Genomic DNA, 57300 nt, shown 5'->3' on the forward strand with positions numbered 1-57300 from the left:
CAGTCCAACCTTTTGCTCAAAGCAGGGCTAACTTCACAGTAAGAGCAGGTTGCCCAGGTCCTTTCCCAGTGAGGTTTGAAAATCTTGAAAGATGAAGATTTCACATCATTGTCCAGATCTCTCTGGACAACTTGTTTTAAGGTTTACCCACTTTCATAGTGACATTTTTTTGTATAGCCTGTGTTATCTAAAAGCATAGCCACTGAAGCCTCTATATCCACATTTTAGATCTTTGAACAAAATTAAATTTTGTTTAAAAATTTAGCCAGAAAAAGTTTCCGGACATCCTATTAGCAATAGCCTTGTTCACTGGCACCTGACCACTAACTACATGTCGAAGATGTGTCAGTAAGCCAGTTTCCAGTCCATACAATATAAAATCTCTTAATTCAATCTCGTTTCATTAGTTCAGTAAAACATCATGTGATATTGAATTAAAAGCTCCAATTTAGAGCAAGGAATCAACAAAAGGACTGGGAGTCAGAACAGCTGTTTCTAGCAAAAGTACCTACTCCTTCCTTCCAAGGACCACCTTCCAAGATGGCAGGCTGGCTGGCACTCTTTCTCTCTGACTGATAACTTTTGCTATGAGAGTCCACTATTTCTCCTGGGAATTGGCCCTGAAAGCAAGAGCTACTGCACAGCTCCCTGCTCCATTCCACCTCCCTTTCTCCCATTGCTGAATTCAGCTGGACAACTTCTTCAATTTTCCGAGTTCAGCCGCTTAAAGTATTCCTCAGCTAGGTCTTTAACATTCTTGAGCATTAACTATGCAGCTATGCTGATTAGGAAATGTTTAATTTCAGCAAATGCCGCTTTTCATCTTCCTTGAGTGCAGCTAATACTCCCATTCAAGTCTCTCATCCAAGTGCCAATTAGCCCCTGTGGCAGAGCACACGAAATCTGACCAGCAGTAGATAGAAAATGGATAAATGCAGAATAAGCTTATTGCTTTCTACAGGCACCCTGCTCAAACCCAAGCATTCATTTTGCTAAAGTTATATGTCTCTAAAAAGTTATATATTTGGCAACAATACTACATATTTATTAATAGAAAAGTTATCACTATAACTGTATTTTCTTTCAAAATGTCAGTTTGCAAGACGGCAGTTTAACAGAGCAAGTCTGAGGGCTATGAAGTCCTATATGGAAAGCAACCTGGTTGGCTAATTAACTTGGCACCTTGCTTTTAATATTATTTAAACACGCTTTTATATCTGTAATAGATTTTTTTCAAGTGTCATAACAGTTTGAGAGTTGTCACATTAGGTTGTTATAGCTCCAAATGTGTACTTCTTCTCTGTTCAGGACTATGAATCCAATATACAGTAATGTGACTACTTAAGAGGAGCTGTTGCACTTTATGTCAATCCAGCTGCTATGCAAGTACATAAAATCTGCATAATAAAATCCTTATGTTAATTTTTGATTTTAAAAGCTGACTGCTTGCCAGGAACTGATTTCTTGACTTTGATATTTTAGCCAATTGAAACATTTTTTTGTCAGATACCCAAATGTTTATTGTTCATTAATTAGAGAAATTGTGCTGAATTCAGTTTATCAGAAGAAATGGGTGGTTTGTATATATTATTTAAACTTCTCTAATTTTAAAACGGCCAAATGTATTTTTAATCCGCTCTGGAAACTTTTAATGGCAAAATTTCCACAGCTTCCCTAATTATCTATACTAGTGCTTAAATACCTTTGCAGCTGAAAGCTTTCATTGATGCGCAACCTTGAACTGCTGCACTGTCAAGTCCCCTGTGGTTTGGGAGATCTCGGGTAGGTAAGGAGAAGAGTTCTACCTTCCCCTTGGAGTGACGATGCTCCCATCCCAGGGCTCCTTGGGCAAACACAAGACCCCAGGTACTAGACAGGGCAACAGTCAAAGAGGACGCCATTCTTTGCTCAGTGATTCCTCTATACCTTTGCTCCTGGTAGGGAAGGCAGCAGAAACTCTGTGGGACTCTGCTACACCTTTCTCGGACAGCAGCTGACCAGGTTCCTTTCACTTCATGTGAAGGACCAGGGTAGACAACCACAGGGCTGCCGGCAAACCCTGCAGAGCTCTAGTGTAAAACTACACCTTCACGGATGGTCTTCTGCCAAGGCCTCCAAGCTCACACAAGCTGCAGCTGACCTGCACAAGGAGGCCACCACACGTCCGTGACCAACCTCTCAGCCTGCAATAGTGAAGAAGACTCAACCCCACGCTGCGGGGATGTGCTGGGTGTGCTTCACAAGAGGAGGACCTTGGGCTTCTTGAGGACGGCCGGGCCGCACCCAGCAATTAGGAAAGAGGTGACGGCCGGAACTGATTGCGAGACCCACGGTTTGGTCCGTCCAAAACGGCCGCTGCGGGACACGTCCCTTCTGCCGAGGCCCTGCACCGGGGCAGCTCCTCTCCCGGCTTCGCACCCTCATTTTCCTCCCCTGCGGCCGGCCCTCGGAGCACCGCCTCCCCCTGACACACCGGCTCCCCTTGCCGCCGACCAGACCCCCAGCCCCGGGACGGGGCGGCGCGGCCCGCCCCACCGCCCCCGGCCCAGGCGATGCAGAGACGCCGGATCCGGCCCCCGCCCGTCCTCCCCGCCCCGCGGCGCTGCGCAGCTCCCCGCCCTCACCCCTCCGACGGCCGCTGCGGCACCCCAGAGGCGGCGGGACCGGCGACGACCCGCCTCCCGCCCCCGCGCACCGCCCCGGCACCCCCGGGCTGCGGAGCCCGGTTCTCTGCCCTGAGGCGAGCGCGCTGAGGCGGCGGCCTCCCGCCGGGCCCGGCTCCGGAGGCGCAACGATGCCGGCAGCCCGCGCCGGGCCGCGCCGGGCCGCCCTGCGCCCGCTGCATCGCGGCGCCCCGTCTGTGGCGAGCCGCCTTTCCCTGGGCACCTACTCCGCCCCGCTCGCCTCCTCCTCCCACGGAGCCACCCTCCTCCTCCGCCCCCTCTCCTTGCCAGCCTCCTCCCCGCCCTTCCCCGCACTCCACGCCGGTGCCGGAGCCGCGCGTCACTCGGGCTCCAGCCCCGCCGCAGACATGGCGACACTGACAGCGGTCCAGCCGCTCACGCTGGACAGAGGTAAGCGCTGCCGCCGCCGCTCCCGCGCTGCCGCCGCTCCCCGCCCGCGCCGCCCCGGCCTCCCCCGGCTCCCCTCGCCCTGCCCGGGGTCTTCCCCCGCAGCCCCAGCGGGGCGGGCGGCGGGGGCTGCCGCCGCGGCTCTCCCGGCTCCGCGGCGCCTGGGGCTGTGGCGGAGGGCGGTGGGGAGGCGCCTCCCCGCGGGGCTCAGGTGGGAGGCAGGGGAAGGGGTGAAATGGAGGAAATAAAACTTTGTCCGGGCGGAGGGAGAGGCGGGGGGGAAGGGGCTGGCGTCGCGGTGCCGCGGGATGTGGCTCGGCGGGCAGCGCACCGCTCCGCCGGGGACGCTCCTCGGTGCCGCCTCCGCCCGGCGGGGTTCCCCCTCGGGCTGCCGTGGCTCGGCCCCCGCAGGCGGCTCGGCGTGGAAGTGAGGGGGGGATGCTCCGTGGTGGGGGGCAGCGGCTCTGGCCCGGCCGTTGCCGGCAGCGAGTCGGGAGCTCGCAGCGCCCGAGGAGACGGACAGTCGTTTGTTGGCCAAATGAGGCGGCCCTGGGGGTTGGGGGGGGGGGGGGGGGGGCTGGCGGGGAAGGGGTTGTGCGGGGCAGGGAGCAGTGATTGTTAACGATGTGACCCTAGCAAACAGCGCGTCGGCGTATTCCTGCGGGCAACTCCTCGGCTGGTGTTTTGCTAGCCTTGAGATTGTGGCAGTAACCTTACCGAGGGTGCTGAAATCTTCAAGTTCTGTTAAAATTCAGTTTTTGCCTCCAGGCTGTAAAAAAGGGACCTCTCCCCCGCAGTGCATTTGTGCCCCTAATAAGGCTCAGCAGAAATGTTACTAGATTTCTGTGGGTTATAGAGGAGAGTAACTTACCATTCTGGTTTGTTTCGCTCCTTCGGCTCCATCAGTTAGAGGGAACCAACAGCTACCTCATACAGCATCCTGAATTCTTCCTAACTTGCATCCAGAGGCTCCAAGAGGCTCTCAGCATGTATAAATCTTGTACTCTTGAAAGCACGATTGAGGCCAGTGCCTTACCGTTTCTAAAATGTTTTCTTTCCAGAGGATTAAGATGGGCTTTCAAAGCAAGATAGAGAGCTTCTTGCTGTAAATCCTGTGCAAAAGAAACCTGATGAACTTAGTTTCAAAATGATAAAGGAGTGGTAGGCACCTTTACTGGAACCCAGCTGAGAGCCAAACAGCCCACAGAGTACTCTAAATACAGTTTGCTGGATGGCTAAAATTCCAACATTAGTAGAAAAGGAGAATCTAAAGTTATTCTTACTGAAATAACAAAGTGCTAGTATGCACTTTAAATTAAACTGCTCAGAAATCCACTGTGTAATCTACAGTTTCACCCTAATACTGTTTTCAGTAAGCAGGACAAATCTATTTCCTGGCAAAGGGTTGAACAGATGGCAGTCCATTAGCAAACCTGGGTTTTCAAAGGAAAGTATTACTATTTCAGAATTACACATTCCTTTTCATTACTAAAACTATGCTTTAAAAAATCCACAATACACAAAAATGCAAATTAGTCCCAATTTAAATATAAGCATCTGTTGTCTGTGTCCAGGATATGCCTAACCATTTGGCAGTGGTGCCAACATTACAGTCTTCCTGGTTGTCAGCCAGGGCTGATATTAGTGCGAGGGAGATAAAACATCACAGAATGATAGGATGTGACGTGCAAAAGGAAAATACAGACAAGAAGAAATAGATTTAAATGCTGCACCTGGCCTGCAGATGGCCATTTCGTCAGAGAGATACACTTTGTCACCTATAACATGTTGCTGCTACGTCAACTGAAGCGGGTAGGCTGAAGCAAACTCAGAAGCAACTAGACCAAACCCAGTGCTTCCAATATTTCCTTTCAGTCTTTCTTTCACAGCTATGGAGAATGGAAAGTGCTACATGGTGAGATTTTCCAGATTTCTGTTGCTTTTATTAAAGCAGATGCAGCTATGTTTACCGTCACTATGCTTTGCACAGCTCTGCTGTGATCTAGGCACAGCCCTGAAAAGTCTTGTAGAATCATATCCACTTTGCCATGTCCCACAGAGAGCTCAGTGCTGCGAGAAAATAGTGAGTGTTTCAGAAGCGGTGGCATTAGTAACCTTGCATTGCTGGGGGAATTGCTGCTTGATCTCTGGCCAGGAAGTGTTCTGCATTTTCCCCTGCTGAGGGTCACTGAAACGGTAAAACATCATATAGATACATACATCAGAAATCTGAATTACGCTTTGACATGGTCTCCTCCTGGACAAAGCATGTACAGTGTATTTTAGTACAGGGATGGGAGCTTTCTTAAAGCCTGACGTAAATGGAATTCAAAACCTGTATGGTACAATGAATTACCATTTAAAGGTGAAGGGCATGTTGTGTGTGAATGATTGAAAGCCAATTACATTCTGGAAGATTACTTCAGTCCAAAGCACAGGAATTAATTTCCTTAATTCCTGTCATCATGTGCCTTTCTACCTGCACAAATGTGTGCAAGTTCCATTAGAGCTCTTTAATATGTGGAACAAGTTCACAAAATAATGGAAATTTTAATCACTTACAATTTAATCTCAAAGGCTTTTGCCTGACCTTTGCGTGGTGCTCTGCTGGGAGGAGGGGAAGGAATCAGCAACTCTTTGAGGGAGGAAATGTAAAGCAATGGAGCTACATGTGGATACAGCTCAGGGAGTTTAGGGAGGGTGGCCCCAGCTTTTGGGAGCTCTGGGAGAGGAAGAGACTGCCTGCTGGGCATCCTTCAACAGCCAAGTCTTCTCTGTAAAAAAAAAGGTGCACCCTTCGTAGCTTTATTGCAAATGTCTTACATCCTGAATCAATGCCGCCCCATCAGTAATCCTCAAATAAGTGGGGGATGTTTTTAGGCCAATTGAGAGTTGATAGAGATTTTGAAAACAGTATCTTGTTATAGGTTGAAACAAAAAGTTACAGTGCTACCTTTCATAAAATGACAAGCAAAAAGTAAGGTTAGGATTTTTTTTTTCTTTTTTTCATTTTATGTTCAAGGTTAGAGATTTTTAAGTATGTTCCCAGCTTAATTTACCTCTGTTAAAAAAAAACAAACCCAAACAGTGGTCACTCCAAACCAAAAGAGAAATGTTTAAAAACATCTCTACAATTTTTTTTTTTACTCCTTCCATGTGTATTTCTTTAGTAAGAACTTGGTTGACACTGATTTTGGTTACAGATATCTTCGATTGCAGTTAGTTGGCATTTTCCAACAGTATTTGTTTGAATTGGCAATACCACTTATGATATCTTGCATCTCTCCCTTCTGTGCATGGGACAGGCAGTGCTGCCTTTGCCTCTTCTCTCAACGTCCTTTGTCTTCCACAGAGGCATTGCCTCAGCCTACCCCGTGACCAGCAGTTGCTGCCTTCCCCTCTATTATCCAGAGCCCCATGTCTCCCTCACGTGCTGTCTTCTGTTGCCCAGTTCTTCTCAAAATCTCAGCACAATTAACTCCATCTCTCTGTGCATTGCCCGTAACCCTTACCCATTTTCACTGTTCAGCAACCCAATTTCCTCCTCTAATCCTCTGTTCTTCCACTGTCCTGTGGCCGTTGCCACCTCACCAGCGTGATGTTGTTGCAAACGCTGCATACGCATCCAGCGGCAATGTCCTGCTCTTGCGTGGCATCATCTCCTCCAGCCGGTTTAGCCTCCTCGTAGTTCTCTGAGGATCTCCCATGAGTTCCTGTGTGCCGCAGGTACATGTTGTGAGCAATTAGAAATTAAAGGAAGCTTGTTGTGAGTGTGATCACTTAAAGGGTGTGTTAGCACAGTCTGATGGAAGCATTTTCTGCAAGTACCATTAGGCTCCCAGAAATAGGTTGGGAGGGAATAGGTTTCTGTGCTTCCCTTGGCACTCATTTTAGGAGTGGTCATATGGAGGCCTGCAAATTGAAGCAGACGTCTTTCTAGCTATGCATAATAGATGTTCCACTCTTATCTGAACTTCTTTATTTTGCTAAATGCCTGGCAAAATTTTTATAAAGCTTATCTTAGAATTTTACTTGTGCTCTTCCCTCCAAGATGAAAATATGCTCTGAAAGAAAACTGACCGTGTGTTTGCTCAGATTGCTGCAAAACCTCAGTTCTGTTGCTCTCTGCATAGGACGATGAAAGTGGCAGCTTTGAAAGGGCACTTTTCAGAAGTTCTTCTTGTTTTTGAAGATATTATACAATTAGCCTGTGAAAAGACCATATCATGATTAAGAGCAAGGGAATATCTTTTCCTGTGAAGGGGGGGCTTTCAACTGTCTTTTGTTAATAATCCATGTCCTATTACGTTTTTCCTTATATAGTTACTATTCATGTCACTGATGGTTTCACTTCTTCATGTGACTGAGGATAAAAGAAGAAATTTGAATAGACTGAATATACAGTGCTGATATTTTAATCCCTGTGAAGTTTCATAACAAGGTCATAGCTATTGGCTATTGACAAGCAAATTCCTCTTGCTTTCAAATATATTTTTGGAAACTAGAAAGACATTTTGCTGTTGAGCTGTAATGCGTAACTGAGCTCTGGTGTTTTTTTGTGAATTCAAACAAATATTTTCCCAGTGGAGCGGATGTCCCAAAAATTCCTGAAAATCCTTTATAAAGCATGATCTTCAGTAATGATAAATAAGAATAAAAGTGGGCTTGGAATCGCCATTGGGTGTTAAAGGTGGTAGACAAACTCTATCAGATGTGGTACTGGGTGGTGCCTGTCTATTAACATATATACTTTTATTTCCTAGATTACTCCTCCTTCCTTCTTTCTCTCCTCTTTTTGTCAATTTTCTTCTCATTACATTCTAATAGCCTACATAAATGGTGATTTTTCCCTGTCTGTGCCCATATATATGTATATAACAAAAATTGTGTTGAACAGAAGTTGCGGTAGACGGTGCATATGTTAGTATAATGTATATTTTCTTGGGAAAAAGCATATAATGTACTTATCAGGAAGAGAAAATCAGATTCATACAGTGTGAAATACAGTCCTTGACAGAGGTGCAGCGTAAGGCCAGATCTCTCTCGCAGGGGGTGAAGCCCTGTGCAGCAGTGCTAAGCGATGTGCTGCTCCCCGCCTGGCTCCCTGTCTGTCACGGGGATGTCTTCTCTTGCTCTTCAGCCTAGCCTGGTAAAATTGAAAGATACTTCTGCAAGTGCCACACACTTTAAGTCTAACACTTCTCTGTTTCGTATGTCAACTGAGGACGTATAAATAACCAAATTTATTCTTCCAAGGAAAAAAAAAAAAGAAAAAAAGGCCTATTGTTTGTAGGAACAGGAAAAAAATTGGATAATTCTGGTCACAGACTGGGATGTTTGGGATTTTTTTTACATTGGTATGTCAACATTTATTTGATTTTTTTTTTAATGTATTTTTATGAAGGAATGGATTAAGATAAGCGGATTGAGCTGCTGATATATGGGTGATGACGGGACATTTTGTGAGGAACCATGCGGTTGAATTGTTGGTTGTTAAGCGTGCAGTCCAGCCGTGCCTCCTGCAGCTCTGAAGCTGGAGTAGGAGCAAGTACCCACCTACATGTCATCTTTGGTTTTCATGAGCAGTGTAAAAATGCATGGTTTGAAAAGTTAAATGCATGTGTCCAGCTTAAATGTCTTTGGCTGTGCGGGCCTGGTGCTGGGGCACACGGCGGCACGGGAGCACACCCCTTTGGCCCCCTGCCAGAGAGGACCCTGTCCTCCAGCCCAGAGCAACTCATGATGATGTGGAAATTGCTTTTTGTCAGGGCACAGTGGTTGGAAGTGAACGGAAGTTCATCGTATCATCTTCAGTGCGCAGCAGGTGCTGCAGGACCCTGGCACTGCTGGTCTTCAGAGAGCTGTGCCTATACACAGACACATGGAAATGTCTTCTACAAAACTTGTGGCATCTTTTAACATTAAGTCACCTTTGTGGAGTGTGGAGGGGGAGTATATTAAATTTCCAGTCATGTTTCCTTCAGAAACACATAACTGATAAAAAGGCAGATCTCTGCTGAAGGTGGATCAGGAAATGTCTGTGAGGCACCTTTGAGAGAGCAACCAGGCTCATGGTCAACCAATGCCTGTCCAGGGACCTTGTGTTCCTCCTGCTCTGTCAGGCTGAAAATATTCTTTAGACATGGTATCAGTGAAGTGATAATTTTAATCTATCTGAATTTATCCTGGGTGGAGCAAAGTGGTTAGCTGTGCTTGCCTGTCTGTGTCCTGCGTCTGATCCTGCAAAGGGGACTTGCTCCTGCAGCTGGGTGGAGTGGATGGAGGCTTTTACAAGCCCCTGCACAGGTGTGGGATTTACCATTTGCAACAAGTTTTAAGAGTGTTAGTGTTTAGAAAACACAAGGGATGCTATTTTCGTATGTAGTAAATGTATACTCTCTATCTACAGATAATGTTGAAAAAGAAGGATTTGTTTTATAAATAACATCCCCATGCTGGATCCTACAAACTTCAGTTTCACACTGTTGTCTGAGAGATAGTTGTGTAACTACAGAAAAAAGGATTAACCTCTTAATGTAATTGTAAGTAAACAATTTGCTTAATTCCATCCTATCACTTGAGTTGGACCCTCTGATGACATTATCAGACAGAAAGATTTTTTTTTTTAATGTGACAAATTACTGAACTCATCAGCTTTGTGCAGAGGATAATTTGTCCTTCCCCGTTTCGGGACATGTACATACACATCTCCTTAACATACAGGACACTCATGCAAGTGCAAAAAGATATAAATACAAGCTTTTGGCTGACCTGTGTTATTCAGACACAAAATAATGTTCTTGCAGGTAATGCAATAGAATTTGAAATATGAATTATGTAAAACTGTTGATTTTAGTTACTCATTAGAAGCACAAATAAGAAGTTGAGGATTTAAGAGGAAACCAAGCAAAGGCAGGCAGATAGTGTTTTGAGAAGCACGTAACTGTAAATGTGTAAGTCTTGCCTTCCGTCACGCACAGTTGTTTCACATGATGCATTTTTGACATTTTAAAAATAATGCTTGCTAATGTACTTTAAAATGTACATGTATGTATAAAGCCAGGCATTTTCAAAGTTAATCTCAGTCAGCTTAATCTTCTTTTCAGATATTTGCCGGAGAGTCAGCTTCTAAATGAGAAACATTTGACTGTTAATTCTCTATTCAGATGAAAAGATTTGATTCAGAAATGCACATTTACATACTAACAATGCTTTCCTGAGTATTTAAACCACAAACTCAGATCTTAGATATGTTAAATACAGCGAGAGGTGTATGTACATATTTGAGAACTTGTTTCACCAGGGTCCAAAACAGAATAGTTAAATAAACTCCAAATTGCTCAAATGTAATTCCACTAAGTTACCAGGAAATGTAGACAGCTTCTCATAATGAGTAGCTACTTGACTAATAATCATTCAAAAAGAGAGAGAAAATTTTGATTAGGAAACTGTGTTTCTGGAAGAGATTGGAGGAGGATTGTTCTTTATTTAAAAGATGGGACAATGAAGTATCCTTGAACACACAGAGCATCAAAGCATTGATTTTAATTGTTTCTCGATAAACATGGATAATTGTATAAGGAAGAGTGTTGCCCAAAATAGGCTATTAATTTATTTGTTCTGAACCAACATTACATTTTTACTGGTTCTTTTCAATAGAAGCTCTTGTTTAATCACTAGTCCTTCACATCCACTAACTCTTTAATTTTCTTTTTCAACCATGTTTTCTGAAAAAGAGTAAATCTCCTAAACCTTAAGGTATCAATCCCTCTACAATCAGATAAGCGTTGGGGAAGAATGTATTTGAAGCAGATTAGGTGGATGACCGTGGCCATCAGCAGCAGTTTTAGCCCTCAGAAATTTATTTACCATCATCTCTTCACTTTTCCGTAGATTTGGCAGCAGTGTTTTTGTCAAATGCTATTTACTGAATCAGCACAGGAGCAAAAGGATAATATAGCTGTTCTTTGTTATACAGAGTCAGACCAGAGGAACTTGAAGAGGTCATGATGGCTTTAAAATCTATGAAGCAGTATTTGGAAAAAGAGGTGGTTGTGTGTCTGATCCTGCTGTAGCCTGATAGTCTTGTAACCCAATAGTAATAGCTCTGGAGTTTCTATTAATTTATACAGCACATTTTGGTTCCTAACAGTGCAACCATGTCACAGTGTGCCAGGTATGCTCCTCGTATCTTATGTAGATACCTTGTGAAATCAGGCTGCAACCTGAGACCAGTTCCAGTTCTCCTGCTCCTGTTCTCATCATTGTTCAACACGTAGGACACCAACAGCAGCAGCACTGCAAAGGTGACAGTGAGAGCTTCGTTTCTCACAGAGGTTTTCTGTTTCAAAGTTTTGCTTGTAACTTGCAACAGCAATTCAAGATAGTCACGGCAACCTTCTAAGGTCATACTTGTTTCAAAGTTGAAAGTTAAGAGTAGCCAGTTGTTGACATCTGCCAGCAGCATATCTGTACCACCTAGTTTTGCAGGGATTTATTAACAAAGGGTTTTATTTATATTGCTTTCTTCTTGCTGTTGCAGCTTTTCGCATACACACGTTCAAAGAACAGGTTTTTTTCCTTGCCTGAGAAATGACTAGTATGTAGCCAGCTACCAGAGGGATTCAATCTGCAAAAAGCAATATCCTTAAATCCACTACAATTGAAGAGAGAATATTAACTCTCTTCTTGCTACCTGAGCTTACAGATAAAGCCATGTTAGGTATGTGTATGTAACAACCGCATCACATCCATTGTATTGCACAAATGTCATCTTTTGACTGTTGACTCACCAAAGTTTCAAACCACCTAGAAAAGCAGAAGATAAAATCGTGATGCTAGACTTCAAGTGACAATTTGTATTGTCACTATGTACGATTGCCAGTAGCCCACAGCCATCTTTCTCATCTTTCTGGTAATAACAGAAAAAGATTAAGACTAAGATTAGCTGGAGAGATAAGAACTGAGGAGAGGCAGCAGGAGACTCTAGTAATGACATATGAGCAGAGAAGAAAGTGAGAGTTACTGCTTTGGCTCAAACACGGTGCCTGTTGTGAAGGAGAATTAGCATCCCCAAGTTAACCTTACCTCCCTTTGCGAGACACCTGTTGGGGCCTTTTTTTCCCTCTTCCTGTCTTCTTCCCTGCCAACAAAAATCTCTCTGATGCAAACGAAAAACACACGCTGAAAGTATCAGTGTGGGAAAGGCATGAGGTTGCCCATATGGCCAATACTTTTGTGATGTGCACGTAGGACGCATAAATACTTGCTTTTGCTTAGGTAGGGGAGCGAGAGAATGGATTTCAGCTAAGAGAAAAGTGTGTTGGTTTTCATCCTGTTCTTCTTTATTCAGGCAGGCTTATTCATTGTAATTATTTCTGTTTTCTGCCTCTCTAGCATAGGCAAGTTTTTAATGCCTTTGCTGATTTTAATGTTTTTCTCCGCATGCTTGTGGTTTAGAACACAAAAGCAAGTATTCTCTTAAGTAGGGTCCTTGGAGTATGTTAATGTGCTAGCCTTGTTTTCTTTTAATCTGGGATCAGAACCTCTAAAGTGTTTGCATGTGCAGTTGTGTCCAGTGTGCTTTTGGCTAGTGTTTAAAGTAGCTCCACTCCAGCGTGGTGAGCGGTGTCTGCTGAGGCAGAACTGATCCTTCAAGATCAAATGATGTGATCAGGAGACAGATGAGGCTGGCGGAGAGTTATCAAGGCATCCCTTTACACATTATCTATGGCTACAAGAGGCAGTAGACAGCTTCCTTGCTTTCACATGGTTGAACTTGTGAAAATGACTTTATTGAATAAAGCCTTAATTCATTAAGGCCAGGTCTGTTCACCATACTGAATTTGTTAGGGAGTTACAGCTTTGCTTCAAAGGATTTTCTTTTTGTCATTTAATAGTTTCAGGAAATCAGACAGAACACCATTTTAGATGTCCTGTGTAGGCAACTAACTGCTTTAAACACCTGAGATTTCTCTTTTTAAAAAAAAAAAATACTTACAGAAAGACTGAGAATTAAAATAACTAACACGAAGTCCGAAACTACAAAATATTCTGCCTCTTGCAGGAAACGAGTGTTTGTTTTTTTTATTTAAGGAATGAATATATACTTATATATCCATTATACATAGAGCATATATTTATTTGAATACCAAATAAACTTTAAAACATCTGTTGTCTTTTTGTATCATATTTGTAGCCGGCTATCTCATGTCAAAAAAAGAACCAGAATCACGTCTCATCTGTCAGCAGTGAGTGGCTAGCTATAAATCATAGTTATGATCATGAAGAGCAGGTATAAAGTCAAAGCTATATGTAAAGGAAAAAAGGGAATTTTAACTTCCCTTCTCTACAGCTGATGCAAGGGAAAAATCATTACATTCTGTTTTAAGTACTGTATTAGAAAATGCCATAGTTTTCAATGCACTTCTATTCGTTCCATTTGCAGCTTTCTTTTTTAATCTTTTCTCTTAAAGGATAATTTGGTAACTTGTTTTCACACCGATGCTATGTATTGAACATAGCCTTCTATATAAAAGCAGTGAGTGCTGTCAAATGTAAAGGGTTGATGTATCTGTAATTTCTTGGTTTCTCACAGATGGCAAAATCTTCTGGTGAAAATTTTCAAACTCATATTTATGCACCTCCTCATCCTGATGGCTTTAGAAATTGTAATGAAACTAATCATTTGGAAGAATAAAAATTATATCAGTCTTTAAAAATTACTAGGTTTTAAGGTTAATTTTAAACACCCATCTTTGAAAATCCTGAATTGCGTTGTTGCTCTTCAGGCCTCAAATTAAGCCAGTGAAACTCAACATAGTGAAATGATCCTGAATTACTCATTAATTCAGTCTTTACTGTTTTGTGATTTTTTGTTATTCCTTTAAAAAGCAACAATGGAAATGTGACAGTACCAAGCCATTTAGTATCTGATGAACTCTTAATAGTTTTAGGAACTCTCTCTTTCTCTCTCTCTCTCTTTCACTCACAGACACACATACACACACAGAGAAAAGAAAACCTGAAAATTACTGACAAAGATGCTCCTGTGACTTGTATCAGTTATATGAAGGCTTGAAGGAAAAAAAGTGAGGGCTGGCTCTATCTATGCAGAGTAATGAATATGCTAAGAAGATTGACCAAACTAAGGAAAATCCAGTTCTCCCAGTGGGCCTTCATGGTAGTTAAGGCTATGAAAATCCCTAGCTGGGGAGAAGAACAGAAATCACTAGTTAAAACTTAGGAAAGTGGGAAGGGACGGAGATTATTCAGACATTGTAGACATTGTGAGGTTCAGAGAAGACAGAGGAGCATATTTTTTTATTTAAGGGAACCTTTTGAATGTTACATTTGAATGAGCTAAGCAGAGTATTCAGGAGCAGTATGCCTGAACCGGCAGTATTTCAGGCAGAATGTCTGAAACAGCAGAAGTGACTGAAATTGCTCAAGAGAGCTATGAAGGGCTTTTATGTTGTTGAGGATGCTGAGTAGAGGGGTCTTCACGCAGTTCGCTGTCTGTATTTGGATCACAGGTGGCGCTGCTTTCCCTGCAAATAAACTGTGTCCTTTCTATAAGTAATTTTGCAAAATGTCTCAGACCTTTGCTGTCATATTCTGGTGTTCCTTCCAAAGCTGCTGGGAAAACTCGTGGTATATAACACTGCCTTGGGGTGTGCAACTGCTGCGTCACAGGCTCTGTGTCTGAGAAATGGAGTGAAGCAGAGGACTTGGATGCCCATGATGTGCCTGAGAAGCTAGATCCAGACAGAACCTGGGTGCAGCTCAAACATACGGAAACACATAGACCAAAACATAGTTCTATGAGTAGCCAGAGAAAAAGAGCCTGCCCAAGGCAGTGTGGGAATGTACGTAGAAACCCATGGGGATATGCCACTAATGTCACTGGGGGCAGTCATCTCATATGGGGCAAAATGAGACTGAACGAGATATATATGACCGAGATATCATATTTCATGGTTGATTTTTCTCATTCATTAAGAAGAAAAACATCCATAAAATCATTGGTTAATGCATTTTTTAAAGCTTTAACTAGAAAGCACATTGGCCTGCCTGCTAATGACACTATTCTGGTCAAATGTAACTGTTGTGAAGTACGGTGTCTCATGGACCCCATGGAGATAAATTTGGATGAGTCATTCACTAGATATCTGGACAGTAAGAGTGGATTTCAGCATGCTGATGTAGATGTCTGATATGTAGGATGGAGGCATTTACATCTGAGCTAATAATCTAGTCTCTCTTTATAGTCAACAAAGGGAACAGGCACTCCCAGCGTATGATTCATCTCATTTAAAATAGGTCAGATGAATTGTAGCCTCAAAGTGTCTGTTTTTCCTCATTGACTGTAACGGCAGTCTAGGGTGAGTCGCTGAGCTGCCAATGTCTACATCAGAAGTGTGGCGACTTGAAACCCTCACTACAAGATTAATCATGAGAGCTTTGTATGGTTGTGCTTTGTTATATTTATTTGTGCGCTCATAGTAATGTTTAACCACAGGAGTGTAAAGAGACAGTGCAGTAAATCTATAACTGATTATATCTAAAGCTACATATCGTCTAAACTAGAGTATGAAAGTGCTGGTATTATTCTTGTTTTAATTAATTTGCATAAACCTCACAGATATACACTATAAAGTGTTGAATAATATTGCTGTATTCTAACAGCTTAGCTCATTCCTCCTTGCACATCGAGTCTGATTTACCATGGTGAAGTACACCTTTATGCTTACTGATAAGCATGACATTTTGGGCAAGAGAAACATATCAACTTCACTGGGCAAAAAATGGCTGCTCTTTGCCTCGATTTTTCTGAACTCTCCAGATTACATTAAATAAACATATTAAATTAATGGAAGAGCTGTTGTATTTCAGGAGAGCACTGTGCTGATAATAAGGAACCAAAGAGGTGAATGGAAGGAAGCGTAGCAGGCAGTCTGGTATTTGACACCAGAGTAAGAATCCCCATGTTGTACAACACAGCAACTGACAGCAGAGCTCTACTGATACAGAAAACGTTTCAAAAGATACAGGCTGAAAATTTTCCAAATCTGGTGCTTTAACCGTGAAGTCACAGAGATAGTTTGATACAACGTTCTAGGGCTACTGACTATGAATTATGAATGAACTTTGCTAATCACCATGGAATTTTGATTCCCCAACCATTGATTACCTGCTGTCATTTGATAGTGTTTGGAGATTGCTAAATATAATAAAGCATCCCGTGCAAGCTTTGGGAATTATGATAAAAAGTTGACAGAATAACATTAAGAATTCTAGAATGTATTCTCCTGAGCTTAAAGGAATGACTAAACCTGAACAAAAGTAGTGGAGGAATGAAAAACTACTGCAATTATAAGGACCTGTTATGTCATGCAAATTCTTCACCTTCAGCCTGATTAAAGGTCTTCAAGCACAACGGAACAGAGCTTGAAAATTGCCAGGATTATTATTCTGTAATGTCATGGTGAAGCTAGTGAATATTTCAGAGACTTATTGAGTATCCTTGCTGTCAATTTCTAGTGATGTTCTACCTCTTTGAGGTACCAAAGGGTGGTGTTTATGCAGCACGTTTACTTTTGCTAGTAACTGGCATTCTAAGACAGTGAAGGTCTCCAGAATTAACATGATTGAGACAGTAGGAAGAACTCAAGAAGATAAGAAGCCTGTTCTCTACCATCTTGTTAATGAACAAGTGATCACCATATTTTACCTTTGGGAGCAACCCAACGACAGGATTCTAGAGTAGTCACCAGAGTATAGTACCAGAAATACTAGGTTTCTGAGTAATTACTGTTTGAACCCAAACAGCATTGTAGCTGCTATTTAATTGCCTAATAGTCTTTTAAGTCAGAGGATAATATATTTATTTTAAGGACTGCAGACCAATATTTAACTCACTCATAGACTAGCACAGGAGAGGAAGGTTAGACACTGGTAGATATACAACAGTTTTCACATTTTGCGGTATACAGCATGCAAATACATTCTTCTTCAAGAGTCACTCTGGTATTAAATGGGAAGCATTTAACATGCTAAAATAATTTGCTACATTTTTTCTAATAATTTTTAGGCTGTCTGACTAAATTGATACAAACATAAACACTGCACAACTTTCACAGAATGCTGGAGCCTGGGCTACCCAATTTTAACAGTAATGTGAAAGAGCACAAAGTTCAGACCAGCCAGGATTCTTTCTGTGGATTCGTAATTTGCTTTTGAGTTGTAAAAGCTAAACTGCAAAGTACTGGAAATAGCATTTGCTTTTCAAAACGTCCAGCAAATTAAAAAGGTCAACCTGCATTGTTCATTGGTAGCTGTTTGAACAAAAATCAGCAAGTGAAAACAATATATAACAGAACAAAGTGATAACTAAGCAGGATGACCTGTTTTTTTTTCAACTGCACTATGCTATATGGCCATTTATACGATTCAACTTCATTTAGTATGGCATGGGAATGTTCCACTTCTATTACAATATGGTATCTTGCTAGTTCTATGTCCTAGTGATTCCTCTCTTAGGGTTTATATAGTAACCTCCTGCTTGTGTCCTACTAGCAATGCAGATGAAACTTCATTCAAATGAAAATACAGAAAGAACACTTGAAATGAGATTTTTTTCTGAGAGTCATGCTTTTCTTCTGATGAGTGCACTTGATAAAATGCGTTCCACCTACCCACACCCCCTGCCTTCTCTGTGTTTCACTGATAACGTGACCCACCACACTGAAACAGTATTATTTCCTGAAAGGCTGTAGGCAAGCATGATGATGAGAAGACAAAAAGGAAAGCGAATGTTAAACAGAATGGGAGAAAAAAGAATTGTGCATATGTATGAGGAAATAAAAAAAAATGGTAAAAAAAAAAAAGGATGTGGTTAGAGATGGATATAATAAGGGGAGAAATAAGTGCATATTCCTTTTATAGTGTGTGCATCATAGAATACATACCCACATCGTTACTCAAATTTCCCACCAATTTCTGTGGGATATGAATGTGGGAAATAAGGATAGATTTCAATGATATTAGCATGAGTTTAACATTGGTATAATGGAGTTCGTATTTTGGAAAATGTTTGAGACTAGGCAAAACAATTCTTCTCAGAAGTTGTGTTTAAAAAATATCTTTGCTTAAAGGAAGGGCAAATCAGAAACAAAAAGCAAGAGTATTTTATTTACATAGAACTTAACTGCTTTTAACATAATTCCAGAATTATTTTTTTTAACATATATCTGTATAAAGACACACACACTCTTTTCATTAATTTGCATATTCCATAAGTATGTAAGAAAATGGTATTTAAGAACAAATCCTTGGTGATAACGTTTACAAGCAAAGCTAGTTATATTTGCAATTGAAGGAGGATAGGGGACAAGAAAATATCCCAGCAGAAGAATACCAGTCCCTCTCAAACATATAACAGTACACTAATTGACTTCAACAGGGGTGGATTCCCTGGTGTATGGTTCTTTTACAACATAAGCTCAAAATCTTTCTCATTGCTAGTCTTACCACTTCTTTGAGCAAGCACTTAACTTTAGTTTTGGATGTAACTCACCTTGGGTGAACTATCCGCAAAAAGCCTATGCATCACTTAAGTTCTTGTGCACTGACAAGTTTCACTTTTTAACCTGTCCTAAGCAATTGTTCGTTAAGGTCTCCCCTTCAGAGTTATTAATGGAAGGAAATACGACCTATTTCATGAAGTCATATTTTATACGGTCATGTTTATACATTTGTAGTCTGCTCAAAGTCTTCTGTTTTGTACCAACTGTTATATTTTGCTCCTGACAAAGCATCAGTTGGTAACAAAACAGCTTTGGCCCTGAACACATGCCTCATTTTTATTCTGTAATTTTATCCCATGAAGCTCTTATTATTCTGTATTCTCTACCATGAGCAATATCCTGCAAGTCATTGCCAAATTGAGCAAACTATGGGCTTAATTGTGACAAGATAAAGAAGACTGTTTATTGTTAACAAGTGTGATAGGTGAATAATAAATCACAGGAAGAACTTGGGTAGCAGCATTCATGTATTTGAGCATGTTGGATGAATTTGGAAGTGTGGAAAATCAGAGTGCTCTTGGGATACTTTTTGGGATACTCTGACTTTTCTTTACCCCAAACCACTGCTTAATCACAAAGGAATCTAGTATTGGCAAATGACAGCTTGGTGCCCAGTTTTCCATATGAGTGTATGTACTGAGCACCCATTAATTTCATGCCAGAGTTCTGAACTGGTATATGGATTTATCATTTGTATTGTAATACTTCTCATTTTAGAAGTGATTAATTACCATCTAGAGTGTGGTCTGTGCCCTAGGGAAATGTTTAGACGTGAACTTAACTCTTTGAGATTGATCAATGCACCTAAATCTATTTATGTTTACTTCTGGATCAGAACAGATTTCTCAATCAGTAAAAATCTTTCATTGAATATTTTTCTGTTCAAGACCATAGCAAATGTGGAAAGATTTACAGAGTCTTCAAGTGTGGAGATGAAACAACTGTAAAATAGTAACCAGTCTGTCATCTGTGGCACTGGCCTTCTACAAGTACAGTTGGTGATGGGGAAAGACAGTTCTAAACTTACCTGAACTGGCACTGGAAAAGACCGTGGGTTGATTTATAATATCTGAATAGCTATTACATATCATGTGTATTTCAGAGGCCTTATCTGATCTATTATTGTAGGCTGTTGAAGCTTCTTCAGAATAAATCATCTAACTGCTTTGTTCTGTTTGACATACCAGTTTGCACCAACTGGTACTAATAACTGGGGAGTGTGAGTTTAGTATTTATCTAACTACAAGTAAAAGAAGAATTCCAAAGTAAATGATTCAATAGTTTTGTTGGAAAAGAATTGTTGCCTTATTATTACTAAAAACATTAAAAGTCATATTTGTCTGTTGCATCATATTTTATTTAATGCATTGCCATTCTTTTGCATTCCATTGAAATGGTGCTTGCTAAAGAGTCTACTTACCTCTTCTTAAATCTTAAAACCATCCTCTCTGATGTATTAGCTGCCATCGGTCATATTCTTCTTTCTAGAATCTCATTTTTTCTTGGTTTCCATGGCCTTGTTATTCCCCAGGTCTCCTCTTAGCTTTCTTATCATCACTTCAATAAGTGCTTTAGAGGGATCTTTCTTGGTGCACCTCCACATCATCTCTTCCCTTTTTATTTGCGAATACAGCTCCCAACTGCTCTCTTTATACATGCAGCTCACAAACCTGCTCCATTAATCCAAACCTTCTCTTTCCCATCACACCAAGGTCTCTGTCTCTCAATAATCCCTTTTGAATGATAGTCTCTACCAGCAGATAGTGTGGAGAGGAGAAACGGGCAAATCAGCAAAGCAAAAGAGGTGGTGCTGAGGACCTCACGCCCACATTGAGTGCATTGTGCGGAGAGATTATTTCAGACGTGCTGTGATCTGGTAACATGGACTGGATGCCCACTAGCAGTTGAAGCACTGCTTGGAGCAAAAGCACAAGTGCAGTCTTTGAACACAGGGTTAGGGTTAGTTTAATCTGAAAGTTCATGAGCTCTAAGACTGCTCTACGGTGCAAACTACAGCCCAATAAGTGGAAATATCCTTCTAAAAGAAACACTGCATGCTTTCTGCCATGCTTCCTCTCATACTTAGAGCTGTCTTTTGACAGATGCCTATAAAAAAGCTTGAGAATTGTTTGGGTGTTAATCTCCTATGGCACAATCTACCATACTGACCAGTTGCCTGCCTCTTTTAATTAGACACTGATGCTGCTGGATAATTTTCTTATAAATGCAAATATATTATTATGATTTTATTCCCATTGCAGCTTATCTACTGTCATCTCTTTTCTGTTTCCAGAAAACTTCTCATGTCTTTGTTATATAAGACATCTGGTCAGTATAGCTTAGCCAAGGATTGTAAGAACTGTTTCAATTAGCATAATCTCCCAGTCACAAACAGTACGATCTTTGTCATCGAAAAGGAGAATTATATAAGGTTGCTTCTAGCCATTGTGGTCATTTTGGAGTTGTGTGGTTGGGAGAGGGTGTTTGTTTCTCTTTAGCGCAGTGAAAGCGTAGAATTAAAATGCCTCATTATCATTTAGTACTATGCATTTATGTCATCACTAGGATACAAACTTATTTTTAGTAGCATGGTGTAGCTGGCCAGCAGAGGCTCTGGTAGCTATGCAAGAGATGCTAGAAGATGGGAGAATGACCACACAGTCAAGACAACAGCATTGCCAGGTTCAACTTTATGAGTGAATTTACAGGAAGAGCTGAAAGATAACATTAAATGACATATTGGAGAAGGCCGTCTATTAAGCTGTAACATCCTGAAGACTGTCAGGGAGGTATATCACTTACACACTCACACTCACACTTATTTCACTCCTGTGTGAGTCAGTGATGCCTGACTAGGTTAGCTTCCATGAGACCAGCCACTGTTTTCTTGTGCCTCTGTGTCTCCAGCCATAAAGGATCATTGGGCATCTCATAAGTTGGGATTTTTTTTAAATATGTATCTTAGTAGTAACTGTGTAAATTAGGAACTAGTTGTTAAAAAGGAAAAATACTGTGAGAGTGAGAGTACGGACTATGTTCGACTGGACCAGATTCGCACTCACCACTAAAAATGGCTAGTTACTTAAGCCCTTTGGACTGCTCTTCAGAGACGCTTTAATCTTTCCCTTGACAATACACAGGTGCTTGAGGAGAATTCAGGCCACCAAAAATATTATTCCATGTATTTCTGTGGGTCATACAGGTTTTGTGGGGCAGATCGGGTCTTTGGAGACCTAGACAAGAGCCTTACTCATTTACTCTTCTCTAGTAGACTTCCCATTCTTCCCTAGCAGACTTTACTTGTCTCTAGAAGACTTTCTTCATAAGTTGTTGAGATCGAGATTTAGATTTATGAGAAGAAAAGTTCAAATATTTTTCTTAGGTGTTGTGATCCTGAGGGTGCTTACATAAGGACTCAGCTTCATTCTTTCAGACTTTCTGAAAGTAGGCCCCATACTCTTCTTGTGCTATTTTGTCTTATGCAGAAAGTAAGAAATATTTTAGGTCTGCTAATATGCGTTAGCCGCTTTGAATTGGTATCTTTGTTCCAAAGAATATTTACAACTAAGACTGAACTTCTCTGTGTGTCTGTTGTATGTGTACATGCGCGGTTTGTCCATACTTTGGGATTTGGATCTCTGAACAGCAGTGTTGTTGCCTAGCTGAGGCTGGTATAACACGAGGTTAATACAGTATGTGTTGATAAAGCTGATTTTAAATTTAAAGTGACCATCAGTGTGCCCCTTTTAGTCACCTATTAGTCACTGTTTATACTGATCTGTATTCCTTTTTTTTTCCCCACTCAGATGTTGCAAGAGCAATTGAGTTACTGGAGAAACTGCAAGAATCTGGAGAGGTACCAGTACACAAACTACAGTCCCTAAAGAAGGTGCTGCAGAGTGAGTTTTGTACAGCTATAAGAGAGGTATGAGTTGAGCTTTTTAGTTATTTCTCAGAATTTAGTTATTTCTCAGAATAACATCCCTCTCCTAAAAAGAAAAGTATATTTGCCTTTCAGTGCCGCAGAAGCAGGAGTTACCTTGTGTAAAGGATGATGGATGTGAGATGTGTCTGTAGCTGCCTGCTACCGTGCAGAATGCTGAAGTTACTGAAAAGCAGACACAGAACAGTTGCGTCAGCAAGGCATCAAGCCTGAGGCAATTAGCCTAGCTAAGGAGAAAGGGTGATTAATTAGTGCTTTAGTATTCTGCTCATGCTGTTTCAGGGTCTGTGCTAACCTGTACGGCACTGTGCTGGGATATGGGGACATGCCAAGTTGGGTCAGTGCAAGCTTAAATGCCTCTCCTTTGAGCTCAGGTGTGTGGTAGGGATGCGCTGATAAAATCAGATTGCAGTGAGAGACAAATGGTGCAAGCACTGAAGTTAACTGAAGCTGACGGGAATCTTGCCATTGAAGTCAGTGGTCAGGTCCCAGTGGGCCTTGCTCCACATGTCAGAAATCCTTGTCAGATTGCTAAGAACTGTGATCGTTACCCTGCCAGCCATGGTCAGGGCCCTCCTAAGCTCTGCCCAAGAGTAGATAAATGATGATTGTTTTCTTGTAGTCAAGCTAGAGAATAAGCATCCCCCTTCCTACATGCATACAAGCAGCATCTTTAAAGTAGCTAAATTACAAATGCTTCTGTTAGAAGTTTCTTAGACACAAACTACAAATTAATACAACGTTGTGTCAGACTTCTTACCTACTAAACTGAGCACTGTTAGCCTTCCATACAGAAGCAGCTCTAAATGCCCTAATGAAGGCAGCATCTTTTCAGTAGAAAATCTGTAAGAACTTTTGTTTCAGTTTGTCTATCTGCTGCCTGGAACTAATCCTCCCTCGCTGAAATCAATGGGGAATCTAATGTTCTCTCGATGGTAGCAGGATTGAGCTCCTGATAACTAGGCAACAGCAGCACATCGATTGAGTGAACTGCTGGGTGGCTAGAAGGAAGAAAGAGAGGAACAGACATTAGTTTAATAAGCAAAATGCAACACACTCTTTATTTTATGGAATATATTCTTCAATGTGAGAAAAAGACAGAGGCTTCCACTTAATTAAACAGCAGTCTTCAAGGCTTTTTAAAAGGAATAGTGTTCCATGACAATAAATAATGGCACTATGTACCCTGAAAAGCTGATATTCTGACTAGTCCTTTCATTTAATCAATTAAATGCTTCTTTAATTGACTACAGTTGTAGGTTTGGTGGATGTATTTTCTTCAGATAGCAGAGCCTGGCACTCGAATTGTTAAAGGCAACTTTCAATCTTTGCAACATCTTCAGTGAAATCTTACCAAATTTATACTCATCTCTGGAAAACAGTCTTAGCAGAAGCAAACAAAAAGCTTGTTGGAACAGGTACAGAGTCTAGGAAAATGGCTCAGACGAATGCACTCTCAGTTCAGAGAACTGAAAGTAGATTTTGACAAAATCATCTCAGTGGCACAAAAGGTCTTTATAGTGTTGCATAAAGACAACCTGCACGTGACAGACTATCTAATCACTGTTAGGTTCTTACAATCAAATAATAGTCACTCTAAGAAGCCTAGAGCTAGTTGTTACACAAGAATTGAGTGATGATGAATGAACAGTTAGATGAGTTCTACCAACTTCATAAACAAAAACATTTATTTCTTTTTACATATTTAATATGTAATATATAATAAAACCTATCTGTCACGATCAGAGAACAAAATTTCTACATACAAAAAAATTACTAACGCCATTCATCACTATGTATGTAAATCTTTTCTTAGAAGAAATCTTCGAATATAAAAGGCCCAGTAACAAATCTGTTCATTTAGGGAGAGTGGGAGAATTGACATATACACATTGCTAGTACTTAAGGTTGTTCAACATGTGGCTCCTCTTTTCAGTTACTTACATTAAGCCCTTGGCAAATGTTTAGACTGCAACTCTTTTTTTCCACCAGTTGAAGAGTTGTTGGAAAATTGCAGAAAATAATTTCTTCTGTTTTTTTTTTTTTTTTAAAAAAAACAAACTAATAAGAAAAGCATGGGATATTTTTGGCCATGTTACATTGTTAGGCATCTCCAAGCACTGCAGCAAGGGCTTGGAGGATATTTGACCTGCCGTTAATCAGGGATGCCCTTCTTGCATGTCCTTCATGTGCTCTGGATTTTATGAGAGACTGCTAGCTACTTTATTGACCAGCATAGTATTTTCTGAGTTTTTTTGAGCTTGGGATAGCTGAGGCTAGACAGAAATCTCCCTGCTAGTGCTCCCTCCCATTGTTTATCTTCTCTTATCCTGAGTGCAAAACATGAGAGTTTGGCAGCTAGCTTTTAATTCCCCCTATTAGCACCTACATAGATGAGAGAATGAGATGGTGTGTTCATTGTATAATGCAAGATCTGAGCCTAACTTGCATCATAAAATCTAGTAAAAGGGTTAAGGCTGATTCTTGTAGTCCTATAAACTCCATAATGGAGGAGCTTTGGAAAATAAACATTTTCTTTTCCAGTCTAAGAATTTATGGACACTTAACTGTCCAGTGGGTTTGATTGTTAAAGTATGTCCCAGAGAAACTCAGTATTGGGCTGAATGCAGTTTAAATGATCAAAGACAAGATATAATCAAAACAGTATTGATTCAATGTGACAAGTCCTTTCCATAAGTAGGAATTCTTTAACTACAGAAGCAGGAGATAGCTTTTATCAATTAGCCTTTTAAAGTATGAGGCATTTTATTAGATGACATACATTCTGATCTAAAGTGTAGGAATCAGTTAAAGGGCTGTAATGAATTGTATTTATAGGAACTTATTTAGCAAATCAACTCGCCAGTTCAAATCCCCACACTAATATCTCATAGAAATAAAATCTTTTTGAAGTGACTGAGTGAATGAAATTTAAATAGAAGTACTTTGGCATCTTTCTAGGATGCTGTGTCAGGAAATGGTGATTAATGGTTCTCACTTAGCTAAATATAAGTACCACCAACTGAAATACTCTGTCTGGCACTAGACAAGAATATGTATTAGCTCTGGAAATAATGGAAATAATTTAAGTATGTAATGGCCTCGGTATTTCCTTTTCACGTGAAGACCCTCGAACCAGAAAACAAGTTAACTGAAGTCTGGTGACTTTAAAATTGAATTTGGAAAAAAAATTTAATTGCATTTTAAAATGACATGTTTCAAAAGCTCCCTAGCTACATGAAGATTAATTAGCCTTCTATAGCCTTGTCACCTAGCAAAAGATGCATAAATCTTGTCCATTATACCATTAAGTCCTTTACCCTTCCATGTGTTTTTGCTGTGTATTCAAAGCTGTTGGCTATGTTATAGTCTTCTGATTCCCAGGGGGTTACTGGAATAGAGGAAGGGCAAGGCTACAAAACTGAATGCGTAATTGAACTACTGAGAAGGTGGAACATAAAACTAGGCAACCTGAATTGATAAAGTTACTTTAATTGCTGTAAGTCAGTAAAAAGGAAGTTATGAGAACCGTAACATAAGGTGAACTTCTGGTTTGGCAAGAAACCTTAAAGATCTGTAGGCACAGGAGATAGAATAAACCGTTGAGCAAAACACACTAAATCATCAACAAGAAAATGTGGCATACTGTTGTGGTTTAACCCCAGCCAGCAACTAGGACCACATAGCCACTCACTCACTCCTGCTACTTTGGATAAGGGAGAGAATTGGAAGAGTAAAAGTAAGAAAAAACTTGTGAGTTGAGATGAAGACAGTTTAATAGGTGGAGCAAAAGCCAAGTGCGCGAGCAAAATCCAAGTGCGCAAGCAAAACAAAGCAAGGAATTCATTCACTACTTCCCACCAGCAGGCAGGTGTTCAGCCATCTCCAGGAAAGCAGGGCTCCATCACGCTTAACAGTTACTTGAGAAAACAAATGCCATAACTCCAAATGTCCCCATTTCCTTCTTCCTGCCCCAGCATGACATCATACGGCATGGAATATCCCTTTGGTCAGTTGCGTTCAGCTGTCCTGGCTGTGTCCCCTCCCAACTTTTTGTGCACCCCAAGCCTGCTTGCTGGCAGGATGGTGTGAAGAGCAGAAAAGGCCTTGACTGCCCAGCCACAACCAAAAACGTCAGTATACTACCAACACTGTTCTCATCCCAAATCCAAAACATAGCTATACCAGCTGCTAGCAGAAAGTCAACCCCATACCAGCCAAAACCATGACACGTACCTTAGCATATTATGGGAATTTCATTTACTGTTAATATCTGGTGATCGGTACTGAAATACCGGGAGAGTACCGATACAGCTTGATAAACCCATGCATCTGCTTATGAACAAAAGTTTTCTTTCAGGTTGATTCTCAAGTTTCTATTGCTGTATGTTAAATAGTGGTGTAAAATTCAGGTGTATCTCGCTTTCCTCCTAGCCTTCCTTCGCTACTCCATTTTCTATTTCAAGATTAAATCAAATGTTTTTCTGTGTGGATATTATTTAAGAGAAAATCTGACTCATAAATACGTATGGTGAAACATTTATCAATACCAAAAGTAATCACATCAGAAAGACACACAAAAATAAACATTATTACATTCTGTTATCTTATGACTCCCACCGAAATATCAGGTCATCACCGAAGAGCACTTTTTCAGGACCGGGTCACTGACAATTGTTTCTTAAAAGGAGGAGCAGTCAACGCAAAATACTCTACTGTTACATGTTTTGTATGAAATTAGTCTGTGGAACAGCATGTTTTCTTTGAAGATAATTCAGTTTCTACTTCAGTAGTTTAAAACTTTTAAATTACTATAAAATTATCTTGGGGACAGAGCATCCTGGACATTTAAAGACCACTAGTGTCTTACAGACAAAAAAAATGCAGTGACAGAACACCGACCCATTTCTGGTAAGGTCTGCATGCCCCCCAGTTGCTTTAGAGATACATTTGATTATGATCTATAATATTTAAAACATCATTGCACTATATGCTATGTAGGATAGTTCAACAAGCCTAGTCAGTGTATTGGAATTATTTCCTTTAATTAATAATTTTCATTTTCATGCCTTAGCAATCTGAACGCCTGGAATCCCAGTATTGCTGATATGCAGTGTGTTATTATCTGGTCATTTCTTCAAGCTGCCTACCTGTGCTTTTCGTTATTAACCCTGGTATATGTCTTTGCAAATATTAGGGAACCAGAAGAAGGCTGCTGGGTGGTGGAAGTTGATTCTGGTGGTACTTTGCTCATTACGTTAGCTGTGATGCAGTGTGTGACAGCAGGAGGCTGGCTGGAACCCTTAGTTGTTCACTTCAGTTATCCCAGTACAGTGGTGTACTCTGTTTTAAAGAGCTGTACTAAATATAATGGGTCTGGGTATTACCTGGACTCAGGCAAAAACTTCTGATGAATTCTTTTATTAAAATTATTCATTTGTGATGTTAATATAGGAGTTATTTAAAGTCCTGGTTTTGTTGTGTTTCAAGAATCACAAGATTTGTTTGATCACTTTGCAATACAATTCTGTTCCTCCACCTCCCAGACCAAGCCTCTGAAAGCAGAGTTTCATTGTTTTCTGCCTGATGAATCCCATTCCCGGTAAAAATAGAGGTTCATCGGGCCAAACCTTCTTGGTTGGCATTGAGGGCAGCCCCAAAGTTCAAATCCTGCCCTGAGTTGCTCCTTCTTTTCACTAGGAGCTGAGTATTTGTTACAGGAGGAGAAATACAATTCCAGTCTCTCATCTCTATAGGGCAAGCCCAGATTTTGAAGTCTTTAAATTAGAAGATGCAACTTTGAGGGAGAAAAAATAAATATATGTATCAAGAAGACTTACCGCTATAATTCACAGCACAGAACTGTGATTAAGGCTCCATAGGAAGCCTGACATCTCAGGTCCCCTACTGTCACATTTACCCACGCAAACGGAGGTGTTGGTCGGGATTAAGCAAAAGCAGTATGTTGGACTTACTAATAAGGCAATTAGTAAACAAAAGGGCAATAGGAAAATTTATATGAGTGAAGCAAGCAAGATTTGTCAGCTCAGATTTGTAGCTCAGGTCATAAAAGCAGTATGGTTATATTAGCATGATGGCCCATAGACCGACTGGGAAACAAAGTTCTCCTTAGGCTAATCTGATACCTTGTTATACCTTGTTCTGGTATTCCAGATATCTTATTCAGAATTACTTCACCATTCTTCAGCTGCATTTCATGCAGCAGCAAATACAGAGTTGTGCAAATTGACCAAATTCATTCAGATTTTCACATGCTAATGTATGGATTGATTTGTACCTTCTCATTACATTTTGTATTTCTGGATGCTAATTGTAAAGTTTCAGCATTTTATCTTTTTTTTACTTATTGGGGTGGATTATAATGTCAGTTGAACCAGTACAGCTTACCTCAGTTCTGAGGCTGTGTAGCATTCGCAAGAATCTTCTTCTGTACCTTTCCATCCCTTTTCCATTACCAGCATCCCAGCAATGAAATGCCACGTAACATAGTGATAAAAATTTCCACTAAATAAGTACCTCAATCACTGCTTGGAAATGGCATTACTTAACTTCATTCAACGGTAACAGTATGGCAAAGTAGTAATGTTTTCATGTTTTACAGAGTTTTGCTTTCACTCTCCTGGTTACAAATGCTGTATCTATAATGGTGAGTTGAGAGAAGGATTTGTAATGTTTGTAAATTAGGGCAGAAAAAAATCAAATTTCAAAAGATGGGCTGCCTGCTTTTTGTCTTGCCACCATGCTGTATTAGGCATTTAGAAAGTTCAGCAAAAAGCTTAAGTTGGCAGTAAACAGAGAATATTGTTTTTAAATTACGCTACTGTGTTCAAATATGTGCTATTTTTTAGAGTGAATGTAACCAGAAATTACGTGAATTTTGAAAAACAACTAAGTTGCATTTACCACTTTACCGTAAATGATGGAATCCTTACTCTGTTGCTGGCAAGCCCTGGATGACATGAATGAGAACTTTTGGAATGATTACCTTGTCACTCAGCAGATGGCCTTCATTAATGGCAATTATATGAATTTACCAAGCTGCCCAAGCATTATCTGAGAGAAGGCATTATTAAGCTTCTGTGCAATTACTAAGTCCCTACAACTTCCATGACTTCACTGCAGGAGATTTAAAACAGCTGCTGTTGTCACTTTTTTTTAGCTGCCTAGAGCTAAATACATTGATTTCACAGATGCAATACCCCAGAATCTGGGGCCAGAACATAACTCTGGTCTTTAATCAGTGCTTTCTCCCATTGGTTTTGATTAAAGATCAATTTTCAGAGTCAGCTGATGGCTGTGTATCTACTCACATTTGTTCTCTGCTTGCATAGTAGTGCCTTTCACAAAAAATAGATATTTTAGTGCTGCAAGGGTACTGCAATGTATAGAATCAAAGCAGTGATCTATCTTGTTCATATCACAGTTTATGTTTTGCTGTACCATATTTACTAAAACTCTCTGGTGAGTGGTGCTCAGGTGATGTTCTTAGGTCTGCACAGGGCTGCAGTTGTGTCTGCTGCAGAAGGTTTCTCCAGTGCAGCATGAGTGGTGCATGTCAGCACCTCTTTTGTTTTCCTCACATTATCATTTTAGTTTATTGTTGCAGAATCATATTTGATTACATAAAACTCGTAAGAATAAACAGAATAGCCTCTGCTGCAGTTCATCTCAAGCCTGCTCCTTCGTCTTGAGTAAAATCAGCAGCAAAGTGAACTACCAAGGAATATTTATGCTGACAGGTTTTTGGAAGCCACTGCACCACTGTTTCTACCTTGATGGAGCCTCAGTATCCCCCTGCTTCTGCTTAACTGATGTCACTGATGAGAATTCTGAAAAATGCTGCTCAAACTCCATTTTTGAACTGTGCCTTCAGAAAAGAAAAGAAGTTGTAAAACTGTTTTAAAACTGTTTTAAAACTTTTAGTTTTATTTTTTTATTTTTTGTTGGTATTTAAAACAAGAAACAGCAGTTTCCTTCCTTCTCTCTGCCTTCTTAGCTCAATAGGGACACCTGAGATGAACCTGCGTGATGGGCTTGGGTTATGTCATGTTTCATCCAGGTGCTGATTTTGGCAAGGTTTTGCCAAATCTGTTGAAGTTTGGAATATGGCTTATGCATACAGCAGCCCAAATGCAGACTTATTGATAAAGGGAAGGAAATTAGTGTTTATTAATGCTTGGCGTATTTTTGAACTTGAAAGTAACTGGCAGTAAGGTCTAAGAGGGAGAGTTTTAAATTATAAGCTATGATTTCCAAGTGGTCTTATGGGAATTAACTAATTACACATGTTGCGATTTCTTTTGATCCCTGTATATTGCAGCAGAAGCAGCGAAAGAGACTTCTAGGACAGTATTTTGCTGAAGTTTAGTGATTGCAAAGCATATGACTTCTGAGACACCTATAACACTGTCTTCAAAGGCAGTTGTCATTGAGTTAGAGAGGGGTATAGAACAGTGTGTAAGGGACATGAAATAAACTAAATGACCCAACCATATTTTTATTGTTCCTCATATAAGTAATTTTTATTGGCAAATAAAAGTCTATTTTTGGTTATTCTTAAGAGGGTGCCAGGCAACTTCCTATTGACTTTACAGTGTCAGAGTGATGTTTCCAGACAGAATCGACATTGGAGGGAAGAAGAGGGGGCACACAGAGGTCTTGTGTGTCCTAACAACAAACACCAGGAGTGTTTCAACTGACTCATCCAATATGTGCAGGGGATGTGACAGCATGCATTTCCTGGTACATCTGCTATGTTCTTCTGCTCGCGCAGAAGGGAGGAAAGATATTCTGGCCTCAGTGTGTAACCCCTGTTGGGTTGTTTCTTGGACAGACACAGCCTCATATGGCAAGAACTCAGGGACCAAAACTTGGTTCAGATTTTAGACAGCAACACAGATACTGTCAGAGCAGAGTGAGCACCACTCTTTTCCATACAAAAAATGAAAAAATGCCGGAGCACGTAATATCTTGGCATTTTAACTGGAGCCTCCATGAAATGTTCCACCCTAAATTAAAATATTATACCCTTACAGTGATTATACTTCATCTATTTTTAACAATATTTCAGGCCTGTGCTGGTTTTTTTCCTACTGCCTAAGGACAGCTTAATAATGCATTAAGATTCGTATTGTTTTTTTCACTTTGGTAAAACTGACCTAGTTTCCTCCATAAACCTCACCCCCCAAAGAAGGAAACTTAAATAAAATATCCTCTGTGAAAATTTAAAAGGCAACATTCATAATATTTCTTCCACACGTTCTGAAATTAAAACTGTCTTACCTCCTCAGGTTGTCAAACACGACTTGAGTTTCATTTACAGGCTTGAACTCTTTAATGGGTTAACATCTCTACTGCATGTGGCAACATCCGTGCAGTGTTACTTCATGGAAAGGGATTATTATGATAATTGTGAAAATGGTACAGATGTTTGGTTTTGAAAATAGACACTAACAGTTTTCCCGATGCAAACATGTAACTGCTCACAGGCTAATGAGAGCTTATCATGTAAAAATATTCAGAATCCCAGCAACCTTGAGTGACCACAATCTGTCAGATATAAATAACTCATTAATACAGACTAGTTGTCACAAAGCAGCTTTTTCTACCACTTGTCCAAATTCAGTAGCTTCAGGAAATAACTTATATAATAAAGCCTTTTTGGTTCTTCCAGTGAGCCCTGTAATATATCACATGCCTTCCCCTCAAAGGTACTTCTCAACCATTTCAATTTCACCATACTCAACGGTCATCCATCGACTTGTCCTTTTGACGTTGACAAAAGAAGACCTTTTGTCAGCTTGCTCTCAGAGACAAAATGAAGACGATGTACAGTATACACTGTGAACATGGGTGTGAGATTGTCTAATTCTGCTTCTGTCAGGATTAATAAAACCCATAACAAAATGAGCCTTTGTGATTCATTTGCTCAAACGTCATCATTTAAGAAAAATCTAAGTTTATCATAACCTTGAAGTTACAGTGTGTGTAGGTGGCATCCATGGTGTTCTTCCATAGCCAGTGGCTTTCTGAGGTTGTCAATGTCCTCCCTCCACAAGGACTGCGATTTAGAAAGACAGTCTTGCCAAGTTCTCTTCAGTCATCCAGAATACTCCCGTCCGCATTTTTTTTAATTAACTACCAAAGATAAAAGTAGCTATTAACACAATGAAAGAACAATGCTAATTTTTATCTTTGAGTCAGCTTAAGTAGAAAAGACAATCAGCCTGCTTTCAGCTTCCCCATGGAACTACTGTCTTCTGGACTATGGTGTATATGTTTTTATGATGTAGCCATGCTTTCCTGAGCACAGTTATCACATGAGATAATTTTAAAAAGCAGAACACAAGCACAAAGCCTGAAATTCCACTTGATATTCAAGAGATACAAAACTAAAGATAAACACACCATCACTAGAGATTTTACATATTCATTGAGCTATTATGGGTTTATGGCTGAATGGAAGCACTCCATTACATTGGTTTTGGGTTTGAGAAAGGTTACAGATGTAGAAATTCATTATGAAAGAGGAAGGGTCATCTGGTAAGCTGCATACCTCCACACTGCTTACATACGCTGCTGGCTGTGTTTGACTTGTTTTCCTTCTTTTATGTGCTCCTCTGTTCAGGCGTCATCTTAAATGGACAATTAGATCAGTTTGTGGGTAATTTTGTAGGAAAGCAAATACTGTTTTAAATCTCAACAAACCTATCATAAAGGGCAAAGACCTACAAATACTGCCCGTAGAGAAGGAGGAAGGATTACCAAAAGAGATGAAAAAGACCCAATTACATCCAACAGTTATAACTTGAAATTGGACAAATGTAGCTTAGAAATAATCCATTTTTAATGGAAATGCTGTTAACCAGTTAACCAATTTCCTAAACAAGCTGGAGGCTTGAAATTCACAGACCTTTCTAAAGACTCTGTAGTTCAAGCAAAAATTATGATTAGTGCAGAAATAACCAGATGAGGTTCCATGTTTTACGGTGTACAAGAGGTTAACGGTAACCAGAGTCCCTCCTGATCTTTGTAGCAGTTAAAACGTCCTTGCCCACTGATGTGGTAGAATTATGATCTGAATTGACTACTGAAGTACAGTTCTGGGGTAGTCTGTCCACACATACCAACCAGTGCATTCCCTTCTACAGACATAAATGCATTGGATTTAGAATGGAAAATACAGGGAAGAGGTTACAGGGAAGGAAAAAATGCCAAACAGAACACGAAGAGGTAAAAATGATGTAAACAAAGTAGAGAGGGGAAAAAGACACAACTGGTTTGTACTGCAAGTGGAAGTTTGCCCTCAGAAACAAGGCATTTACAGGCACCGCAGTGGAGGTCAGCAGCTCTCCAGTGCACCTCTGCACTGTAACTTCTCCCTGTCACAAGAGCAGGCGTCCTCCTGCCCCAAGGACCGGCCACGCACACCATATGAGATGATATATGGGTCTCACTACTTAGGTCAGAAGGAGGCTGAAGGTCCGAGAATCAGCTGCAGATTTTGGAAAGAGGGGAGGACAGAGGCCAGCAGCTATGCTGAATAAAGCACGTGCACACAGACGTGAACTCTTCTCACCATGTTAAAAGACCGATTGAAATATTCCTTTCCGCTTGACATCTTAGAAGGGAGAAATATTTACTTCATCCTTTCCAACATAGGAAGGCAATTAGGAAGGCAGAGATCCAGAGTAGTTGGTGACAGAAGCATCATACTGAGGTGTAACTAAATAATAATTTCTCTTTTATAGCTTAGCCTCAGTTCTGCAAGGATGCACACATGTATGCAGTTCCATTGACATGACTACATAAATGCTGTGAAACCAATTATGTCTTCCTTGCACGGGTTATTCTCACACTAACTCTCCCCTCTGTAATTTCTGTCAGACTCCTGTCTTCCCTTTCTTGAAAGACTTCTTCCAAAAACAGATGCACAAATCTCTTCTACATGGAAGCAACAAATAATGTGGCAGACAAACTAAAGAAACTAAACCCAGACGATGCCAATATGTGTGTTAAACATTGCTTATCAGTCTGTTTGCAGGTTGCTTCTTCATTCCACCCTTTAACCTGCTTACCTATGGTGCTTACTTAGGTTGTGACTTCTCAAAGGAAGATTTTTGTGTCTTTTTATAGATAATCTTACTGCAGGCACTGTGGAAACACAGCTGATTACTACTTCATATGTACATTATCTCACGTGCTAAGAAACCCCCAACATTTTCAAAGAGGTTACTTCCTCACTTAAAAATTTCAGAAAAAATTGTCTGGGCCTGCTACTTCGCAGGTGTAAATTGCAATGTACTCTGTCTTGGGTTTGGGGTTTTTTTTAAACACTTTTTCATTGCTGTAAAATGATTTTTGCCTCACACCTCTTCCCTTCTGATGTTTAGACCAAATTATCCTAACGTCTATTGAGCATCAATATTGCAGGTACAGTTGCACTTAGAATTGCATAATATGTCATCAGGGGAGGAAGCACTGAATATCCCTTACAGAAGTTAATGGAACAAAATCTGTTTAATTAAATTGTAACTTGAAGAATTCAGCAGAAATGCTGCATCATTCAGGTTGTAAACAGAATGCTGCTTCTAGCCACCTTTATACAACAGGCTGCTAAGTGCACTGTTATTGCTGGACCTCCTCCTAAAGCTTTGCGTTAACTTAAATAGGCCAGCCCAGTACGTGCTGCTTAGTTAGGAGTCTGTCTGGAGTAATTTCTGCTAAGAAGCTAGCTCCTAAATTACCTGTAAGGCAGCCCCCCTTCCCATGCTTCAGTAATGCAGCTGCTTTGCCTCCCAACTGAATGCGTGGGGATGAGGACCATTGTCATAACAATAATACCTGCTGCAGCTGACTCACTACAGCTCCTGCTGGGAGAAGTAATAAAATGTACATTTCTCTGTGCCAGCAAGAGCTGCCACAGTACAAGGAGGATTCACTTCCAAGTTCAGATTTTCTAGTTGTAATTTTCCTCCCTCACTCTTTTTGTATTTTCTGAGTACTGTGGAGGAATAACTTTAGATTATGGTGTCTGAGGAGACTACCTGCAGAAGCTGAAGAAGTATGAGATCTATATTTGTGTTTTCAGGAGTATTTCTTGATGAAAGCATTGTATTCTCTGCACCACAGGAAAGAGAAAACAAAACCGAGTATGTCTAGCTCCACAGCACAAATGAAAGCTGTGTGAACAAACCCCTGTCTGCAGCGTGCTTTTACCCGATGACAGCACGCAGACACTGACGATCTTGGTAGAAATCGCTGTGGGGGAAAATTATCTGAAACATTACCATTTACCTTACAGCTGCAGCTTTGTCTCTTGAAACATTGACATTTCACCTGTAATTTAATCTCTATTATTAATGAATTGTGGAAACTCTTTTCCCTAGGCACTAGACCATCAGACTGTGTATGGAGTCTGTCAGCAACTAATATTACTAAGCAGCCATGTAGTCTTTTAGGCACTCTAAAAAGAAACAGTTGGGCATACAGAAATAGATGTGCAGCTCTTTTTCAAATCAGTAACATACAGTAACCATCTAGATACTGTCCAGGGAAACCAGCTCTAGGTGTCCCTGGCTGAGCAGGGGGGTTGGATGAGATGACCTCCAGAGGTCCCTTCCAACCTCAACCAGCCTGTGGTTCTGTGATACGTTAATTGACTCTCTTCAACTCATTTGTATTACACAGTGATGTGTTTCAAAATAATTGATCTGTCATAGTCAACAAAGGTCACTGTTTTAAAAAACTTCTTTAGTAAATACCCTAAAGGATCTTTTCAAATACTTATCATTCTGCACCTTTGTCTTCATTTGTACTGAGTGATATTTTGGCCAAATAAGGAAATCTACAGAAGATCTTATAAGGACATCTTAAGGATAAAATTGTTAGATTCAGCAGAATCGCTGTATGCCAAAAATGTAATCAATCAGATATACAGATAACAGTAGGCACTTGAAAGGAAAGATTTAAATTCCTTGTCATGTAAAATGGATTGAGCAAAAAGTGATATTCCACTCTGGGAGGATTTAAATGCCACCTTATTTAGTTTGAGAACAAAGAGCATTTTCAATTTATCTGTTGTGTGTACGTAGAAGAGGCAGCAGAACGAATTCGTTGTGCACAAATCATGGCTAAGGTGGTGCTGAGAACAGCATAGATAAAAGGGTTAGTGTGACTACAGGCAAACAATGATTATTTATGAAAATCAGTGTGCTTTTTGTGCACTGCTAGAATGAGCAATGATTAGATCTGAACCCTGCAAAGAATTTAAGGGGCTTCATGGAACAGGTACAGTTAATCTGTGTTTAGCTGTTGATGATGTTGGTAACTGACTTAATAACAAGTCATGTAGGTGTGTGTTTTATCCCTTCTTAAACTCAATTTACATTAAACATTATGTAACAGTCAAATAGTAGAATTAGCTTTACAAATGCTTCAAGCAGATATTTGACTGGTTGCATCTGTTGCTTATAGAGAGTGAGATTTGACATGCAAGACTTCTTTCCCTAGTGCTGTAAAGAACTGTGCTATAAATATTATGATCACTGGTAACTGTTTGCAGAACAGCATTTGAAATCCATGATCTTTGAGACTTCACAAATGAACACAAGGATTGTATGACATTATTGATTGCATTTTTTAGAAGTTTTTGAGTCAGTTGATTCTTTTTTTAACATATCAGTTTAATCACACACTAGTGAGTTTGTTCTTTCACCAGTATACAATTTAGTTACCACGATGTTGGATATTATGAAGCCTACTAGCTACATACTGGTAGGATACAGTCAATATGGAGTTACATGACATCAAATCTAGCCATAATCACATGAATGTATTATTATCAGCTCATTTTTGTGATATTCTACCTTAGTAATGAATATTTTAAAGAACCTCTAGTAACGTAACTGTTCTTATATTTGAAATCTTGTGACATGTTCTCAAAACAGTTCAATGTCATAATAATTCAATAATCAAATATATGCTTTTCGATGTTCTAGCCAGCTACAGCATTTATAACTGTGCAAGCAAAACCGATATGTACAGTCAGCTCTTATGCTTTAAGATAAAGGGGAACCTGCAGGTATTAAGAAAATACAACATTATCAGTGGTTCAATACAGTATGGGTTTTGAAGTAACAAGTATTTAATGATTCATTACTGCAGTTACACAGTATTCTTCTTATATAATGTAGTTGTTCTTGTAATTATATAAGAATATGTCCTACGACATAACACAATAAATGCTGAACTTGATCTGTGCTGAGTATGTAGACTCAACCCATTTTTATGATGGCATCATCCAGTACAAAGATAGAACAAACCAGAGATCCTCTAGAGGCTATAAAAGAGCGTTCTTTATCCATATTTTCAAAATTAAGGGCAAAATCCTAGCCTCTACTGAGGTCAATGCCAATTTTACCAGTGGAAGCAAGATTTCATTTCAAGTGGAGAAAGCAGGAAACTTTTCAGCATGCTCCCTTGTTTCAATTTTCTTCACTGACACAAGATCTTCTGAATTAAGTCCTGGGATGACTTATGTTCTGACAATAATACAGACAAATAATGTTCTTGCTGTATTTTGAAAGTGTTTAGCGTATTTCAGATCTCTAAAATGGATTGCATTTTTTATCTCCATTCCTTTTTTGCCTTTCCCTTGTGTATGATATCCCTCAAAAAAGTTTTGGGATCAGTCATGCTGAACATCTTACTACTCAAGAGTGTTTGATTACCAGTGTGTCTGTCTACTGGGATGAGAAATGAGCCACACATCTTAATTGCCGCATTGTTTGTAACAGTACGTTTGTCAGTGTGTAGGTTCAGTGGGGAGAGATACATTGTTAGGATACTGCATAACAAGTCGTCAGGACAGGGAGACTGGGCAAGTTTTACCTATCAACGGGACAAGCTGATGTTTATAGGTTAGTTAAGTACAGGATCTGACACCTTCTCTGCCAAAGCAACATTTACATTACCAAAGAGGGAAGTTTTGGCACTCCTGCTAAAGTATCACGAAATCAATGAAAGGTAATATATTTTGGAAAGTACAATTGAATCTGCAGTCCTCAAGGACCCTAAGAAAGAGATTGCTGTAAAAGCTAACATATTTTACCAGCAGAGGTTCTCTCTGAGGAATGCAACCTGAGACATAAAGCAGATGAAAAGGCAAAATTCCTGATGAAGTAGGTCAAGAAGATGCCCAGAGTAAACCAGTGGCATGCAGGGACATTTTTTTCTTTAGCTTTGGTGGTTCTATAAAAAAATTAAATAAAATGTTTTGTTTGTTTGCATTCATCTTTGTCAAAAAAAGTTCCATATGCTACATATAAATATTTTTATTTTTTAAGTTTTCTTTCAAAATAACTGGCTAGTATCGAGCTAGTATCAAATTTTTTGATATTTTTCATGTAAGAGTGTGACAAATCTAAAGAACAAAGGCAGTGTGAGGGAGCCTTTTCATTTCTCTTTACTGAAGATATTTAAAAGAGAGATTTAAGAACCAGAGAAAGTGGGCCAAGAGTGTATACTAGGAAAAAAAAAAACAACAGAGAGAAAGTTGTACATAGTGGCAATGTTGGTTTTATGCCATTTATGTGAATGTACAATTCCTTTCTGAAAGATAATCTTACCCATTGTCCATGTCTGACCTAGCCGACTGCCAGCCCTTTTTGCAGTTCTAGCTATGGTTGGTAGAAACCAGTACTATGACCTTTCTCCAAAATTTACTTTTCACTTCCATTCTTCAGCATCTCTATGCTGAGCAATTTACATATTTTTTTTATCATCAGTTTCATAATTCTTTAGTTCATAGGAAAATTCAAAGAACAAAAAAGCCATTGTTGGAGGCTAAGACACCACTCAAATCAGTTCAGATCATCTGCATTCAAATTGGTTGCCTGGAGATGCCAATTTTTGATAAAGTCGAACCTAACTGTCCTGTTTTTGGGAAATGACATGCTGGAGATGGGAAGGGAATCATGCTGGAGGATGTACAGCTAAGTTTCCAAAGTGTCATGAGAAACACAGATTGTAGTTTTCTGTAAACCTAAGCATGCACAAGTTTAGCAGTCGCTCAACTCTGTGATTGCATGAATACAGCATCAATGAAACATAGTCTTAGGAGGGAAAGGGACTGTCCTGTCTGGGTTAATATAAAGTCCTTGTTTTGCTGCTATAATTAATTTCATTTTATTTTCATGAACATTTTAGGTGTATCAATACATGCATGAAACCATAACTGTTAATGGCTGCCCCGAATTCCGAGCCAGGGCCACTGCAAAGGTAGGATACGTGCAACTGTTGAAATACGTGTTACCAAAGTGACCTAGTAATTGACTGTGCGCGTGTGTGTTTCAGGTATTCGTGTGTACACTGTAAGAAAATTTAGACATCAGTGGCAGCCCAGAGTCTAGAACCAGTGCTACTTCCCAGGTAACAATCATAATGGAAAATTTCAACCTTTATGCTGCTTCTGTAGCTTAAGAAAAGAGAATGATTTTATGGAAATTGATGCTTTTTGAAAAGTTGCTTTGCAAAAGCAAATCTACTGGTTCATTCTGTAGAAGTCTGCCTGCAACAACCGATACTTTAATGGACTGTTTTCTCATACAGCTCATCCAGAGAGGACACAATGATTTGGGAGCTAGAAACTAAACAGTCAAAATTCCACTTGTAGCTAATGGGAACTGTAGGTACTGAGCAAGTGCTAAGGATGGATAGGGATAAAAATGGCCCGATCAAGAGACTCCACACCCAAATGCAAGCTCATTTTTTCTGATGCATTACCTGGTTTAATTAAATATATTGTCTCTTTGTCCATGTTGACCTGCCTTTCTCATATCCTTAGACTACTGTACACTTAGTACATTGCTGCTACTACTAAGATGATCATTTCCTAAGGGAATTCACACAACCATGAAAGTACTTTGTTCTATGTGCCAGTGTGCAATATGCTCTGTATATTCATAAAGATAGATGCTCCCAAACAGGGAGATCCACCATGGCTTTCTTTTTCCCATTATCATTTTGTACTCAACACTGTCTTCTGGGTGGTATAGCAGATACTATGCAAAACTGGTAAACCTTCAAAAGCCATAAATCTTTTTTAGGGATATTTTTTTATGGTCCCACTCATATGAAATTAGTGGGAAAACTCCCTGAAATCCTAATGGAACTAAGGTCTTACCATTATGTATTTGTGTTAAGAGATTTCAATTTAAAGCTGTATCAGAAGGTGAAGGTTGGGAGTGTGTAACAAAATGATTTCTACAGTATTTTAGAGAAGCTAGCTGTATAGTAGCCAGCAAATAACCTAATATACCTTAAATTGCAGTGTGTTTTCTTGACTAAATAGAACGTTCTTTTCTGTAGGCTGTTCGTCTGATTTTAACCTTCTTCTAATTGAAAGTTAATGGACAATGTAAATTTGTAAGGTCTATGCTTCTATATAGAGAAATGTGTATATGAAATCCTGATTTGTCTACACTGCAGGTAAACATAGAAATTATTGCTATGTTGTACAGTAAATGGGGAGAAATCCAATTAGTGTTTGCCATTCTCATTTCTTATTCATATAGAACAGCAGGGTTACAGAGCAATGTTTCAATAGCGCAATACCTCCTGGTTATTTCTGGGCTGTCTGCATTGCATTCTCCTAGTGCATTCATGTCTGACATAAAATGTATGCATGATGACAAGGTCTGCATGTGCAAAAACATGTAACTGAGAATGATCCATTATGTCACATCATCCACTAGCTTCTATTAAGCATAAGCATTATAAGGATGCTCAAAAAACATCAGCGTAATGCGGAATTGTTTGAGCATTTTGGACTTCAAACACATGCTGAAAGGGATAAAAGATTTTCTTAATGCTTATTTAATGATTTACTAAGATCTATAAGTAGGAAAACACTTGTAGTGAAAAATGAAGTATAAGATGTAATATTTTTCTGGATGCAAGCCTTACAGTTGGTTACATGGGATTTTTTTGCCATAGTAACATTAACAATCTAGGGTTTTTCTAATTGATTTATAAATCCATTGTCTTAAGATTTAATTTTCCAATAAAAGTTTTGATCCCATTATATTATAAAAAACTCATATTCCTGTTCCAGGAGTTATTTAATTTGAGAGATTTCATAAAGATTATGAATTCAACTTTTTAAAATAAGAATATCCTTTTAGGATTATTTTTTTTCTATGCCCACATAATAAAATAAATAATTCCATACCTCTGAAAGCAGAGCAGAGAGTTAACAATTCAGTCCACCCACTTTATTTCAACTAGGAACACAGTAGAGATCACATTATCTTGTCCCAGAGTAAAATGTTTTCTCCCTGTGAAAAGGTAAAAAATGCACTAGTGATCATAAATATTGAGCACCACACAGTCAGGCTTCTCAGTGCCTACTTCTGGCTCTGCTGCTAACTTTCTGTGTTATCTTTGACAAGTCACCTAAACTCTCCGTTCCTCTGCTTACTCCTTTATTTCGAAAGCATTGGCATGGAACTTAATTTTATTTTAAATGCTTTCAGATGAGCAGAAAAAGTCAGAATAAGATACTGAAATGTCTTCATAGGAATGAATTCTTCCTGCAAATGAACAACAGAGTGTATGTGAGTGTTCTCCCTGCATAGCCAAATCACTCATCTTTTTCTTCCAGGCAACAGTTGCTGCTTTTGCTGCAAGCGAAGGCCATTCACACCCGCGAGTGGTGGAGCTGCCAAAGACTGATGAAGGCCTGGGCTTTAATGTCATGGGAGGAAAGGAACAAAATTCACCTATTTATATTTCTCGCATCATTCCTGGAGGAGTGGCAGAAAGGCACGGAGGGCTCAAACGGGGGGACCAGCTGCTTTCGGTTAATGGAGTGGTATGTGGAAATTTGATAAAGCTTTCATTTTCATCTGTTTTTTCGTTTTTCACAGCTGTTCTAATATCTTGATTTAAAATGCAGCCATATGAAACAAAAAGAATTAGCTCTGTGAGAGACCTTCAGTGTGCATTTGTGGTGCAGTGAGGCAAAACTGCATCAACAACTTTGTGCCACTGCAACTTCTGTTGTAATGGAGGGTGCTTGAAGAGCTTAATTTTAAATCCACAGCACATGCTTAATTTACAAGGAAGCTATGTTCTTTCTTAACTCTGCAAATCCCTTTTGCGGTAACAGCATAGTAACAGGCTTTGTCGTTCTTGCACTTCATAGCCTCTGAGGCACACAGCCCTTCCCAAGCACACCGATGCTTCAGTGGCACTTGTGCAGCCTTGTGACCTTCACAGCATTTGAACACATAAAACCAGAAGAAATTTGGTAAGCACATTTGGTGCTGATTTGCAATGGAAGGTACATTACATATTTCTTTCAGTCACATTCATCCGGCTGTGATGTCTTTGTCAGAGAAATCAGCTGTACAAACACACACATACAGGGAGCGTGTATTTTCAGTAAAAAGGTACATTTTTTACATAGTCATTTTTCATGTAAGTCAAGACTTCAGGGTGGAGTGTTTTGCAGTAGTTTCACTGTGAATGTCATACTGAGGTAAAAATAAAAGGGCTCTTGGAATAGAGAGGATTATTTTTCCTCTGTCTACACGATATGGGTCGAATTCGTTTTGCCTTTCATTTTGCTTTTTGTTCCCTTTTACAAGAGAATGTAAAGCACTGAAATGGTAAGTATACTCATTCATATAACCCTACACTTCTCTTAATGAAAACATAATCCTTTTTCATGCAAAACCTCCGTCTAAACCTCATATTTAAATACGCCAAAGGCACGTAGGAGCAATTCCTGAGTCCAGTCATAAATATAAGACTTTCCAACTTAAATTTCCTCTTTGTTGCAAGCCCGTAAAGAATGAAAAAAATGCCGTTTTCCACATGCTTTCATGTTGTCATCTGTTTCTCTCAACAATAGCTGTTCCCTTTCTCGTGAAACAAAATATCAGTGCAACACTTCAGACAGACTTTTTACCACTTCTTCTATCAACCATCATGTTCTCAAAAGAGAAATAATAGGTCTGGAAGCTCACTTGCCCTTGTACACAATGAGAAAGAACAGATATGAAACAAAAAAAAAGAAAACCCACTGAAAAGATTATTTGGTCTCAGGGAAAAAGCAACTGAATGTTTAGTAAGTCAATTGGCTGAACTTCACTGATTGGAAGTAGATCAAATAATTTTGTTGTTGTTCAGCACTTCTTTCAACAGGTGAATAAGAAGACAGATAAAAAGAGTTTATATTCACTGATTGGTGGATGGTTCTTGAAAAATCCTTTTACCGTCAAATCTAGGCAATCTAGGCAAATACCAGTGAGGAAAGTGGTGAACCTTCAGATGTCAAGATATATTGAATTTGACTGTTGTCCCCTCTATTTCATGATACTCTGTTAAAAAAAATTAATGAATGTGCTCTGCAATATATATTAAGCTAATGTGGCAAAACCCCAGAGTATAAAATTCCCAATTGCATGTAGGCACATTGAAAGTTTATTCGGAGGTGCAATAGAAATATTTTTGCGTTCAGAGTGTAAACAACAGAATTTGAAGTTTGAATTGCAATTGCATACTTTAAATAATGCCTATATATGAACTGAGAATGTATGAACTGTTCATACACCAATCTTGGGCTGAATTATGCCCATGCAATATAATTTGTAAAAAGGCAAAAATTAAAGAAGTGGTAATTTGTTTGCAGACAGCTTGAGACAGGAGAAAAAGCTCTAAATTTAACATTGTTCACTGGGACTAGTTCACTCTGTGCTTCTCTCAATTTAGCTGGAGAAAAGCAAATAATATACAGTATGTACAATACAACAGACGGCTCAGCAGTGGAACATGAAATGAAAATGAAATATCTGTAACTTGTTTGTGCTCAGAAGTTGGTGGTTATCCAACTTTATAATTATCAACATAAAATTAGAGCTGTGTGTTCGGAATCCAGATTTGTTATCCCAGCATGAATGACTGGGATGACTGTTCCTTGAGCTGTTTCTCCGGATGTTAAAAAAAGTGTTTTCTCATTATGCTGCAGGTTTTGTTACATGCTTTTGTCCCACACCACCTAAAAGTAAAGGAAATTGAAAGCAGTAAGCCCTGCAGATGGTTCAGCAAAGGCACTTGCTGGTGGCTGTTATATCTGCCAAAGATTCTGCATTTGTCAGATACCTGGTGTGAGTCAGATACAGAAAGGGATACAAAATAGGTTTATAATGGGTAATTTCTCACCCAAGCATTTGCTTACAGATAGTGAATAGAAATACTCTTCTCAGTTTCTCAACTTGTGGAGTAACAATCAGATTCTCTTTTTTGACTGCAAGAGAGTGGGATTTTTTTCTCTTGTATTTATGACAAGCCTGTGAGCCTGGATACAGTAATGGTTGCTGTTTCCGCACACCATATCTGCAGTTCTTTCAGCTGTTCTTGTCTCTGCAGTGGTTTGCATCCCTTTTTTTGATGCAATTGGCAAATGCAATAAGGGAAATACAGATGGAAGTATATATAAATATATGTCATAATGTAAAATTACATATTAAATAAAGGTATACATTCCAAAACAAATTTATTGAATCCCATGTTTGGTGAGCAGTTTTTAAGGAACTTGAGTGTCGGACCATCGCAATGTCCCCAACCATTGTAATCCAGTCAGCAAAATCCCTTGTAGAGGCATGACCGATACCAGCAGGAGTCCTTCACCAACACAGCCTCAGAGGTTTGCAGAGGCAGAAGAATTCAAACAGCAAAACAACTTTCTTTGCTGGTACAAGCTCTTTTTTCCTACTCCAAGGGGCTCTGCTATTTTGGTTGTACAGCTACCACTCTGCAGGTGAAACATTTGTAATGCCTTGGAAATATGAGTGCAAGCGGCAATGAAGGCGTGAAATCCAGTTGGCGTCTGTTCACCAGTGGTGTCCCTCAGGGCTCAGTTTTGGGGCCAGTCTTGTTTAATGTCTTTATTGATGATCTGGATAAGGGGATTGAGTGCACCCTCAGTAAGTTTGCAGATGACACCAAACTAGGTGAGAGTGTTGAGGGTCGGAAGGCTCTACAGAGAGACCTGGACAGGTTGGATCAATGGGCCAAGGCCAATGGGATGAGGTTTAATAAGGCCAAGTGCCGGGTCCTGCATTTCGGTCACAACAACCCCAGGCAACGCTACAGGCTTGGGGCAGAGTGGCTGGAAAGCTGCCCAGCAGAAAAGGACCTGGGGGTGTTGGTGGACAGCCGGCTTAACATGAGCCAGCAGTGTGCCCAGGTGGCCAAGAAGGCCAACGGCATCCTGGCCTGTATCAGGAATAGTGTGGCCAGCAGGAATAGGGAAGTGATGGTGCCTCTGTACTCGGCCCTGGTGAGGCCTCACCTCGAGTACTGTGTTCAGTTCTGGGCCCCTCACTACAGGAAGGACATTGAAGTGCTGGAGCGTGTCCAGAGGAGAGCCACCAAGCTGGTGAGGGGTCTAGAGAACAAGTCATATGAGGAGAGGCTGAGGGAACTGGGCATGTTTAGTTTGGAGAAGAGGAGCCTGAGGGGGGACCTCATTGCCCTCTACAACTACCTGAAAGGAGGGTGTAGAGAGGTTGGTGTTGGCCTCTTCTCCCAAGGGAATAATGACAGGACCAGAGGAAATGGTCTGAAGTTGCGGCAGGGGAGGTTTAAATTAGATATTAGGAAGAATTACTTTACTGAGAGAGTGGTCAGGCACTGGAACAGCCTGCCCAGGGAGGTGGTGGAGTCACCATCCCTGGAGGTATTTAAGAAGCGTGTAGACATGGCACTTCAGGGCATGCGCTAGTGCCCAAGATTGTTGGTTTGTGTCTGTTTGTGGGTGGGGTGGGGTGTGGTTGTGGGTGTGTTGTGAGTGGTTTTTTGTTTGTTTTTTTTTTGTTGGTTGGACTCGATGATCTCAAAGGTCCCTTCCAACCATGAAGATTCTGATTCTGTGAAGACGTTAAGAGCAAGTACAGTGATCATATTAACAGTAGCTGAAAACTGTAGTTATTAAGAGCCGAGTTAGGCATGTTTGAAAAGTAGGATTTGTATTTAGCAGCACTATCTTTTACTTTGCCTTTGTTGCTATTCAGGTCAATTGAAAACTCCCATTGACTTGAATAATAATGATATGGAATTAAGCCTAAAGCTCTGAACCGTAGCCAAAGAGGGGAAGATAACAAAGTCAAACCCTTCGTTTGTAATTAGAAAACACTGGCTGTAAACTGGAAGAACAAGGCCGGAAGCAAATGGGAGAGAAAACAGGCCAATCATGAATAAATACAGTTTACTAAGTTGTACGAAGTATTAAAGTACACCATGTTGCTATTCCCCTACAGAACAGGTAGAATCACAATTGCTTATTGATATCAGTTAGAACCATCCAACTTTTTGAAAGCAAATTACTATTTTAGCTACTTCATGTAGCTTGAAAACTTACAATTCTTGTTCATAACCTGTTCTAAGTTCATACTGTTCCACAGCCAAACTGATCATGACAACACTGAGTACACTGTTCTTTCCTCTGAATGTCCATGCCATGTCGTACTGACCACAATTCACAAGCAAAAGTTGAAATATAAAACAATGCCAAATTTTATACAGTTCCTCTTAAGGTAAGAACTGTGTTTACAAATATCGAAGCCAAAGTCACAAAGCCATGAGTTATAAAAGATAGCTAGTTACAGTATGTGTTAGTTATGATGACCTCTTCTAACATTGGGCAGTTATGGGTCAGAGGACATGGAGAAGAGGTTTTAATTTGTATCTGTGACTTGTTCATTAAAGGAATTTCACAAAGCCCCTTGTGTATCTATAGCTTTTTATTTTAGCTCTCTTTGGAGCATTAGATACATTCACTGTTTCTTATGCAACAGTTTCCTTGTAGTCAAATATTTGTAAGGAAACTGTTTTTTCTCCAGATTACTTTAAGGTAGCAGTGGTTGTTCAGCAGATTTATCCCAATCACAGTTTCTAACAAATCTACTCATCACAGATCATGAATTTTCTTTAAAATCCTTGAATAGAAGACCTACTGGAGGAATTTCATGAACATACAGATCAAAACCATGGAGTCATTTATTTCCCCAGTCAAGTGTCTATTAGTCAAGTTTCTACCTACTTCAAAGTTTTCTCTGTTTCTGGTAATCATTTCATCATTTCAGCACCTGAAATGACATTCATTATTTCTCTAAGTTGCATTAATATTTTTGAAGCATCTTAACATTTCTGCAGAAACCCTTGAGTCCAGTTAGTTGACCCAGGCATGAAACAATTATTTGCATTATATTTTGAAGGATATTTAACAGAAGAAAGATAATTAGCAAGGCAATAAGCTTGAATTGTGCTGTTTACATTAATTATGTGGAAGCGTATTGTGTCTGCTTTTTGAAACTTTTAAATCATTATTTCCAGCTCATAGTGTGCCACAGCAGAATAATTCTTATTCACTGTTCTTGCACAATGCTACTCAGTCAAATAGGAGAGATGAAAATGGAAAGAATTTTCTTCTGACAGTTGCTATAACGATGCTAAGTCATTCTTTTAGCATGAATTGAACTTCAAATATTTTGAATGCTGCTGCTTTTCTTTGGAGGCCTATGGGTGTAGTTTCATTTTAAATAGCATGGTATACATAAGAGTTTTAGAACACAGCATGTAGTAAAACTTCGATTTATTTTATGTGGGAAGAAAATTACTTATTTTTTAAATGGTCTGAAATCCACGTGAAGAGCTCAGTTGTGTGGTCCTTTTTTTTCTGTAGAGAGATACTTTTGTTTGTTGGAATATATCCTACAACACACATGGGCAATCATACACTATTAGAAGATTTCTCCCTTTCTCTTAAGGTGTGGAACAATTGACATGCCTGAAAAGCACTCCAGTCAGTCCACTTAACGGTAGAAATTAAATACTCTTTTCACAGCCAAGTCACCTCCCCCTTTTGGAAATTTACTGTTTCAAACAATGTTAGCATAGAAATCAGAGCTTGAGCCCCTTTGGGAATACTTTTGATTTCACAGCAGATATCATCTTACTGTAAACCATTTTCCAGAAAGGGAGGGAAAATATATATTCCTCCAGCAAGAACTTGCAGCGTTTCAGTTGCTAGTGTTTGATTGCTTACAGCTAACTGGATAAAGACTAGTTTATTTCCAATGGAGAACCCGTGTCACATAAATGTTAAACGTGTGAGCAGTGCCATTAAGTGTGTAAGATGCAGCTTGTCCCCGGCAGCAGCAGGCAGGCTCCTTCACCTGCAGCTCAGCGGCTGCTCAAGCACCACATGTCGTGATCCCTGCGGGATCCAAACACGGCCAGGGTGTAAGAAAAGAACTATGATTTAAAACTTGCAATTTCTTCATTTCTTACCAACATTTAAATATTTATTTTTGTGTCTTGCAAACAGGCTGTTTGGGTTTTTACTGCGGGGTTTGGGGTTTTTTTAACATTATTATTTGCATAAGGCTTGTTGAGAATTTCCCCTCCTCTTCACACAGATCAGAAATTGTAACGCAACCTAAACCAGATTTGAGTTATTTAAAATATGAAAATTAATACTTTCCCAGCAGTGCATAAATCTTACTTAACTCAACACTTTCCCTTGATGGTCCCTTGAAAAATGTAAGGTGTGGAAACTTCCTAAAACCCCCGGCAGCCTTTCCGTATGAAAAAGAGGGCAGAGCTCTAGATCAAAGCATTTTCCTGATTAAATCTGTTCTCCCTGCTCCCAGAGCGTGGAAGGAGAGCACCACGAGAAGGCGGTGGAGCTGCTGAAGGCGGCTAAGGACAGCGTCAAGCTGGTGGTACGCTACACTCCCAAGGTGCTGGAGGAGATGGAGGCTCGCTTCGAAAAACTGAGAACAGCCCGGCGCCGGCAACAGCAGCAATTGCTCATTCAGCAGCAGCAACAGCAGCAAAATACACAGCAAAATCATATGTCGTAGGTGAGAGGATTCATTGGTCTTCCCTAAAGCCCACTGATGGCACCCTGCCTGGGCCAGCAGCTCCTATGGGTCCAGGGATCCGTCAGGGCAGGGCCTGATGCCGGGGCCCATCCCGGCCCCAGCCAGGCACAGGGCAGCTGGGGGGGACAGAGCAGCTCCAGCCCTGGGCCTCGGGCACTCCCATGGGGATGGGCTGGGACATGGGCCTGTGTGGGCCCTGCTTGGTGGGGCCCATGGCTGGGCAGGGCTGTGGGGAGCTGGAGCCTGGCCCTGCTGTGGCATCAGTGGGGCAGGGGCTGATGGCCCCCGGAGAGCTGATATGGGGTCCTGGGCCAGGGACAGGGTGAGGGGGAGCCCAGGGAGGTATGATGGACAGTCAGAGCTGACCATACCCTTGGGGCCCCGGCAAGCCCCAATGCTGCAGGGAAGATGATCAGAGCTCATTCTTTGGCACATTTCCACATGGTTTGTCCCAGTAAAAATGCGTTATGAGAACAGGTGAAAGGCCCTAACAAATTCTGGAGCCAATTTCCAACTAATAACCCCAAGATCAATAGCCACTATGCAGCTCTGGCTTACCTGCAAGCGAGACTGCGTAAGAAGTCTGTAGTTCCTGGGAACACTTTTTAATGAAAAAACAGAGAATTTGTGACACACTACCAGATTTAGACACAGTTTAATATATTTTCAAATAATCTGTTACCACTCTGCAACAGAACCTCGAGATTTGCTGCTGGTACATAAATAAAAGTCTTCCCTGCTACAAGGAACCAAACTTCACTCTGTAGTTCTTCTGTAGGGAATCCACAAGTGCTTACTTCTCACCTCCAGTTTGATAGGAAGTATTTCATTCACTCTTGACTGACATCCAATATTACAATAGTTTCTGAGAGGCTTGCAAGTTTCCCAGTGTAGTCGAAGCACGGCATGTGACCTACAGAGATTCTCCATATGTGCAGTTTCTTTTCTGAAATCAGTGAGAGTTCGTGACATAAATACATTTATAGATATGCTCCGTTTGCCCAAATGAAATCAAGCAGGAAGCATGTCCCAATGACTTATATCCCAAGCCTCCACCTCTCATTCCCAAAACTGGATGTTTGCACCAGTAAGAGTCTACAAGTCACTCAGAAAGTCCCCAAATGGTCAGAAACTGAAGCTCCCAGCGATGGTTTCATCATTATTAATGTTGTCACTGACCTGTCTTGATATTTAGGGGGAAAAAGCCTCCTTGTAGACCCCTCGTCCTGTGACATCAGAATTCCAGCTTTGTTGATGCAAACAAAGGCTCTGAGTGGGATCTGAATCCCACCCCGGGGCCTAATCTCAGGCAGGAGGTATAAACAGTAGTATTTCATGAAGTAAGTTTTGGGTTTCTGTGTAAAATAGGGCCATTGCAGGAGATGAACATACAAATGGCACAGTCTAATCTGAAGTTTTTCATTTTTTCCATTACCTAAATCTTTTCATTAGCAAGCAAGGTATTTTTACTGATGTGGAATTTTTCTTTAAACTGAAAGGGAAGAAAGGCAGACAGAGATAGGTAGCAACTTAATTCCTCAATTCCTTGTGCTTGCTCTGAGAAATGTGTTTCTTTAATTCTAGGTTATTCTCAAGAAAAAAAAAGCCTCGCTCAAGAATTCAGTAATCAAGCAACCAGAGCTGTACTTCAGTATTCCAGCAAAAGGAAACAACTACAGGAACACAAAACAGAATTCATCTGGAGAATATGCGGTGCAAGAATAATGTAGTTAAGACAGCCATAGGTAGGCTACCTTCATGATAAGGCTTTTCAGCACACGGCAGTCACAGGTACATAGTACTTCTGTGATGCTATTCCTAATGAGAACAGCATGATAGGTAAACCCGACGAAACAGAGAAGTCCAGGGCTTCCGAATAATTCTGTTTGGTCTAATCTTGCACTCCTTACTCTGACAAATTGGCCAGTTGGCTTTCTGTAGTCAGGGGAAGTTTTGTTTTAAGGAGATCAAGATTGGCTGCTTTTGAGGACAGAATCTTTCTCTACAGTTATCTCCGGAAATGAACAACTACATCAGTTCAAAATTTTGCCACAGACATCAAACTCATACATCATGCTTCAAAGCCACTTTGTACTATATATTGTAGAGCTGTTTTAACCTAACTTCCTGTTTATAATTTTCAAATTTCCCTCTGGAAATAGCAATTTACTATATTTATAAAGTATTCCATTTGTAGAAGCAATTGGCTTTTTACTCTTGGTGTTTCCATATATTTTATTATGCATCAACAGAGTGAGAAAGTTTAAGGTCAATTTTAATTTTATTAGTAGTAAAGTTAGGGAATCCTAGATCTGTATTTTTAAATGTAGGTATTGCTTGTATCTATTATAGTTACTATTCAGAAATCTATAACTGGATATATTATATATTTATTCCATAAAATATATATTGTCTGAATGTACCTGTTAGAGAAGTAGGGTCTTTGCTTAGCATGTATTGCAAATGTAGTAACCTAATGTTAGCAAAAGACCAAGCTTTGTTTGGCAGATATTACTGTGATAGCATAATCTCAGCTTTTCTGTATTCTTTAATTTATTTTCCAATCTAATGTTAATATATTTTAGAGAGGAGGAAGTGTAAGTTGTTTCTTTTAAGACTCACACATTATGATTTAAATCAATTTGAAGTTACAGTTCTGACTTTTTTTTAACCAAACCAAATTGGAATGTGCAAACAAAATATATAACTAAGTTCTTAAGTTTACATGTCTGCTATTCCAAAGAAAATAGTCAAAGCTGGAAGGCTATAAACATAATCTACTTTTAAGAAAATTAGAAAATGGAACCCCTACATTCTAAAAAATAATCATTTTCAGCATGCTTCATTAGAAAAGACTGGGGAAGAAAGGGAGCTTCGAGGAGAACCCTACAGTCCTTGCATGTTGAAAACTCCAGCTGATGTCAGTGAAAGTTTAGTTATGTGAGGAATGTAGAAATGGTCTGAAACAGTGTTCTGGTTGTGAACTTGGAACAAAGTCAGAAACAATTAATATTTTGAAGGATCTATTCTCAAACGGAGAGAGGCAGAGTAAAACAGGGGAAATTGGCAGTATCATAGCATGTGTTAGAAACCAAATGCAGGCTAGCCAACAGTCTTGACAGTGTTTGATTAGTGTAAGTAGCCATTGAAAGGAAATTACTGTATTTTTGAAACCAAACAGCATGAATTCATCCAGAGAAGCCTCATTTTATACAGAGAAGTAATTCTATCCAGTGGTCGTTGGTGACAATATCAATTAAGACAGTGAAGTTTGAGAACTACCAGAATTAAAGCTGAAATATATTGTATTGTGCTCTGCACGGTGTCTTTTTATACTTAATAAAATTGTACGTACCTATTTTAAAACTGTATTCTCAAACAGACACTGCTATTAATATTGACAGTATATAAATTGTTATTATGACTGAATATAACTGTTCTGTATCTCATCAGTATGATTTCAATTACACCGATATCTGCATTTTCAGAGGCCAAGTATTCAGATTTAGTCAGCCCACTATACTGCATTTTTCCAAACTGCCTCTCCACCTCCTCCCCTCCTCTTCCTCAAAAAATTTAGGTTTGATGGAGTGGAATGTGCTGATTAATAAATTTCAATAATAGAATGTCATTCATATAGAGAAGCATATCAAATTCATTTTCATATATTACTATTCAATAAATTATTTATATACACTAAAATTAACATTCTAGTCTTTGCCAACATTTAACAGTAAGATGAAAGAAAAATATAAGTAAAATACAACTGTCAATGAATTTGAAGTGGAAGCAGGAAGAAATACTTTTTAAGGGTCACTTTTCTTACTGATCAATAAATCATATAGCCCCTTAATCACAGAATAGTCTGTGTCCCTATATCTATCATCTGCATTTAGTTGTAGACAGTCTTTTTATTTGTGATTTAAATGTCTTTGGTCCTGATGCAGTAAGGTACTTCCACACATGCGTTGCCAAATCAGAACATAAAAGAAGTGCAGGGAGAAGAACAGTTTCCACATGCAGGTCTGCAGGTACTTGTGCATCAGAATTTAACTAATCGGTCTCCTGGCATTTGCGGTTTCACTACGCTGAATTCATATTCTTTCAGTCAACTTCGTGAGGTTTATTGCTCCCATTTGCCCTTGGTGCTTCCTCACGTTTCTCTGCACTGGCAGCAAACTGAGGCAGGAGATCCAACAAGTCTTCTCTGTCCCTTTATTACAGTCAGTGAAAGGGTGCCATCTGATTTTTACAAGCTCTTGCATCATGTTCACTTATGCCAAAGATCCAGATGTAAGATCTAATAATAGAGATGTAGGGTTGGTGGCATTTACTTAGTGAAGTCGATGGCTCTGCTGTGCTAGCCATAGTTTTTCTGTTTGTGGCATCTGATCCAACTGGCACATCATAGGGGATCGAAGGATTTCAAAGCCCTTGATAAAGCATTTTCCTCTTTTCCTTCTACAGTGACAAATCATAGACAAAAGGTCAATGAATGCCCATGAATGAAATAAATGACATCAAAATCTACCTGCAGTTCCCTGGTGAATAATACTGCAGAACTCTTAGTCCTATACATCCTACCTTTTGCATGTATTTATCACAGCCAACCTTCAAATCTGACTTAGGCACCTTTGCGAAGTCTTGCAGAAGGCACAAAATTATATGCCACATTTGCAGAAGAAACTGTTTATTCAGCTGCTAATTTTAGGGATTTTAAAGTTCTAAATGAAATTAAGATCTCATGAGCAAACAAGGTTCCTAGAATAAAAAAAAAATGCTAAAGGAGAAGGGTGGTTTTGCCTGTGTTTGAAATAATGCAGGATTTTAAGCATAATTTCAGAATATAAAATAGTTATTAAGCTAATAGAAGATGCATTTCATTACAGGATAAGAAACTGTTTCAGAAAGTAGCGATTATTTCTGAATCTTTCTGAAAACGGGATAATAAAACTGACCAAACAGTCTCCTAATGCAGAACTGTGTCTAGAAGAGGTAAGGGGATCCTTGCCTATATATGCAGAGGATTATCAGCTAGAAGTAGTACTGTCCCTGCGTAAGCATTAGTGAGACCATTTCCAGCATCCAGCGTTCAATAAAACAAAACAAGTTTCAAACCCAGAGAGTATTCTGGGACAACTGGCAAGCACGTGCTGCCTGCTGCGATACACGTCTGGTGAGAAATACAGCCCATTACGCTTATCCGTGGGAACGTCAGGATGAATTGGGGATGTGTTCAGTCTTGCAAGCAGACCGAAACTCATCCTTGCTTGTCCGTGAAGCAAACAGTCCTGCGCTCTGAACTAGCAAAAAGATTTAGATACGTGTGATGGATTCATTGCTTCTACCTTCAGCTGTCTAAAAGCTGAGCTTACGTTGCAACAGAGAGAGGCATCCCTAGAATGGGATTCATTTCACCTCTCCCTGACATCTATCTTAAAACAGGATAAGGCATCCTGTAAAAGGTTTTATAAGCAGGTCCACTAACTAAACAGCCTAAATTACTAGCTTGAAGTAATGTCTTCTGGGTTTTTTTTGCTGCTTCACTCATATACAGCTTCCTAATAAATAAATATCCAGCCACCACTGTTTGAATTCCTTAGTCGAAAACCTCTACACACATAGCTCAGATTACTAACAAGCCTTACACTTGATCTGGTTTGTAAAGAGGCTCCTGTTGCTACAGAACTCTGTTCTGAAACATTCCAAGAAGTTTAAGAGCTCAGCACAGGTATTGTTAGCAAAATGCTTTGGATGTGGTGTATACAGGAGCATGTGGTGTCACGTCAATGAGCTTCAGTCTGTGAGTGCTAATAGCAGAAGTCTATACTGCCACCAGTAACACTTGGCTAGTGTGCATGCATTTTACAGTAGCTGCAGCCAAAAAGATGAACAGTTGCTTTTGATTTTTGGTTATAGAGACACATAAAAATGAAAGCCATCAAACTTCCAACATAGGAATTTGTCATAGAGTCATGACATGACAAAAGAGTCATAGTAAAGCTTGACCAGTTCTGAGATCTAGAAGCCTGGAGCTATCTAGGATTAAGTGAAAAGATTACAAAAAGCAGATTATGTCTAAAAGGGGCAGCCAAAATCCAAGAGAAAAAAAATCCCATCTGCTTTTGATTTACTTTCTTATACTTAGTTTCACTCTTATCGACTCATCTGACCAAAAGGGAAGCATATGATTTAGTTACTGCACTTACTTTTATCAAAACCATAAAGACCTGATAGAGTAGATTAATAACTCGTCCCTTCCTCCTTCCTTCCTCTCTCTGAGGCTTGGATGACGTTGAGTTCTGTCTGCAGAAAGGTAACACACAAAGACATCAGAATGCTACAGAGAGTTTCTTCATAAGTCCCCACCTGCAATTCTCACTATGTTTCCTCTATGTGGGCATGTTTTATAGACCCACAAATTTGTGTTATTTGAAGGAAAATTCAGTGTTCGGCCCAAAGCTGTAAATCTTGCCCGGCCTTTTCATTTTGACATTCCATGCCAGACCAACTATTGTACTTGTAATAATCCAGCCGGGAGCCTGGGATTAGTTTGTAAACTGGTCCAATTAAAAACTGTGTCCCAGGAGTCACTTCTCTAACATTTCTGTTGAAATGAAAGAAATGTAGAAGACAAACATGAAGTATAACTTCTGAAGTACAGAGAGTAGCCAGTGCAGTGCTACAGAAAGGGAAAATACTTGGGATTTTTCACACGTGTGAAAACTTCTCCAGGAATATAGAGTGTTATTTTTCTATAAATAAGTTACTTTTCTATGTTGGGAGGACAAGCCACTAGTTGCAGGTTTTGGTAAGGGCAAGGCAAGATGCGTAGCTAAAATGAGAAACAGTGTGGGAAGAATCCTGGGTATGTTAAGGTAGCCATGAACAATTTGGTGGGTAAAGATGGGTCCACCTTAGGTGGGAGTAACACAGAGATACTTCTCAGTATCTGTCAGTCTGACCTCGGTGCCTGGGAAGGTGATGGAACAGATCATCCTGAGTGCCATTATGCAACACATGAAGGATGCCCAGGTGATCAGGCCCAGCCAGCACGGGTTCATGAGGGGCAGGTCCTGCTTGACAAACCTGATCTCCTTCTATGACAAAGTGACTCACTTGCTGGATGAAGGAAAGGCTGTGGATGTTGTTTACCTGGACTTTGGCAAGGCCTTTGATACAGTCTCCCACAGTATCCTCCTGGAGAAACTGGCTGCCCATGGCTTAGATGGGTATACTCTCCGCTGGGTTAAAAACTGGCTGGAGGGCCGGGCCCAGAGAGTTGTGGTGAATGGGGTGAAGTCCAGTTGGCGACCAGTCACGAGTGGTGTCCCACAGGGCTCGGTACTGGGGCCGGTTCTCTTCAACATCTTTATCAATGATCTGGACGAGGGGATTGAATGCACCCTCAGCAAATTTGCAGATGACACTAAGTTGGGTGGCAGTGTTGATCTGCTGGAGGGTAGAGAGGCTTTGCAGAGGGATCTGGGCAGGCTGGATGGATGGGCTGAGACCAATGGGATGAGGTTCAACAAGGCCAAATGCCGGGTCCTGCACTTGGGTCACAACAACCCCAGGCAGCGCTACAGGCTTGGGGCAGAGTGGCTGGAGAGCTGCCCAGCAGAAAAGGACCTGGGGGTGTTGGTCGACTGTCGGCTGAACATGAGCCAGCAGTGTGCCCAGGTGGCCAAAAAGGCCAACAGCATCCTGGCCTGTATCAGGAA

The 57300-nt window shown here is 40.1% G+C and overlaps 1 protein-coding gene across 2 annotated transcripts; it reads left to right on the forward strand.

Moving 5' to 3' along the window:
- The first annotated feature begins 2721 nt into the window (after positions 1-2721).
- LIN7A (lin-7 homolog A, crumbs cell polarity complex component) lies at positions 2722-53003 on the forward strand. 2 transcript variants are annotated; one of them, XM_074168724.1, is made up of 6 exons: positions 2722-3074; positions 22465-22583; positions 39831-39902; positions 42286-42495; positions 49343-49555; positions 51161-53003. In XM_074168724.1, the coding sequence occupies exons 1-5, from the start codon at positions 2795-2797 to the stop codon at positions 49553-49555; spliced, it is 894 nt and encodes a 297-aa protein (XP_074024825.1). In that variant the 5' UTR covers positions 2722-2794; the 3' UTR covers positions 51161-53003. The 2 variants fall into 2 exon arrangements, with proteins under 2 accessions (XP_074024825.1, XP_074024824.1); XM_074168723.1 differs by having other exon boundaries at positions 2795-3074; positions 49343-49551; positions 51161-51203.
- The last annotated feature ends 4297 nt before the right edge of the window (positions 53004-57300 follow it).

Source organism: Numenius arquata, chromosome 2, assembly GCF_964106895.1.
Source record: "Numenius arquata chromosome 2, bNumArq3.hap1.1, whole genome shotgun sequence".
NCBI classification, from domain to species: domain Eukaryota; kingdom Metazoa; phylum Chordata; class Aves; order Charadriiformes; family Scolopacidae; genus Numenius; species Numenius arquata.

What these genes read in the sequence shown, in the direction of transcription:
- LIN7A (XM_074168723.1), top strand. Translation starts at nt 2,795, where the DNA reads ATGCCGGCAGCCCGCGCCGGGCCGCGCCGGGCCGCCCTGCGCCCGCTG. An exon ending in GCCGCTCACGCTGGACAGAG is followed by an intron (nt 3,075 to 22,464) that starts GTAAGCGCTGCC and finishes TTCCCCACTCAG; the next exon opens with ATGTTGCAAGAGCAATTGAG. An exon ending in TGCTTTCGGTTAATGGAGTG is followed by an intron (nt 42,496 to 49,342) that starts GTATGTGGAAAT and finishes CCCTGCTCCCAG; the next exon opens with AGCGTGGAAGGAGAGCACCA.